The sequence below is a fragment of the Dipodomys spectabilis genome, unplaced genomic scaffold, assembly GCF_019054845.1.
Source record: "Dipodomys spectabilis isolate Male_0828 unplaced genomic scaffold, ASM1905484v1 ptg000216l, whole genome shotgun sequence".
Taxonomy (NCBI): domain Eukaryota; kingdom Metazoa; phylum Chordata; class Mammalia; order Rodentia; family Heteromyidae; genus Dipodomys; species Dipodomys spectabilis.
In genome coordinates, this window is record NW_024870893.1 from 861,747 (window position 1) to 923,494 (window position 61,748).

General features: G+C 47.1%; 1 protein-coding gene across 1 annotated transcript; it reads left to right on the forward strand.

Moving 5' to 3' along the window:
• Positions 1–33,090: 33,090 nt before the first annotated feature.
• On the forward strand, positions 33,091–58,026 carry LOC122122911 (alpha-2-macroglobulin-like). Its single transcript, XM_042697347.1, has 16 exons — positions 33,091–33,270; positions 37,751–37,934; positions 39,450–39,606; positions 39,699–39,751; positions 40,876–40,896; positions 42,045–42,213; positions 43,722–43,806; positions 45,881–46,001; positions 47,421–47,535; positions 48,776–48,885; positions 50,479–50,640; positions 54,854–55,084; positions 55,206–55,272; positions 56,152–56,295; positions 56,424–56,575; positions 57,948–58,026. The coding sequence occupies exons 1-15, from the start codon at positions 33,185–33,187 to the stop codon at positions 56,543–56,545; spliced, it is 1,827 nt and encodes a 608-aa protein (XP_042553281.1). The 5' UTR covers positions 33,091–33,184; the 3' UTR covers positions 56,546–56,575; positions 57,948–58,026.
• Positions 58,027–61,748: the final 3,722 nt, after the last annotated feature.

The window sequence follows — 61,748 nt, forward strand, 5'->3', positions numbered from 1 at the left end:
TCTACAGTCTTCCTGTCCCCTCTACCTGTGTCCTGTCACCAATTATATTTGGGCTTTGTGGGGGACAGGTCGCATGGTCTCTGTCAATACTGATAGAACAAAGCCCTGAGCCATATTGGATAAATGAACCCAGAAATGCTACCCCAAGCCAGAAGCGCAACTGAACGCCATGAAAACTCTCCTCCCCAGGAGAAGTGAATTTCACGGTCACCCTGCAAGTACTGCATACCAGAAGCTGTGTGGGAACGAGGTGATGGAAAAGCCGGCACCTTACTTGAAGGACACTGTTGAGGTACGCCCATGTCAGCGCTGAGACACCGGGACTAGGTTCCATCCCTACAGGCTTGTGCGCTGTGTGAGATGACGCCATGGCGTTCCCAGGGCTGCAGGCTTCACAAACCCAACTGCGCTACCGCTTTTTTTCTCTTTTTCAGTATTTCCTTTCATTCACTCATTTTTTTCCTTCTTTCCTTCCTTAACTTCCTTCATTCCTTTCCTCTTTCCTTCCTTCTTTTTCCTTCCCTCCTTCCTTCTTTCCTTCCTTTCTTCCTTCTTTCCTTCCTTCCTTCCCTCCTTCCTTCTTTCCTTCCTTTCTTCCTTCTTTCCTTCCTTTCCTCCTTCCTTCTTTCTTCTTTCCTTCCTCCTTTCCCTTCCTTCCCACCTTTCATTCTTCCTTTCCTTCCTTCCTCCCTTCCTTCCCACCTTCCATTCTTTCTATCCTTCCTTCCTCCCTTCCCTCCTTCCTTCCCACCTTCCATTCTTTCTATCCTTCCTTCCTCCCTTCCCTTTCTTCCTTTCCTTCCTTCCTTCCTTCCCTTTCTTTCTTACTCCATTCCCTTTATCCTTCCTTCTCTCTTTTTTCCTTCCCTCCTTCCTTTCTTCCTCCTTCTTTGCCTCCTTCCTTCCATCCCTCCTTTCCTTCATGACTTCTTCCTTCCCTCCTTACTTCCCTTTTCTCCTTTCTTTCCTTCCTTCCTTCCTTCCTTCCTTCCTTCCTTCCTTCCTTCCTTCCTCCTTCCTTCCTTTCTTCCTCCTTCTTTCTTTGCCTCCTTCCTTCCATCCCTCCTCTCCTTTCCTTCATGGCTTCTTCCTTCCCTCCTTACTCCCCTTTTTCTCCTTCCTTCCTTCCTTCCTTCCTTCCTTCCTTCCTTCCTTCCTTCCTTCCTTCCTTCCTTCTCTTCTTCCTTCATGCCCATCCTGGGCCTTGAACTCAGCGCTCTGTGCTCTTAGTTTTTTTTTCATTCAAGGCAGGTGCTCTACCAATTGAGACACCTCTCCATTTCCAGCTTTTTGCTGGTTCATTGGAGATCAGTCTCATGGATTTTTCTGCCCAGGCTGGCTCTGAACTGCGAAGCTCAGATCTCAGGCTCCTGCGTCACTGGGATGACAGGCGTGCGTGCCAGTGTCTGGGCTGCTGTCATGCTTTCTTCTCCATATTTCCCGGCACAGTCAACATTATTTTTTCTTTCCATACAAAGCCTGAAGGAACAGAAAGAGAGGAGACTCTCAACTCTCTGTCCTGTGCATCAGGTAAGTACAACATAATCGATCGAATTCTTAGGTCAATCCATTTACCAAAAAACACAGTTGCATGCCAGGCACTGTGGCTCACACCTGCAATCCTGGCTACTCAGGAGACTGAGGTGTGGCCTAAGTGGAGAGCCACCAGCCTTGAGCAGAAAAGCTAAGGGACAGCACCCAGAATCTGAGGACAAGCCCCAGTATACACACACACACACACACACACACACACACACACACACACACACACACACACACACACACACACGGAAAAACCCCAACTTGCTGCAGAACATGCTTGGGGAGGAGGGATGGTCCCATGTGGAGAGCTGCGGGAGCCGCGCCCAAAGACGGCGCGGCCACAAAACCAACATTGTAGCTGGCGCCGCTGCGACCAAAGATGGCGCTGGCTCCCGCCTTCCGTCTTCCCGGTGACGAGTGCTCTCTGTAAAAAACAACTCCTTATATGGCTATGACTTGGCTCCTAGTTTGCTTCCATGTTTGCAGCCCTATCGGTCTATGCCACGTGGCGCTTCGGGATTGGCCATCCAGGAGGCTTATAACCGGAGCGCGGGGGCAGGGAGGCGGTCGCAACAGTCCCAGGACTTGAACTCAGGGCCTGGAGCTGTCCCTGAGCTCTTTTGCTCAAGGCTGGTGCTGCACCACTTGAGCCACACCTCCTCTTCGGCCTTTTGCTGGTTAATTGCAGGTAAGGGTCTAACAGCTTTCCTGCCAGGGTTGGCTTGGATCCCCTGATCACAGTCAGCTGAGCAGCTGGGATTACAGGCTCAAGCACCGGTGCCTGGCCAGAACACAGTCTTAACACACATTTACAGAATGCAACTGATTATGTAAAATCACTAACAATAGCAGGAATTAATACAATCATGAAGAAAAGAAAATGAGCACATTATAAGGTATCTGATTATAAAGAAATAAATATATATTTTCAGCCAGTATTATTCAGATATATATCCTATAATATATGATATATTACTATATTGATTATATATGAATATAGCATCTAAATTTATGATTATATAGTGGTTTGGGTTTTTTTGGTCAGTCGTGGGGCTTGAACTCTGGGCCTGGGCGCTGTCCCTCAGCTCTTCAGCTCAAGGCTGGCACTCTGCCGCTTGAGCCACAGCGCCACAGCGCCACTTCCAGTTTTCTGGTGGTTTATTGGAGATAAGAGTCTCACAGACTTTTCCTGCCCAGGCTGGCTTTGAACCATGATCCTCAGATCTCAGTCTCCTGAGTAGCTAGGATGACAGGCGTGAACCACCAGCATCCAGCAAAGTATAATTTTTATATGTACTTATTATATACTATATAATTATACATATTAATATATTGTATGCTTATATACTATATGTTATTAACACATTAATATAGTAGCAATATATTATGAATATGTAGAGTATAATTACACATACATATTATATGCCATGTAATTATATATTTCATATTATGTATTATATGTTTATGTTATATACGGTTACATGTTATATATTATGTTACTAACATACTAATGATGTATAACATGATTGCATATATTGTATAGATGTAATTGTATATGTAGTTATTTTAAGTGTATTGTTAATTTCTTCTTCATATATATGTGAATACATGTTACTTTTCATATATAAGTATACATAAACATAAGTATATACATGTTTATAAGCATATATATAAGTAAATATAAGTACATATAATTATATATAAGTATATATATATATGAAGATTAAGAACTGGCTGAGAAGTGAATTATGGCTGTAGGAAGGCCTGGGATTGTAGCGAACCAATTATAAAATATCCAAGAGATGAGCAAAAAGAAGCGTCCAGGCTCTGAGATCGAGCCCCAGGACTGGAAAAAATAAAATGTCCGTGAGAACCAGGACTGGAGAATCAGGCTGGAGCAGAGGAAGGAGACTCGGGCTACAATGGAGCGTTCACCTCTCTGTCCTCCTGCTCCACGCGCATGTGCGTTCCTTCCCCGGCCAGCAGGACGCCGGCGGAGCTGTCGCTGAAAGTTCCTTCCAGCGTGGTGCCCGGATCAGCCAGAGCCACGAACTCCGTTCCGGTGATTCACGCGTGCCACGGGGTACAGCTGCCCTCGCCCGAGTTCTAATTCAGGGAGTCCCCACAGGCACGATGACTAGACCCCAACATTCAGCCTCAGATGAGGGGGGAAAAATAGTGCCCTGTGCTAGCACAGTGGCTCCCGCCTGCCTTCCCAGCCACTCAGGAGGCTGAGAGCTGAGGATCATGGTTCGAAGCCAGCCTGGACAGGAAAGTCCATGAGACTCTGATCTCCAATAAGCCATCAAAAAAAAAAAAACAATGGAGATGTGGCTCAAGTGGTAGAGCACCAGCCTTGAGCACTGGAGTTCATGCCTAGTACCAGCACGTGCACACAAACACACACACACAGGATGGTACTGTGTGTTTGTTGGAAAGAGGGTTTAATGAATGTGCTCTACGCCACACTTTGATACACTCTAAAACTAAGACGGGTCCGCATATAAATATTATCATCTGCATCCATTGCTTTCTGTTTTCTCAAACCATCTATTTTTCTATTTTATTTACCTTTTCCTTTCTACTTTCTGCTTTTTTTTTTTGGCCATGGGGCTTGAACTCTGGGCCTGGGCGCTGTCCCTCAGCTCTTCAGCTCGAGGCTGGCGCTCTACCACTTGAGCCACAGCACCACTTCTGGTTTTAGGTGGTTCATTGGAGATAAGAGTCTCATGAGTTTTTCTGCCCAAGTTGGCTTTGAACCGTGATCCTCAGATCTCAGCCTCCTGAGTAGCTAGGATGACAGGCGGGAGCCACCAGCACCTGGCTACTTTTTGCATTTTCATCTTTTTTTTTTTTTTTTTGGTTTGGGTTTATTTTTAACTGTATTTTTTTTGTCTTTTCTTTTTTGTACTGGGGATCAAACCTAGAACATTGTACTTGCTAGGCAAGGGCTTTGTTTGCCATTGAGCTACATCCCAGCCCTGCATTTTTATCTTTTGCACTTTCGTATCCTTTCTTCCAGAAGAAATATAACCTGTTAGTTGTCTAGCAATACATGTTTCTTTCTTTCCTTTTTCATGTGTGTGTGTGTGTGGGGGGGGGGGGGGGGGCGCTGGTACTGCGGCTTGAATTCAGGGCCTGGGTGCTGTCCCTGAGCTTTTGTGCTCAAGGCTAGCACTCTACCACTTGAGCCACAGCTCCATTTCCAGCTTTTCTGGTGGTTCATTGGAGATAAGAATCTCACAGATTTCCTGCCCAGGCTGGCTTTGAACCTCCTTCCTCACATCTCAGCCCCCTGAATCACTGGGAATGCAGACTGGTTGAAATCATATATTTCTTACCCCAACATAAAGCAGAACCTGTGTTCCTCTCGATTTTTTTTAAATCATTTTCATTCTCCAGGTGATATACTAGGTTCCACAATGCAAAACCTCCAGAACTTTCTCCAGCTGCCCAATGGCAGCTCTGTGGAGAGCAGAATATAATTCTCTTCGTCCCCAACATCCACGTTCTGAACTATCTGAATGTGACACAGCAACTCACAGAGGAGATCAAATCCAAAGCCACCAGCTCCCTCGTCAGTGGTGAGGAACTACCCTGAAACAAGAAAGCTTGGCAGGGGCTGGGAAGGTGGCTCAGTGGTAGAGCGCTTACCTTGCATGCCTGAGGCCCTGGGTTCGATTCCTCAGCACCACATAAGCAAAACGAAAAAAGCCGGAAGTGGCGCTGTGGCTTAAGTGGTAGAGTGCTAGCCTTGAGCTGAAGAGCTGAGGGACAGCGCCCAGGCCCAGAGTTCAGGCCCCACGACCAGACCAAAAAAAAAAGAAAAGAAAGCTTGGCAGTACGCTGGTGTTCACACCTGCAATCCCAGCTACTCGAGGCTGAGATCTGAGAATCCCAATTTGAAGCCAACCCTGGGTAGGAAAGTCCATGAGACTTTTTTTTTTTTTTTTGGCATGTCATGCTTTTTTTTTTTTTTTTTAATTTTATTTTATTGTAAAGCTGCTATACAGAGGGTTACAGTTACATGAGTGAGGTACTGAGTACACTTCCTCTTGAACATTGTTACCCCCTCCATTGTTTTCCCCCTACCATCCCCTCCCTCCCTCCCTTCCCCGAGGTTCTTTTTTTTTTGATTGTGATTAAATGATTACATAATTTCAAAGTCACAAGTTCATTCTAACTTCCCTGGAGCAAATTGTCTACCACAGTCTGTAATATATAACAGTGTTCACATGTTATATACCATATTTGTGATCAGCAGCATGGGGATATTTAGTAGTGGTTCAACCAGATGAGCGGGAGTTCTTTGTTTCTTAAGTCCTGTTAGTTTTGTCGTATCACCTAACCTTTTGGATTTAGCATCCACTTATCAGGGAGACCATGTACCGTTTGTCTCTTCGTTCTTGGCTTACCTCGCTCAACATGATTCCTTCTAGCTCCATCCATTTCCCTGCAAATGCCATTATTTTGTCATTTCTAATGGCTGCATAATATTCCATTGTGTATAGATACCACAATTTTTGGATCCATTCATCTGTGGTGGGGCATCTAGGTTGTTTCCATATCCTAGCTATTGCGAACAGTGCTGCAATAAACATGGAGGTACACGTGTCCTTGTATATTGGTTCCTGTTGTTCAGGGTAGATGCCTAGAAGTGGTATGACTGGGTCGTAAGGGAGGTCAATCTTTAGCTTTCTAAGGACCTCCAGACTGCTTTCCAAAGTGGTTGTATAAGTGTACATTCCCACCAGCAGTGTAATAGGGTTCCTCTTTCTCCACATCCCCTCCAGCATTTGTCGTTGGCTGATTTGTGGATGTGGGACATTCTGACTGGGGTAAGGTGGTATCTCAGTGTTGTCTTTATTTGCATTTCCTTCACCACCAGGGATGATGAACATTTCCTCATGTGTTTCTTTGCCATTTTTATTTCTTCATTTGAGAAGTCCCTCTTTAGTTCCCTTGCCCATTTAGTAATTGGTTTGTTAGGTTTGGGAGGGATTAGTTTCTTGAGTTCCCTGTATATACAGGATGTTAACCCCTTGTCTGATATATTGCTGGTAAATATTTTTTCCCAATTAGTTGGTTGTCTTTCTAGCTTAGTTGCGATAGATTTAGCTGTGCAGAAGCTTTTTATTTTAAGGTAGTCCCATTTGTCGAGTCTCTCTCCAACTTGTTGTGACCCTGGGACTCTGTTCAGGAAGTTCCTTCCTGTGCCTATTAGTTCAAGTGTCTCTCCTACTCTGTCCTGCAGTAGTTTCAAAGATTCAGGTTTAATGTTAAGGTCTTTAATCCATTTTGAGTTGATGTTGGTGCATGGTGATAGGCTGGGGTCCACTTTTAGTTTTCTGCATGTGGCTGCCCAGTTTTCCCAGCACCAGCGGTTGAAGAGGCTGTGTTTCTTCCATTGTATGTCTTTGGCTCCTTTGTCGAATATCAGCTGGCTGTAGGCCTGTGGATTTATATCTGGATCTTCTATTCTGTTCCATTGGTCTTCGGGTCTGTTTTTGTGCCAGTACCATGCTGTCTTTGTGATTATAGCTCTGTAGTAGAGTTTGAAGTTCGGCATGGATAGCCCTCCCATATTGTCTTTATCCCCTAGAATTGTTTTGGCTATTCTAGGTCTTTTGTTGTTCCATATAAATTTTTGGACTGTTTTCTGTATTTCAGTGATGTACGTCATTGGGATTTTAATAGGAATTGCATTGAATTTGTATATTAGTTTTGGAAGTATCACCATCTTTACTATATTAAGTCGGCCTATCCAGGAGCATGGGAGGTCTTTCCATTTCCTAGTGTCTTCTGCAATTTCTTTCTTTAACTTTTTATAGTTCTCATTAAATAGTTCTTTTACATCTTTGGTTAGGTTAATTCCTAAATATTTTATTTTTTGGGAGGTTATTGTGAATGGGGTTGCTCCCTTTATTTCCCTCTCTTCCTTTACGTTATCAGTGTATAGGAAGGCAACTGATTTTTGTGGGTTTATTTTGTATCCTGCTATTTTGCCGAAGTGACTTATGATTTCTAAAAGTTTGGGGATGGAGTTTTTGGGATCGTGGAGGTATAGTATCATGTCATCTGCAAAAAGGGATAGTTTAACTTCTTCTTTCCCTATGCGGATCCCTTTAATGTCTTTTTCTTGCCTTATTGCCCTGGCTAAGGGTTCTAGGACTATGTTGAAGAGGAGTGGAGACAGTGGACATCCTTGCCTTGTTCCTGTTTTTAGGAGGATTGGTTGTAGCTTTTCCCCATTAAGTATAATATTGGCTATTGGTCTGTCATAAATGGCTTTTATTGTTTTTAGAAATGTTCCTTCTATTCCTATTTTCTCCAGAGCTTTTAGCATGAATGAATGTTGAATTTTATCAAAGGCCTTTTCTGCATCTGTGGCGATAATCATGTGATTCTTGACCTTGGCTCTGTTGATATGCTGGATTACATTTATTGACTTACGTATGTTAAACCATCCCTGTGTCTCTGGGATGAAGCCTACCTGATCATAGTGTATTATTTTTTTTATGTGTTTCTGGATTCTGTTAGCTAGAATCTTGTTAAGGATCTTTGCATCTGTGTTCATCAAGGAAATTGGCCTGTAATTCTCCTTTTTGGTTGGGTCTTTGCCTGGTTTGGGGATGAGTGTGATATTGGCTTCGTAGAATGAGTTTGGGATAGCTCCCTCCTTCTCTGTTTCTCTGAAGAGCTTGAGGAGTATGGGTATTAGTTCTTCTTTAAAGGTCTTATAGAATTCTGCTGTGAATCCATCTGGTCCTGGGCTTTTTTTTGTTGGAAGACTTTTGATAGCTTCCTGTATCTCATTATAGGATATTGGCTTATTTAATTGGTTAACTTCTTCTTTGCTCAGTGTGGGTAACTTGTATTTCTCTAAAAATGCATCCATTTCCGCCAGATTTTCTTCCTTTAGAGAGTATAGCTTTTGAAAGTAGTCTGTTAGAATTGTTTGGATATCTTGGGTACATGTTGTGATGTTTCCCGTGGCATCCCTAATCCTATTAATATGGGTTTCCTCTCTTCCTTTTTTAATTAATCTTGCCAACGGGCCATCAATTTTGTTTATTTTTTCAAAGAACCAGCTTTTTGTTTGGTTTATTTTGGTTATGGTTTTCTGATTTTCTAATTGGTTAATCTCTGCTCTCAATTTGGTTATCTGGCTTCGTCTAGTAGCTTTAGGTCCCATTTTTTCTTGTTTTTCTAGCTGTTTTAGTTGCAACATGAGATTATTTACTTGGTCTGTCTCCATTCTCTTGATGTGGGCACTGAGGGCAATAAATTTGCCCCTCAGGACTGCTTTTGCTGTGTCCCACAAGTTTCTTTGTGAGGTGTTTTCATTTTCATTGAGTTGTAGGAAATGCTTTATTTCTTCTCTGATCTCTTCTGTTACCCAGGCCTTGTTAAGGAGTGTGCTGTTCAATTTCCATGTATTAGAGAAATTTCTGTGGTATGCTTTGTTATTGAGAGCTAGCTTGATTCCACTGTGGTCAGATAGGATACAGGGGATTATGTCGATTCCTTTGTATTTGCTTAAGTTCCTTGCATGAACTATGATATGGTCTATTTTGGAGAAAGTTCCATGAGCTGCTGAGAAGAATGTGTACTGTGTTGTTTTAGGGTGAAATACTCGGTAGATGTCAGTTAATTCCGCTTGAAGTATGGCCTCACTTAATTCGGTAGCTTCTTTGCCAATCCTCTGGTTGGTAGACCTGTCCTTTGGTGAGAGTGGCGTGTTAAAGTCTCCTAGTATTATCGTATTGGGATCTATTTTATTCTGTAAGTTTGAGAGCATTTGTTTAACATATCTGGGTGCACCGATATTTGGGGCATATAAGTTGATGATGGTTATATCCTCCTCTTGGATTGTTCCTTTTATTAATATGTAGTGTCCGTCCTTGTCTTTCTGTACTGATTTTAATGAAAAGTTTATTTTGTCAGATATCAGGATAGCTACACCTGCTTTCTTATTGGGGGAATTTGATTGGTAGATCCTTTTCCACCCCTTCACTCTGAGTTTGTTTGTATGTTTGGCTGAGAGGTGGGTCTCCTGAAGGCAACAGATGGATGGGTCTTGTTTTCTGATCCAGTCCTCAGTTCGTTTTCTTTTAATTGGCGAATTCAGCCCATTTATATTAAGAGAAAGTATAGAGAGATGCATTGTTGTCCCTGCCATTCCGTTTTCCTAAGTTTTTCTTCTTTCCTTTCCTCCTGTGCTTGCTCAGTTAGACTTTGAGTAATGCCTGTTTGGGGCAGGTCCCAGTTCCTGGTTGCTTTCTTCAGGTTGTGTCCCCCCTCTTAGAATTCTTTGTAATGCCGGCTTAATGTTTATGTATTCATTTAGTTTTTCTTTGCTATTAAAAGTTTTCAGTTCTCCATCGAATGTGAATGCTAGCTTTGCCGGGTATATCAGTCTGGGTTGGCAGTTATTGGCTCTCAGGGCTCGTATGGTGCTTTCCCAGGCTTTTCTTGCATTCATTGTTTGTGTGGAGAGATCTGCAGTGATTCTAATTTTTTTCCCGTTGTAGTATAGCTCCTTCTTCATTTTTGCTGCATGCAGGATTGTTTCCTTATTATTCAGATCCATCATTTTTACTATAATGTGTCTAGAAGTGTTTCTCCTGGGATCTTGCTTGTTGGGTGTTCGATAAGCTTTTGTGATGTAGTTAAGATGGTCGTTTTTGAGGTGGGGAAAATTTTCATTGACTATCTTGTTAAATAGGTGTTGCATTCCCTTGCTCTGGAATTCCTCACCTTCGTCCACTCCGATTATGCGAAGGTTAAATTTTTTAGCATTATCTGCTTGCTCTTGAATTTCCCTTTGGTTTAATTTGAGTGATTTTTCCATATCTGTCACTTTTTGGTCCAGTTGGTGTATTCTGTCTTCTGTATCTGACACTCTACCTTCCATTTCATTCACTCTGTTGACCGTGGCTTCTATTGTGGTTTGCATGGAGGAAATGGATCCCTTTATGGATTCAATGTTGGTTCTCAGAGTACTGATCTCACCTCTCAATGAGGTGAGATCAGTATGCATTACCTCTAATTTGGCGTTTATCTCACTTCTTACTGAGGTTTGTGCAGCTTCTATTTTTGCATCCAACTTTTGTTTGATATCCTGTATATCTTTTGATAGTTCATCCTTGTGCTCTTTCAATTTCTGATCCATTTCTCACTTTATTTCTTGAGTCATTGCCTCCAGCAACCCTTGGATGTAGCTTTTGTCTTCCATTCCTGCTTTGCTCCCACTGGGGCTCTCCCCTGCGGGGCTGCTGGCTTTTGAGGTGAGCTTGCTGTCCTGGGTAGTGGTAAACCTTGTGATTTTTCTCTGTGATTTTCGCATGGGGGTTCAGGAAACTGCTCTTCAATCTTGTTTTGGTGTGTCTGTCTTTGTTTGGTTGCTGATTCTGTATTGGTAGAGAGAGTCTGTGCCTGATCTGGATTTTGTTGGGAGCCTATTTCCAGCTGCTATTCTGACTTACTTAGGATTCTCAGCTCTCTGCTGTAGATTGCTGGCAATTCCCGCCTTTGGAAGGGTTGAGCAGCCTAGACTGCTTGTGTTTGCTCCTGCGGGTGCTCTTGGGAAGATCAGATGCTCTGGATGCACTCTCCCAAATACTGGAGTCTGCTATGGGCTCCTGATGTGTTTTTGTTTGTTTGTTTTGGGCTGGTTGTGGGCTTGAACTCTAGGTTTGGGTGCTGTCCCTCAGCTCTTCAGCTCAAGGCTGGCACCCTACCATTTGAGCCACAGCCCCACTTCTGACCCTTTTTGCTTTGTTCAGGCGCCGGTCCCTGGGCCTGGTTCCGGCCCCAGCCTGGAGCGCGCTCGTTAGGCCTGTGCTAATGTGTATACCACCTAGGTTATGCAGCCTGGAGGACACAGTTCAAATTTCTTCTACTGTTGGTAGTCTTGACCCAGGGGCGCTGTTCCTGGCTTGAGCATTTAAGCTCCCTTCCAGGGGCGCTCTTGCTCTGGCCTGGCCAGCAGAGTGTGCTCCACCGGCTGGTGGAGCTCTCGAACAGTTCCCAGTTTTAGTGGGTCCTGTGGTCCGGGTGTTGGGGTAGGGAGTCTAGGTCAGGGTCTGGGGATTCCCTCCAGCTCTGGTCTCCCTTGATGGATTCCCTGTCCCCTGATGGGTACTCACCCTGTAGGTCGTCAGTTGTTGTTGCAGTCCGAGTTCAGTTGGGGTGGTTGCGGGCTGGGTTGGGCGGCCCCCGCCGGGTCGTTGCGATCGCGATTGGGCGGGTGGTCTACGGACAGGTCCCTTTGTGGCGCTGCTAGTGCCGGGCGGCTTTGGCGGGATGGAGCCTCTCCGCTCCGGTGGAGAGTGATGGGTGGGGTCGGATCCTCGTGGAGACTCCCGGCTGGTAGGTTTCTCTGTTCCTGGCGATCCGCTGTTCTGCAATCCGGTACCTGGTGATCTGCAAGCAGCCCCCTGTGTCTCTGTGGCTCCGGCAGCCCCCGCCGGGCCGGCTGGCCGGCGGCTTGGCGCACTGCCGCGCGGCCAGTAAAGGTTGGGGGAGGGGTCTTCGCTCTTCTCTGTTCTGAAATTCTTCTTTTCCTCTCTTTCTTTTTTTGTTATTTTCCACCTCTGGTTTTTCTCTGAGTGTTCGTCTTTTTGTTGTTGTCGGTCTCTAGGGGAGATTAAGCGTTGGAACTCGAACTCTCTTTTTGGTTGGAGAGAGCTGTGGCGTTTCCCTACTGCCCCGTCGCCATCTTGGTCCGGAAGTCCCATGAGACTTTTTATCTCCAAGGAACCACCAAACAAAAGCTGGAAGTGGTGCTATGGCTCAAGTGGTAGAACACCAGCCTTGAGCAAAAAACTAAGGGACAATGTTCAGGCCCCAAGACCAGCACAAAAAAAGAAAGGGGAAGGGAGGGAGGGAAGGAGGGAGAAAGAAAAGAAAAATTGTAGTTGAATCCCTAGATATCTTTTGGTGAACTCGGATCAGCTTCTCTGGTGTTAACATTTGATATTCATTGCTGCTATAATATCTAACAAAAGTGTCCCACGATACAATCAGAGAAAATAGGTGCTGATGGACATGCCTGTAATCCTAGCGACTCAGGAGGCTGAGATCTCGGGATCACGGTTCTAAGCCAGCCCAGGCAGAAAAGTCTGTGAGACTCTCATCTCCAGTGAACCAGCCAAAAAGCCAGAAGAGGAGGGGTGGTTCAAGTGGTAGAACATTCACCTTGAGCAAAAAAAAAAAGCTAAGCAAGCGCCAGGTCCTGAGTTCAAGCCCCAGTACTGGCATGTGCACGCATGTGCATGCACACTTGTGCACACACACACACAATACACTAATAAGAGTTTTAGATGATATCATCAGTGCTTGAAGACAACTTAGTAAATGATAGTTACCTTGTTGCTTGGTAATATTAAGGGAAAAGCATCATCGTTTTCCAGTGTCTGTGTTATTTCATAAAGCCCTGAACCTTTCTTCTCCAGGGTATCAAACACAGTTGAATTATAAGCACAGAGACGCTCGGACAGCACGTTTGGAGACCAGGATGGCAGGACTCCTGGGAACACATGGTGAGATTCCAGGGTTGCTCTACACGCCCGGCTCATCCAGGATTCTTTCAGGGGCCTAGAAACAGCTTTTCTCTAACCCCTGAAATCCTTTCATGGAAGTTTGTGGTTCCTGCCTGTCGGCCCAGCTACTCAGGAGGCTGAGCTCTGAGGATCGTGGTTCAAAGCCAGCCAGGGCAGGAAAGGCCATGAGACTCTGATCTCCCATGAACCACCAGAAAACCGGACATGGTGCTGTGCCTCAAAGTGGTAGAGCGCCAGCCTTGAGCTGAAGAGCTCAGAGACAGCGCCCCAGGCCCAGAGTTCAAATCCAGTAGTGGCATCCAAAAGAATCTACATAGATGTCACATTCCCTGGGGAAATCTTTAAAACTTCATCTCCTGGGATAACACAGCACAGCAGTCAGTGGTCCCGTGAGCAAAGCCTCTGATAGTCACACCAGGCAGGATGAGGAGGGGGGACCGACGGGGAGAGAGACTGGGGGAGGCGGGAAAATCAGAAGCCATTCAGAAAATGCAGTCTGGATCGGGGAGAGCTTTAGAGGCACCAACAAGTGATGGAAGAGGAGGAGGAGCAGGAGGAGGAGGAGCAGGAGGAGGAGGAGGAAGAGAAGGAGGTAGAAGAGAAGGAAGATTGAGTCAAGCATCAACGGCTCATACCTGTAATTCCAGCTGCTCAGGAGGCAGAGATCTGCCAATCATAGTTCTAAATTAGCCTAGACCAAAAAGCCCAGGAGACTTTATCTCCAGGCAACCTACAAAATGCCAGATTGGAGGCATGGATCAAGTGGTAAAGTGCCCACCATGGTTTTTAAAAAAGCTGAGTGTAAGAGTATGAGAGTTTTAGTTTAAGTCCAAGAGCTAGCACAGAGAGAAAGGAAGGGAAGGGAAGGAAGAAAGGAAGGCAAGCAGAAAGGAAGACAAAAGAAGAAAATGAGAGAGGGAGGGAGAGGGAGAAAGGGACAGAGAGAAAGGGAAGGAAAGGAAGGAAAAGGAAGGAAGGGAGGGAGGGATGATGGGAGAGGGAGGAGGAAGGAAGGAAAGAAGGAAGAGAGGGAGAGAAGGAATGAAGGGGGAGGGAGAGGGAAGGAAGGAAGGAAGCAAGAAATCGGGTGTTTGCTAGCTGGGAGGATTCCCACCTCATTTCCCCGCCCTTCCCTTCCCCTCCGGCCCATACCCGTGGCCTCCTCACCTGGGGGGGGGGCGCCTCTCCCCCCAGGCCTCTCCCCGAGGGCCTCTCCCCCCAGGCCTCTCCCCCCAGGCCTCTCCCCGAGGGCCTCTCCCCAAGGGCCTCTTCCCCCAGGCCTCTCCCCCCAGGCCTCTCCCCGAGGGCCTCTCCCCCCAGGCCTCTCCCCGGGGGCCTCCGCCTCAGTGTTTCCTTTGCTTTCTTGGCCGGGCCAGGCTCTCGGCGTCCGTGCTCTGGTGCACGGGTGCTCTCCACTGACTCCTGCAGAAACAGAAGCAAAACGGATGCTTCCAAGCCTCAGGGTCTTTGCTTAACAATGCCATCAAGGTGACCTTCACTATTCTGTTCTCAGTCCCGGCCTCCACTGACCCCCTCAGACCCAGCTCTCACACAGTTCTGGGCCTTTCTGACCATCCCTCCACACCAATGAAGAAACACATGAGCAATGCAAAATAGTACTAAACCTGGCAGCCGGGCGCTGGTGCTCACGCCTGCCATCCCAGCTACGCAGGAGGCTGCCATCTGAGGATCACAGTTTGATGCCAGCCCAGGCAGGAAAGTCTGTGAGACTCTATCATCTCCAAGGAGCCACCAAAAACCGGAAGTGGCGCTGTGGTAGCGCGCCAGCCTTGAGTGAAAGAGCTCAGGAACAGCGCCCAGGCCCTGAGTTCAAGCCCCATAACTGACCAAAAGAAAAAACTGAACAAAAACAAAACTTGTAGGGCGTTAGAAATGAACAATAACAGGAGAAGGATGACTTGGGAAGACTACGATTTTTAGGAAGATCAACACAAAGGCACACACAAAGCAACTCACAAAGCTGACACAGGGGAAGGAGGGCAAATGTCTGTGGTCAGGTGTGAGACTCCGCCCCTCATCCCTGCAGGGGCGTCGGCCATGAAGTCTGGCTCTCTGCCTACTGGAGATGGGGCTGCCCAGCATGGTTCGGTGCGTACCTGCCAGCCCTGGCCCCAGACCCCCCACAACCCCGGAGCAGTGGCTCTCAGAGCCAACTTACTTATTAACTATAATGTATTTAATCATCTATGTAATTAGTATTCATTTATTTAATTAAATCATGTATTACTCACCATTTAATTGCAGATCCTTATCATTTGTTTAATTATTTAATTTGTTAGGCATCACTATTTAATTCATTCAATTATTAATCCCAGAATGATGATTCTCTGAGGAAAATATTTATTGAGTATCATTTACTTAATTGCTCCTTTATTGTTCTCCATTTCTGCAATCATTTAATTTATTTACTAATCCCAGGACAATGATTTTCTGATAAAGATTATTATCATTTACTTAATTATTTAGTTTACTTATTGTTCATCATTTAGTCAATCATTTCATTAACTTAATTATTTATGAATCCCAGAACAATGGTTCTCTGAGGAAAATTATCAGTTGCTTAATTATTTAATTGAATTATTGCATATCACTTATTTAATTAATTTAATTGTCTACTATTCCTTTAACTTAATTACATGTTTTTGTTTGTCATTTAATTAATTATTAATTCACTGTCATTTCCATGAGATTTAATTTGGTTATAGAGTATTCCATGGAGCTGTAATGAACTGGGTCCTAAGCCTGGCATTGGTGGCTCACGCCTGTCATCCTAGCTGCTCAGGAGGCTGAGATCTGAGGATCACAGTTCAAAACCAGCCAATGCAGGAAAGTCAGTGAGACTCTTATCTCCAGCGAACCACCAAAACTCCAGTGGTGCTGTGGCTCAAGTGGTAGAGCGCCAGCTCCAGCCTTGAAAGAAAAGCTAGGGGACAGAGCTCAGACCGAGTTCAAGCCCCAGACTGGCATAAAATAAGAACAAGATCATGTAAGAGCCATCAAGAGTCGTAACTCTGTAGCCTGAACATGGGAGAGCTTCATCTGGAATTCTCCTTTAGGATGGTTGCTTTTAAAAAAAATTTTTTTTGTCGGTCATGGGGCTTGAACTCAGGACCTGGGTGCTGTCCCTCAGCTCTTCAGCTCAAGGCCAGTGCTCTACCACTTGAGCCACAGCACCACTTTTTTGGTGGTTTCCTGGTGGTTCCTTGGAGATCAGAGTCTCACAGACTTTGCTGCGCAAGCTGGCCTCAAACCGCGATCCTCAGATCTCAGCCTCCTGAGTAGCTGGGATGACAGGTGTGAGCCACCAGTGCTGGACTGGTTCTGCTATTTTAAGACTGGGTTTCATTGTTTTGTTTTGTTTTTATAATAGCACATGGTGGTGCGGAATGCTTTCTTCTTCTGCCTAGAAATGGCGTGGAGATCCATCTCACAGACTGAAGGTGGGCCTGTCTACACAAAGGCACTACTGGCCTATGCCTTCGCTCTGGCAGGAGACCAGGCCAAAAGAAACCAGATCCTTGAATCGTGAAACAGAGAGGCTGTGAGAAACGGTAAGAGGCTGCTGTGTAAAAACTGTACTGCTAGCATCATTGATGACATAAGGAAGGAAAAGTTTCTCTATTGAGCTAATACCTCTCTTGCTGTGTGTGTGTGTGTGTGTGTGTGTGTGTGTGTGTGTGTGTACACCGTACTGGGGCTCAAACAAGGCCTCGCACTCTAGACTTTTTCACTCAAGACCGGCGCTCTACCACTTGAACCACGCCTCCACCTGTGGTTTTTGGCTGGCTCATCAGCGAGAAGAGTCTCACAGGCATTCCTACTTGGACTGGCTTTGAACCATGATCCCCAGATCTCAGCCAGGATTACACACGTGATCCGCAGCACCTGCCTCCTGTGCTATCTTAATGATAGTCAGACTCAGATTGGCCAGAAGTTGTGTTTACCTTCTGTTTCATTTCTGCCATCTGATTGGCTGAGCTGGAATTGACATCATCAGGGATGGGTCCGACGTGTGCAACCGTTTCTCTAAGCTAGAAAGGTTTTCTCTTTCTCCTTTTCAAAGAGGACTCCATCTACCGGGAACGTCCTGAGAAAGTTCCAGAAGCTGGAACACTTGGCTCCCATGCCCGAGCACCCTCGGCTGAGGTGGAGATGACTTGCTATGTACTCCTGACCTATCTGACGGGGGCTTCTCCTGGGGACCACTCTATGGTATCACGCATCGTGAAATGGGTCATCAAGCAACAAAACCCCCACGGAGGATTCTCCTCCACTCAGGTCTGTGGCCAGACTCGAGGAAAAACCGAACACCCCATACATAAACACAATAAGATTCCACAGATTCCTGTCATCTTAGCTACTCAGGAGGCTGAGATCTGAGGATCGCCGTTCAAGGCCAGCGCGAGCAGGAAAGTCCAGGAAACTTTGAGCTCCAATAAGCCACCAGAAAACCGGAAGTGGAGCTGTGGCTCAAGTGGCAGAGCGCCAGCCTTGAGCTGAAGAGCTGAGGGACAGCGCCCAGGCCTTGAGTTCAAGTCCCACGACCAACGAAAAGATTCCACAAAATGAACAGCTGAATGGTTACTATTCATCCAGTGCGATTTCCTCCTCTACCACCACACAGATTCTAGCTTGATGAACAAGTATAGGGGATTCTTTGTTCATTTTTATTGATTGGTTTTTGCTTTTGCACTGGTAGGACTGGGGCTTTGAACTCACGATCTTGTGCTTTGGCATGGATTTTTCACTCCAGGCTGGTGTTCTACCACCTGATCTAGAGCTCTACATTTAGCTTTTTGGTGGTTCATGGGAGATCAGAGTCTCACAGACTTTCCTGCCTGGGCTGGCTTTGAGCCGCGATCCTCAGATCTCAGCCTCCTGAGTAGCTGGGATTACAGGCGGGAGCTACCAGTGCTCAGCTCATATTTTCTATCATTTTTACAACAGATACTGCTATGTTCTATCAACAGATACTGCTAGTTCGTCCATGTGTGTATCATGTACTGGAATTTTCTTTCCATAAGTATATTAGAATCTACTTTAAGGACCTAGAATGACTCACCCTTAATAAAACGGAATTGAAATTCAAATAATGTACTGTTTGTAGGACACTGGGACCTCGCAGTTATCATCCCAGTTACTCAGGAGGCTGAGATCTGAGAATCACCATTCAAAGCCGGCCCAGGCAGGAAAGTTCTGGAGACCTTTTCTCTCCAATGAACCATCAAAAAGCCGGAAGTGGCTCTATGGCTCAAGAGGTAGAGTGCTATCTTTGAGCAAAAAAAAAAAAAGCTCAGGAATAGTGCCCAGGACTCACAGACACACACACACACACACACACACACACACACACACACACACACACGTATTGTCCATTATAACTAGATGATTCTGAAAGATCATTGTGGAAATAGCTTTTTCTAGTCAGTATGGTTTTCCAAAATGCTTCTTCTGTCTGTTGATCTCCAGGATACGGTGATCCCTCTCCAAGCGCTGTTGAAATACGGAGCTGCAACCTTCACCAAGAATGCAAAAGCCACTTTGGTCACTATCAGATCTTCCAGAACCTTCTCTCAAGACTTCCAGGTGGATGACAGCAACCCATTGCTCCTGCAGGAGGTCAGATTGCCAGAAGTGCCAGGGGATTACAACATCACCGTGTCAGGGTCAGGATGCGTGTACCTGCAGGTGAGGATGCTGGGAATGAGAAGCAGGGCCCAACAATGGCATCGGAATTTCAAAGCAGGGCTGGGAAGGTGGCTCAGTGGTAGAGCGCTTGCCTCGCATGCATGAAGCCCCGGGTTCGATTCCTCAGTACCCCATACACAGGAAAAGCCAGAAGTGGTGCTGTGGCTCAAATGGTAGAGCGCTAGCCTTGAGCAAAAGCAGCTCAGAGACAGCACCCAGGCCCTGAGTTCAAGCCCCAAAACCGTCAAAAAAGAAAAGATGCATTGTCCTAACAGACTGATTTGTTGAAGCCAGGCCCCAGTGGCTCCCGCCTGTCATCCCAGCTACTCAGGAGGCTGAGATCTGAGGATCACGGTTCAAGGCCAGCCCAAGCAGAAAAGTCTCCATGAGACTCTGATCTCCAATGAACCACCAGAAAACTGGAAGTGGCGCTGTGGCTCAAGTGGTAGAGCACCAGCCTTGAGCTGAAGAGCTGAGGGGCAGCGCCCAGGCCCAGAGTTCAAGCCACATTACAGCTTCGGACTCTTGTTTAGTCTTTCTCTCAAGGCTGGTGCTCTACCACTTAAGCCACACCTCTACTCCCAGCTCCACACTGGTTAATTGGAGGTGAGAGTCTCTTGGATTTGGCTGCCTTAGGCTGGCTTTGAGCCTTGATTCTCAGGTCTCAGCCTCACGCAGAGCTGGGATTACAGGCATGAGCTACAGCACCTAGCTGTAGTAGATATTTAACAGTAGATATGATGAAGATACATTGCTAAATAGAGAAAGAAATCACACACATGAAAAGAAAATTAAGCTGAGCACTTAGTTCATGCCTGTTATCCCAGCTCTCAGGAAGCTGAGATCTGAGGATCACAGTTCAAAGCCAACCTGGCAGGAAAAGTCCATGAGACTCTTATCTCCAGTGAGCCACCAGAAAACCAGAAGTGGCGCTGTGGCTCAAGTGGTAGAGCGCCAGCCTAGAGCTGAAGAGCTGAGGGACAGCGCCCAGGCCCTGAGTTCAAGCCTCATGATGGACAAAAAAGAAAAAAGGAAGAAAATCAAAGGGTAGACATGTGCATATAATAAAATCAAATGCACACACATATGAACCAATACATATTTGTAACATGTAGGTATGAGAAAGGAGGGAGGAAGAGGAAGAGAAGGAGTTCAACAAATAGCATTCTCATCATTACTACTGTGTGTGTGTGTGTGTGTCTGTCTGTCTGTCTGTCTATCTGTGTTCAGGTCCTGGGACTTGAACTCAGAGCTTGGGCACCATCCCTGAGCTCTTTTTGCTCAAGACAGGTGCTTTACCACCTGAGCCACGGCTCCACGTCCGGCTTTAGGGTGGTTCATTGGAAATGAGCATCTCACGGACTTTCCTGCCCAGGCTGGCTTTGAACCTCAATCCTCAGGTCTCAGCCTCCTGAGTAGCTGGGATGGCAGATGTGAGCCACCGGTACCTGGCTCATTCTTCCTAATTTTATTCAAAGAAAGAAACAGCAGTAGTTGGTATAAAATTCAGCCACGGGTAGAAATGTCTTCCATCCCTTCTGGCTTGTGTCCTCTTTCTTAACAGCTCCAAAACCGAGCTGACATTCAGCGAACAGAAGTGAGCACCAATCACGTTCTGATTTACCTGGAGAAGGTAAGACTCTGTAGGACAGCCAATCCATGCAAGTCAGCCGGGGAGCAGACACACGGGAAGAGGGTAGTCTACACTGGTAGATAACACCTAAGCTACCACCTGGGATTATCCACAACCTCTTTTCTTTTTCTTTTTTTAAATGTCAGTCCTAGGACTTGAACTCAGGGCCTGGGCACTGTCCCTGATCTTTCTGTTCAAGGCTGGTGCTCTATCCCTTGAGCCACAGCGCCCTTTCCAGCCTTTTGGTGGTTCCTTGGAGATAAGAAGCTCACAGACTTTCCTGCCTGGGCTGGCTTTGAACTGTGATCCTGAGGATCTCAGCCTCCCAAGTAGCTAGGATTACAGGCGTGAGCTACCAGTGCCTGGCCATAGAGTTCTTTTTTTTTTTCCTTCCTTCCTTCCTTTATTGCTGTTTTTTGTTTTGGTTTGGTTCTTTTGTCGGTCATGGGGCTTGAACTCTGGGCCTGGGCGCTGTCCCTCAGCTCTTCAGTTCAAGGCAAGCGCCTGCGACTTGAGCCACAGTGCCCCTTCTGACTTTTTCTGTTTATGTGGTGCTGAGGACTCGAACCCAGGGCTTCATGCATGCAAGGCAAGCGCTCTACCACTGAGCCACCTTCCCAGCCCCTATCACTGGGTATTTTAAGTCAAAACATGCCCCAGTGTCTCCATGGGATATTTTTTTTTTTTTTGGTCCGGTCGTGGGGCCTGAACTCTGGGCCTGGGCGCTGTCCCTCAGCTCTTCAGCTCAAGGCTAGCGCTCTACCACTTGAGCCACAGCGCCACTTCCTGCTTTTTTCTTTTTGCTTATGTGGTGCCGAGGAATCGAACCCAGGGCCTTGAGCATGCTAGGCAAGCGCTCTAGCCACCTTCCCAGCCCTCCATGGGATTTTTGTTGTAGTTTAGGGGAGGGGGAAGGTGTTTGGTGGTTTTAGTTTTTTGTTTTGTGTTATGTTTATTTTTGTCATTGTTTGATTTGGCATCAGTACCGGGGCTTGAACTCCGGGCCTGGGTTCTGTCCTTGAGCTTTTTCACTCAAGGATGGTGCTCTACCACGTGAGACACACTTCTCCTTACAACATTTTGCTGGTTCACTGGAAGTAAGAGTCTTGCAGATTTGTCTGCCTGGTCTGGCCTCTAACTACGATCCTCAGTTCTCAGCCTCCTGAGCAGCTGGGATGACAGGCAGAGTCGATGGCACCTGGCCTCTTCTTAGTTTGGTGTAAATGGATAACTTAAAAGCATTTTAGGAAGAGGAGACCTTCACTGTTAGGATCAGCCATCATTCTGACTAAGTTCTCCTGTCTCCCCAGCTACCAGAGAAGTCGTGAGTTTCTCCTTTTCGGTAGAACAAGATGTCGAAGTGTAGAACTTACAGCCAGCCACAGTAAAGGCTTATGGTTACTATGAGCCCGGTGAGTGGGACTCAGATGTGCTGAGCTTGGATAGAAAACACTGACTGATCGAGCCCGTGACTCACGCCCATCATCCCAGCTACTCAGGAGGCTGAGATCTGAGGATCACGGTTCAAAGCCAGCCCAGGCAGGAAAGACCGTGAGACTCTGATCTCCCATGAACCACCAGAAAACCAGAAGTGGCGCTGTGGCTCAAAGTGATAGAGCACCAGTCTTGAGCAAAGAGAGCTCAGGGACGGCGCCCAGGCCCTGAGTTCAGGTTCCATGACTGACCACAATCGATCAATCAATCAATCACAAAGCAATTGGTGATTAGTTCTATCCTATTTCTCAATAAAAATGTTTGCTCTGGGCTGAATTAGTCTAGAAAGACAAGACTAGCAAGATCCGAGAGACCACATGTCAGTACTGGCATGTGACATAAGACTTAACAGTCTGGCCAAGTACTAGTGCGCACGCCTGTAATCCCAGCTTCTCAGGGTAATCCCAGCTTCTCAGGAGGCTTAGATCGAAGGATCACATTTCCAAGTCAGCCTGGGCAAGAAAGTCTGTGAGACTTTTTATGCCCCATTAACTACCAAAAAAGCCAGACGTGGCGATGTGATTCAAGTGGTAGAGCACCAGCCTTGAGCAAAAAAGCTAACAGCGCCCAGGCCCTGAGTCCAAGCCCCAGTATGGTGCACGCACGCACGCAGGCATGTTTTTAGATTAAAGAAGGTCCAGCAAAGAAAGCACAACTCCAGTGAAAAATCTCCCAGGGAGACCAGTACAGCGCCAGGCACACCACTGTATAGACTGCACTTAGTTCCAGCCCAAGCCCAACGGTCACTCAGTCTCCACCAAATTCAGATGTCTTTGGGTAGACTAAGTCATCGTCTTTTCCTCTGAGCCTCAGTTTTATGCCTCCTTTTCCCCCTTGGCTTTTCCAATGTCTTTGCAGCTTGCTTAACCCTGCCCAAAGTGTCTTTGTCTTTCAGATGGATACGCCATTGAAGAATACAGCATCCCCTGCAGAGCCGGTAAGGTAGAATAGTTACTGAAATAGGCATCAAAAGAATATTTATAAATGCCAGGTGCTGTGGCTCCTGCCTGTCATCCCAGCTCCTCAGGAGGCTGAGATCTGAGGATCACAGTTCAAAGCCAGCCCAGGCAGGAAAGTCCATGAGACTCTGATCTCCAATGAAGCAGCAAAAAGCCAGAAGTGGAGCTGTGGCTCAAAGGGGTAGAGCACCAGCCTTGAGCACAAAGCGCTCAGAGACAATGCTCAGGCCCTGAGTTCAAGTCCCGGGACCCATACACAAGAAAGTTCCGAACGTTGACCATATTGGAATGTGAAACGTTACCCTTCTAATAGGTCACAGGATTTCCTTCATATTTGTATCTGTGCTTCTGGTGTTTAGAACCTGAACAAAGAAATGCTTGAACGTGGAAACTTGTGGATTTCATCCAATGAGCTTCTCCACCCATGAAGAACAAAGACTTACTAGGAAGGAGGAGAGTGAGAGGTAGAAGGGAAGGGTTGGAGACACTTGAGACTTGTATGTTGGATAGATGTGTGCTATTTACAACCCTTTTGTTTCTGTCTTTCTGTTTTTTGTGTTTTGGTTTTGGTTTTGGTCCCATCACACCTCCATTCAAACATTATTAGAGGTAATAATAGATATTTCTGCAGAGGAAACACCCGAAGCAAACACAGGACAAAATGGACTTGGAAAGAAACTGAATTTCACTGGAGATGGGAGAGGGACGGGGACTAGAAAATATGTGGGTTCAAGGTACAGCAGTGAAGCCAGACACCGCTGCTCACATCTGCCATCCCAGCTCCTCAGGAGGCTGAGATCTGAGGATCACAGTTCAAGGCCAACTCGGGCAGGAAAGTCATGAGACGCTGATCTCCAATGAACCACCAGAAAACCGGAAGTGGCGCTGTAGCTCAAGTAGTAGAGCGTCCATCTTGAGTGAAAGAAGCTCAGAGACAGCGCCCAGGCCCAGAGTTCAAGACCCAGGACTGGAAACTAGATATCTAGATAGATACCTAGATAGAGAGATAGATGATAGATAGAGCAGCAGTTAAGATCTGTTTCTCAAAATTCATCCTGAATCTCAGTAGATTTAACCTAGAGAAAGGTCTAAAGCTGGGCGCTGGTGGCTCATGCCTGTAATCCTAGGTACTCAGGAGGCTGAGATCAGAGGATCAAAGTTGGAGGCCAGTCCAGGCAGGAAAGTCCGTGAGACTCTGATCTCCCATGAACCACCAGAAAACTGGAAGTGGTGCTGTGGCTCAAGTGGTAGAACGCCAGCCTGGAGTGGAAGAGCTGAGGGACAGCGCCCAGGCCCTGAGTTCAAGACCCACAACCAACCAGAAAAAGAAAGAAAGAAAGAAATGCACAAAGTGTCCAGGCATCTCCATTGGTGCCATGAATGTGGGAGCCATTTCCAGCCTCAGGATTCTGGGCCTTTTGCAGGCCTTTCTCGGGGCGGGGGTGAGGTATATGTGCACTCTGTGTGTGTGTGTATGTGTGACAGACTTTTTCACTCAAGGCTGGTGCTCTACCACTTTGAACCACAGCCCCACTTCCAGTTTTCTGGTGGTTCACTGGAGATCAGAGTCTCACAGAGTTTCCTGTCTGGGCTGGCTTTGAACCACGATCCTCAGATCTCAGCCTCCTGAGTAGCTGGGATGACAGGCGGGAGCCGCCAGTGCCCAGCTGAGCATTACATTTTAAGAAGTTCAAACCAGATGCCAAGGCTCACAGCTGTGAGCCCAGCTAGTCAGGAGGCTGAGAGCTGAGGATCACGGTTCAAAATCAGCCCGGGCAGGAAAGTCCATGAGACTTTATATCTAATGAACCAGCAAAAATCTGGAAGTGGGGGTGTGGCTCAAGTGGTAGAGCGCCAGCCTTGAGTGAAAGAGCTCGGGGACAGCGCCCAGGCCCTGAGTTCAAGCCCCAGGACCCTCAGGAGAGAGAAAAAGAAGAAATCAATTGAAAGACAACTCACACTGAAGTCACCTCTCTGCACACAAAGCCTGACCCACGCCGTGTGTGGCAACTGCGATGGTTTCACAACTGTGAAGGCCATGGACACAAGACGCTGCCAGCGCGGATGAAGCTCCAGAAGCCACACAGACGCTGGCCTATCCCACTGCACCCTGCAGAGAAGAACCACCAAGCGAGTCCCTAAAGCTGATCAAAACAAGAGCTGCTCGGCAAAACCCTCTGTAAAATCAAGACAGGCAGCTGACATGCAAGAAGGAAGGAGAGAGAGAGAGAGAGAGAGGCTGGAAAGGTGGCTCAGTGGTAGAGCGCTTGTCTTGCATGCCTGAGGCCCTGGGTTCAATTCCTCAGCACCACATAAGCAAAAGAAAAAGAAAAAAGCTGGAAGTGGCTCAAGTGGTAGAGCACTAGCCTTGAGCTGAAGAGCTGAGGGACAGCGCCCAGGCCCAGAGTTCAGGCCCCATGACTGGACCCAAAAAAAAAGAAGAAAGAGAGAGAGGGTGGGAGGGAGGGAGGGGGGAAGAGAGGAAGGGGGAGGGAGGCAGGGAGGGAAGGAAGGAAGGAAGAGATGGAGGGAGGGAGGGAGGAAGGAAGGAAAGAAAGGGAGGAAGGAAGGAGAAAGGACAGAAAGGAAGAAACAAAGAAAGAAGAGAGGGTGGGAGGCAGGGAAGGAAGGAAGAAAGGAAGAGAAGGAAGGAAGAAGGAAACAGGAAGGAAGGAGAAAAGAAAGAAAGAAAAAAGGGTGGGAGGGAGGGAGGAAGAGGGAGGTAGGCAGGGAAGGAAGGAAGGAAAAAGGAAACAGGAAGGAAGGAAGGAGAAAGAAAGGAAGAGCCGGGCGCTGGTGGCTCACGCCTGTCATCCTAGCTACTCAGGAGGCTGAGATCTGAGGATCGCGGTTCAAAGCCAGCCCGGGCAGGAGAGACCGTGAGACTCCTATCTCCAATAAACCACCAGAAAACCGGAAGTGGCGCTGTAGCTCAAGTGGTAGAGCGCTCGCCTTGAGCTGAAGAGCTGAGGGACAGCGCCCAGGCCCAGAGTTCAAGCTCCACGGCCGACAAAAAAAAAAAAAAGGAAGGAAGGAAGGAAGAAAGAGAGAAAGAAAGAAAGAGAGAAAGAAGAGAAAGAGAGGTTGGGAGGGAGGGAGGAAGGGGGAGGGAGGCAGGGAAGGAAAGAAGGAAGAAAGAAAGAGAGATGGTAGGAGGGAGAGAAGGAAGGAAGGAAGAGATGGAGGGAGGGAGGGAAGGAAAGGAGGAAGGAAGGGAGGGAGGGAGGATGGGTGGAAGGAAGGAAGGGAGGGAGAGAAGGAGGGAAGGAAAGGAGGAAGGGAGGGAGGGAGGATGGGAGGAAGGAAGGGAGGGAGGGAAGGGAGGAAGGAAAGACAGTTGAGGGAATCCCAGCACTGGTAGCTCACTCCTGTAACCCCAGCCATTCAGGAGGGTGAGATCTGAGGATCACAGTTTGAAATCAACCCAGGTAGAAAAGTCCAGGAGACTCTGATCTTCAATTAATCATCAAAAAGAAAGCCAGGGCTGGGAAGGTGGCTCAGTGGTAGAGCGCTTGCCTTGCATGCCTGAGGCCCTGGGTTCGATTCCTCAGCACCCCATAAGCAAAAACAAAAAAGCCGGAAGCGGCGCTGTGGCTCAAGTGGTAGAGCGCTAGCCTTGAGCTGAAGAGCTGAGAGACAGCGCCCAGGCCCAGAGTTCAGGCCCACGACCGGACCCAAAAAAACAACAAAAAAAAAATAAAAAAAGGAAGCCAGAAGTGGAGCTGTGTGTGTGGCTCAAGTGGTAGAGCGCCAGCCTTGAGTAGAAAAGCTCAAAGATGACCCCCAGGCCCTGAGTTCAAGTCCTAGTACCAGCACCAAAACACAAAGATCTCAATTCTTTCTTAGGGTGCACGAGGCTCCAATGCATCCCTGCTTTGGCCTTCAGTTCTGATCAAACAGCTCTTCCCTCGTCTTTCACTGGAGATTATGAAACCACCTCATATCATTTCGCCACCGTGTGTCTGGGGTCACAGAATATGTTTCCCATCCTTGCCCCAGCTAGGGAGCTCATCTGGCAATAAATAACAGAAAAACAACCAGCAGTTCCTTAAGCAAACAGAGAAGTCCAGAGTTTGCTCTCCCCAACTTTACGCAACAGCTACCTGTTAGCTGATGCACGCCTCCACACACTTCCATGTTTTGAAATCGCAGGGCAAACAGACCCTCACCCTTTATTTGCCAACCGTGGGGCTTGAACTCTGGGCCTGGGCGCTGTCCCTCAGCTCTTCAGCTCAAGCCTGGCACTCTTACCAGCTGAGCCTCAGTGCCACTTCTAGCTTTTGGGGGCTGCTTAATTGGAAATAAGAGTCTCACACACTTTCCTGCCTGGGCTGGCCTCAAACCACGATCCTCAGATCTCAGCCTCCTGAGCTGCTAAGATCACAGGCGTGAGCCACAGGTGCCTGGATCTGAGAAACATTTTGATGAAAACTATCAAAGCAATATGAACCATAAATGTGAAGTAAAATATGCTCTGAGAACTTAATCCAGCCAGGCACCAATGGCTCCCGCCTGTCATCCCAGCTACTCAGGAGGCTGAGATTTGAGGATCAAGGTTCAAAGCCAGCCCAGGCAGGAAAGTCCATGAGACTCTTTTCTCCAATAATCTACTCAGAAAAAGCCAGAAGTGGTGCTGTGGCTCAAGTGGTAGAGCAGTAGTCTCACTAGTCTTGAGCAAAAGAAGTTCAGGGACAGTGCCCAGACCTGGAATTCAAAATGACATGAAAAGAAAAGAGAGAGAGAGAGAGGGAGGGAGGAAGGGAAGGAAGGAAGGAAGGAAGGAAGGAAGGAAGGAAGGAAGGAAGGAAGGAAGGAAGGAAGGAATTTGCCTAGGCTGCTTTAAACTGTGACCCTGGAGATCACAGTCTCCTGAGTAGCCAGGATTATAGGCATGTGCTACTGGCCCAGGACTTGAGCTAGCTAATGTTTGAAGGTGGTTAATATGAACCAGATAGGGGTTGGGAAGTTGGCTCAGTGGTAGAGCGCTTGCCTTGCATGCATGAGGCCCTGGGTTCGATTCCTCAGCACCACATAAGCAAAAAAAAAGCCAGAAGTGGTGCTATGGCTCAAGTGGTAGAGTGCTAGCCTTGAGCTGAAGAGCTCAGAGACAGCGCCCAGGCCCAGAGTTCAGGCCCCATGACCAGACCCCCCAAAAAAAACATATGAACCAGATAAATATGTTTCCCCCACAAACAGGAAACACAGGGAAAGTGAACTAAACACACAATTAGTACAGTGGCATAAGTACTAATTGTTCAATTAGTACAAGCGCAGAAGTTACGATCTGTCCATGACAGGAACTATTGCAATACAAAGGGAAACAGGTTTTCTGGTTCTGGTCTTGGGGCCTGAACTCTGGGCCTGGGCGCTGTCCCTCAGCTCTTCAGCTCAAGGCTAGCGCTCTACCACTTGAGCCACAGCACCACTCCTGGCTTTTTTTTTGCTTATGTGGTCTGAGGAATCGAACCCAGGGCCTTATGCATGCAAGGCAAGCGCTCTACCACTGAGCCACCTTCCCAGCCCTGGGAAACAGGTTTTCTTATTTATTTTTCTAAGGTCTTCCTATCTTGTAATCTTCCCTTTGTTCAATTCCCAAATATTTCTCATTGGTTATTAATGTTGTGGGGGTTTCTCCTCCCTGTATTTTGCTTGTCTTTTCCCCCTTTTTTCCCTTTCTACCTCTTTTTCTTTTACCTTTCCTTAAAAAAAAAATCGTGGGCCTACCACTTTGCTTGGCTTCCTAGCTGGTGCTCTACCACCTGAGCCAGGCTCCCAGCCTAGTTTTTTGCTGGTTAACCGGAAATAAGCGTCGCTCAGACTTTTTTAGCCTCCGCTATTTTTAGATATCGAGTCTTATCATTTCCTCCTTTTGCAAGAAATGTTGGGAAACTTGTTCCTGGGTCTTTTACTTCCTTTTCAACAAGGAAATCAAGTTTTATGTAGGCGTTGAAAGACCCCAATCTCAATGTACTTGTATCTAAATCCAGCCAAGAAACTATGAGACTATAAATGATATTACAGGTATTGATAAGAGCAGCCTGGAATTGAATAGCACCAATCCATAGATCGATCATCTTCACAATTTATGAGGAATCAAACAAACATCATTCGCAGCATTACCTTCCTAATTTAAGTCATCAATCTAATCCCAGCTGGCCAGAAGGCTGAGATCTGAGGATCCTGGTTCAAACCCAGCCTGGGCAAGAAAGTCCCTAAGACTCTTATTGCCAATGAACCATCAGAAAACCAGAAGTGGCGCTGTGGCTCAAGTGGTAGAAAACTAGTCTTGAGCAAAAGAGCTCAGAAACTGCACCCAGGCCCTGAGTTCAAATCCCACAACCAACAACCAACAAAAAGCTCAAGGAGAAGCACCAGGCCCCAGTACTGAACTCTTCCCTATTCTTTCACTATTCTTTTCTTGAATTTAACATTCAAATTTAAATCAATATATTATGAAATCATACAATCATTGTCATTGTTTTCTTTATTTTGTAGGCTATTAACAAGTTCAGACTTCAAAGCTGGCAAAAATAAGCTGGAAAGTAGAGCTGTGGTTCAAATGGTAGAGCACCAGCTTTGAGCAAAAAAAGCCAAGGGACAGCACCAGGCTCTGAGTTCAAGACCCAAGACAGAGGCTTCTTTGAAATTCTGTTACACTTTGAATCAATCTATCATGAAATTATACAATCATGTGGAATGTTTTCTTTATTTTGTATGCCAGTAGCAAATCTCTGACCTAGTAAAAAACCTTCCATTGATGATTCTTTTGTTAAAATGTTGTCTTGGCCAGGTGCTGTGGCTCCCGCCTGTCATCCCAGCTACTCAGGAGGCTGAGATCGGAGGATCAGAGTTCAAAACCAGCCCGTGCAGGAAAGTCTGTAAGACTCTTATCTCCAATGAAACAGTAAAAATCCAGAAGTGGAGCTGTGGTTCAAGTGATAGAGGACCAATCTTGAGTGAAAAAGTCCAGGAATAGCACCCAGGCCCTGAGTTCCAGCCCGAATACTTGCACACACACATACACCAAGAAAGAAAGAAAGATACTATGTGGGAAATGAACCCTAGAACTTGTAGCTGGGGATGGGAGGGAAAAACTGGGGGGGAAAGAGAGGGAAGGTAGGGACATAATCCAAAAAGAAATGTACACTTGGACTGAGAGAAGGTGGCTTAGTGGTAGAGCGCTCACCTAGCATGCATGAAGCCCTGGGTTCGATTCCTCAGTACCACAGACACAGAAAAAAGCCAGAAGTGGCGCTGTGGTTCAAGGGGTAGAGCACCAGCCTTGGGCCAAAGAAGCCCAGGGACAGCGCCCAGGCCTTGAGTTCAAGTCCCAGGCCTGGCAAGAAAAAAGAAATGTGAGTACATTTAACTAGCTTACGAAAAGTGTCTCCCAACTTGTGTCTTTGTTCCTCTGCTTTTTTGGAACTATAGTATGTCTCTTCTACAAGCAAATATGTTCAACTTCCTAGGAATATTAATATTTAACTAGTTCTCAAAATTCCCCCCCCCCAATCATAGTCCAGCCGCGTCCCTCCTGCTGCCCAGCTGTTTTCCTGGGCTATTCACGCCATCAAAATAGCACAACCCCTCCACAGCCAGCTGGAACGTATCTATTCTCATTTCCTGGAACTGTAGCTCCCAAGTACAAGCCTGCAGCCTTTGGACAATCTTCAGCCTTTCCCTCTGCTCCCACTCAGCGCTTCCCAGCTTCCAGGTTTGCTTCTTCCCCCTCAGGCCCATTTTCTACATTCCATCACTTCATGAAAAAAAAACAAAAACAAAAACCCCACAAATCTGAAGCTCGACCCTGCACCAAAACAGCTTCATCTTGCCAAATGCCTCTCTGCTTGGAAGCCAGATTTCATCATCATACTCATAAGCGATTCACTTGTGTTTTGTTCTGTGGTCGGTGGTGGGACTTGAACTCTGGGCCTGGGCACTGTCCCTGTGCTCTTCAGCTCAAGGCTGGTGCTCTATCACTTGAGCCACAGCGCCACTTCCTGTCTTCTGGTGGTTCCTTGGAGATCAGAGCCTCCTGGACTTTCCTGCCCAGGCTGGCTTCGAACCCTGATCCTCAGCTCTCAGCCTCCTGAGTAGCTGGGATGACAGGCGTGAGCTACCCAGCACCCAACCCAATTCGGTCAGTTCCCTCATATCAAATAGTTCACACCAAGGTTCCTCCAGGAAGAGTCTTCCCTGAGCTTTACTTTGCACACTTCATTCCCTAATTTGCCATCTTCCCACCAAGCCTTCATCTTCGGGCTGTCACTTGTATTTTAGAGAATTTATTTGCCTGAATTCTCCCATAGTTCCTCACAGGGACAAGTCTGGATTGTGTCCCCTTCATCTGCCCTTGGGACATCCTGAGCTTCTCTAGTACAAATGTTTGTCTAGCCAGGTGCTGGTGCGCACGCCTGTCATCCCAGCTACTCAGCAGGCTGAGATCTGAGGATCACAGCTCAAAGCCAGCCTGGACAGGAAAGTCCAGGAGACTCTGATCGCCAATGAACCAGCAGGAAATGAGAGATGGAGCTGTGGCTCAAGTGCTAGAGCACCAACCTGGAGCACCAAAGTTCAGGGACAGCGCCCAGGCCCCGAGTTCAAGCCCCAGGACTGGCACCAAAGAAGAAGAAGAAGGGGGAAAAATTCATCTAGATCTTCAGCTTAGATTGTTTTTTCTGGTTTGTTTTGTTTCCTTTGTGCAAGTACTAGGGCTCGAACTCAAGGCCTCGTGTTCTTGCTTGTTCTGTTTTGTTTGGTTTTGTTTTTCTCAAGGTTGATGCTCTACTATTTGAGCCACGCCTTCAAATCTGGCTTTTTGCTAGTTCACCGGAGATGAGAGTTTCACAGCCTTTCCTGCCCGGACTGGCTTCAAACTGCAATCCTTAGATCTCAGCCACCAGAGTAGCTGGGATTACAGGCGTGAGCCACCAGTGCCTAGCATTTGCTCTGTTTTTCATCCACATAAAAAGTAAGAACTTCCCGTGTGTATCTGTCTTTGCTTGTTTGGACATTCTTTCTAAGAGCTTGTATGGTGTCCAGCTCTATTCAGATCCACACATAGTTACACAATAACCAAATGATTGCTGGGAATTTACTGATGGGCAGTTGAATTATTAAGCTGTTTTAGGAGTTAAAGACAGGACAGGAAAATCATGATTAAAAAGCAGGAAGGAAACGTGTTTCTATACGACAGAGAACAATTATAGAAAGGGTAACAGTGTTCAAGATGTACAGTAGCTCACGCCTGTAATCCCAGCTACTCAGGAGGCTGAGATCTGAGGATCTTGGTTCCAAGCCAGGTTGGGTAAGAAAGTCCGTGAGACTCTTACCTCCCATTAAGCAGCAAAAAGCCGGAAGTAGAGCTGTGTCTCAAGTGGTAGAGCCCCAGCCTTGAATGAAAAAGTTAAGGGACAACACCCAGGTACTGAGTTCAAGTCCCAGGCCTGGTACAAACAACAGCAGCAAAAAAAGATGCATTGGACTTACAAACTGAAACCCCTTTGAACAGCTACTTAAAGACAATAACAAACAAATAAATGAACATTAAAAAAAAAAACAAAAAACATTCATTACAAAAGAAAAAGCTAGGCCCTGGTGGTTCACGCCTGGAATCCGCACAGCAGGAGGCTGAGATCTGAGGATCGCGGCTCAAAGCCAGCCCAGGCAGACAAGTCTTGTGAGACTCTTATTTCCAAGGCCCCAGCATAAAAAGCCAGCTGTGGCAGGTGCAGCCAGATGTGAAGGGCCCCAAAAGAAATGTACGCCTTACCTGATTTAGGTAACAACCACATTTCAAAGGGCACAAAAAGGTTTTTTTGGATCTGCTGGAGGCTGGGCTTCAGGGATGAAAATTCTCTTTATTTTGAGTCTTTTGGGGGGTCCATTTGGGGATCCCCCCCCCAAAGAACAAACCTGCCTATTTTTCTTTTTAAGAGGGAAACTTAGGTAGGGCTGGCAAAGCTGATTAGCTCCTTTAGTGGACAAAAGACAAATTCACAACAAAAAAACAAACAAACCGCAAGGAAATCAGCATTACCAAGACGCAAAGTTGGATTCCCCCAAGAATCTGGGTCTCTGGCCAGAAACTAACCTTTGCTTGTCACCCATGACCCCTTGCAGAGACCTTGGCTGGAAGAAATCCTGTGGGTGGAACTTTCTGTTTGTCTACAGGACCGGCATAAAACCCAGCTGCTCCTTCCTGGAGAGCTTTGGGGAGCAGATTATTCTCAGGGAGAGAGACCACAAGGCACGCTGTGCCTTCTGGATCTTTCCACAGCATGGGGAGCTACAAACTTCTTCCCTCCAGTCTGATTTGCTTCCTCCTGTTTCTTGTCCCCACCAAGACCTCCACGCCTGCGCAACCGTGAGTCTCCCCCTTGCAAGATTTCTCCTGGAAGCTGGGATTCTCCACGTTCTTTTTCTTTCCTGTACTGCTTTGCTTTTTGCCTAGGATGTATTTGGAGGTTGGTGTTTTTGTTCTTTTTGTTTTCCCTCTCTTGAAAGACTGGCCACCTCTCCCCCCCCTCTCCCCTCAACCTCTGCACTTGCTTTGCAAGCAATTATCATCTGCGTTTCTCCCTGGATCTCTGACTGTCCAAGCTGTAAACAGATTTCTAAAGACAAGCTAGAGGAATCCATGTTCAGATTCTCAGGCTTCTAACGCTCTGTTAAGATCCCGTGCTTTGGGCTGGGCTGGTGGCTCTGTGGTAGAGCGCTCACCTCGCATGCATGAAGCCCTGGGTTCGATTCCTCAGTCCCACAGGCACAGAAAAAAGCTGGACGTGGCGCTGTGGCTCAAGGGGTAGAGCGCTAGCCTTGAGCCAAAGGAGCTCAGGGACAGCGCCCAGGCCCTGAGTTCAAGCCTCAGGACCAGTAAAAGATCATATGTTTAGCCTTTCCTATCTACCTTTCTCAGTTGTCTATGGTTCGTTCTCTCTCCCTCTCTCATTGTATATTCACCATAGAACTGATATAAAAAAAAAAAATGAGAGCTCAATTTTAAATGCTGATGTCAAAACTAACAAAGCTAAAGCAGTCTAAGAATAGAAGAGAAAAGTCTTTTGCAGATCAAATGGTGATTAATACAATTGTAGCAAAAAAAAAAAAAAATCAGGGCTCGATCAGCAAATAGATCATTAGAAGCAAGGCTTGATAACACAATACTGGGTGATTTAGGGCCGGGAACACAAACAGAGATCAGGGCTGGGATGTAGCTCAGTGGCAACGCGCTTGCCTAGCAAGTGCAACGTCCTGGGTTCGATCCCCAGTACCAAAAAAAAAAGAAAAGACAAACAGAAATCAAAGAAGTGGTGGAAACGACACCACTTTTATTTGACATTTATTTGGCACAAGCATTTGTTTATTTTTGTGCCAGTCCTGGGGCTTGAACTCAGGACCTAGGCACTGTGGCTGGGTTTTTGCATTCCAGGTTAGAGCTCCACCACTTGAGCCACGGCTCCATTTGCAGCTTTTTGCTGGTTCGTTGGAGATGAGAGTCTCACAGACTTTCCTGCTCCAGGCTGGCTTTGAACTGCGATCCTCAGATCTCAGCCTCCTGAGTAGCTGGGATTCTAGACACAACTTACCAGCACCTGACACATGTACTGACTCATACATTTTATTAGGATTATAAATGTGAGGTACAGAGGGGTGACAGCGACATTTCCTTTTGGTCCTTGTCCCTTCTTCCCTTCGCTCTCTCCCAGATTTTCCTTCCCGTCCCCATTCACAAGTTTGTAGAGTTCATTTCCATGTTGTACCCAGCACCCTCTGCCCCCCCCCCCCGCCATTTCTGCCTCTCCCCTTGACCCCCGCCCAAAGACCGATCAATGAATAAGCAAGACAAAATGAAAAGAAAAACATCCACAAAGAAAAATCCTCTTGTTTCCATTTCCAGTAATCTATTTTTCTAGGCATACTTCAGCTTAATCCTTAAAGCTACATTACACAAAGCAGTAGCAGAACCAATGTCAGACATTGCTTCATTCATTCTAGTTAATAGATTCGCAAGTTCACTAAGGGGTGGGGGGGGGGGGGAAAGGACAGAAAATCAGATCACCGTTCTTGCCAAAGACATGTTTCAAAAGTATTTTGGCTGCCTTGCACAACTGTCTCACACCTGAAATCCTGGATCCTTGGGAGGCTGAGAGTTGGAGGATCAACCTTGGAGTCCAGTCTGGGCAGAAAAATTTGCAAGGTAGACCCTACCTTAACAATCGAAAGACAAGCCAGGTGTGGTGGCTCACGCCTGTAATCCAGGCTACTCAGGAGGCTGGGATCTGAGGATCTGGGTTCAAAGCCAACAGGGGCAGGAAAGCCTGTGAGAATCTTTTTCTGGGGGAGGGAGGGGGAGTTTGGTCTTGAGGGATGAACTCTGGGCCTGGGCGCTGTCCCTCAGCTCTTCAGCTCAAGGCTAGTGCTCTACCATTTGAGCCATAGCACCACTTCCGGCTTTTTTTCTTTTTGCTTATGTGGTGCTGAGGAATGGAACCCAGGGCCTCAAGCATGCAAGGCAAGTGCTCTACCACTGAGCCACCTTTCCAGCCCCGGCTTGTGAGAATTTTATCTCCAATGAACCAGCAAAATGCTGGAAGTGGAGCTGTGGCTCAGTGGTAGAGCACTAGCCCTGAACAAAGAAGTTCAGGGACAGCACCAGTCCCTGAGTTCAAGCCCCGGGACCAGTACCCCCTGCCAAAAAAAAAATGCATTATACTCAAAAACTGACATGCAGAATTGAAACCTCTTTGTACAACCACTTCAGGATAATAACTAAATACATGTTTTTAAAGAAAATGTTTAATATTTATGAGTTCATGCTCACATTATACGTAAAAGGGGGCTTAATGTTAAATTTATATACCCACATGTAATATTATGTGGATGTATTTGTGTACATATATTAATAAAAAGTTAAGACTTCCATAAAATATTTTAAAACACACAAAAAAATCTTAGTATAAACTTCCCTGGGGTAACTAGCCTGAAAATTCAAGTTCAAAGAAAAGGGGAAAAATGACCATTACAAAAAAGTTTTTTCTGGTTTTTGTTTTTGGTGTTCTTTGTTTTATTTTGTTTTTCTTTTCTGCCAGTCCTGGGATTTGAACTCAGGACCTGGGCACTTTCCCTGTGCTTCTTTTGCTCAAGGCTGGCGCTCTACCACTTGAGCCACATTCCCAGCCCCTGAGATATTTTTAACATTTTTTTGTCCCTGTCCTCGGTTTGAACTCAGGACCTGGGTGCTGTCCCTGAGCTCTTTTGCTCAAGCCTAGCACTCTACCACTTTGAGCCACAGCCCCACTTCCAGTTTCCTGTTAATTGGAGATCAGAGTCTCACGGACTTTCTTGCCTGGGCTGGCTTTGAACCATGATCCTCAGATCTCAGCCTCCTGAGTATCTGGAATTACAGGCATGAGCCACAAAGCAGGTAACTTTTCAATGGACACTACTGAATCTTACCTCTATCATAGTTAAGATCAATGAAAATATAGAAAACATATCCTTTTTTGTTATTTAGAATCATAATAAGAAAACAGAAGTTTGCTAGAAAAATATAGAAGAGGTGTACAGTGGCTTTATGCTAGCAAGTTGAATAAGCAAAAGTCTTTACAAACGCCTGGTATGTGCAGATATTGGGAACTTCTCTGTGCTATTTACACAGAATCTGCTCCCTGAGATCCAAATTCAATCCCCAGCGCTCCGTGGGGAAATGGGGTTTTTCTCTACCTGTGAGCCGACATGTAAATATTTAAAATGGAAACATCCACTGCTACAGGGAACTGGCAAATACATCACACTGCGACTTGAATTGCTCATTTCTTCCCTTCTGGCCTCCAATTCCATATTAATAACGTGAAAGCCGAGACCAGGATGGAAGGGGGTGGTGACTCTATTATTATGCATGTTGAATTAAAACCCTTTCGGGCAACCACTTACATAGAACAAAAATACATTTAAAAAAAAATGAAAATGTATTTAAGGGGTTGGGAAGGTGGCTCCGTGGTAGAGTGCTTGCCTTGCATGCATGAGGCCCTGGGTTCGATTCCTTAGCACCATATAAGGAGAAAAAGTCGGAAGTGGCGTTGTGGCTCAAGTGGTAGAGCGCCAACCTTGAGCTGAAGAGCTGAGGGACAGCGCCCAGGCCCAGAGTTCAAGCCCCATGACTGATAAAAGCTGGGCACAGGTAGCTCATGCCTGAAATTCCAACTACTCAGGAAGCTGAGATCTAAGGATCACAGTTCGAAATCAGCCCCAAGTAGGAAAACCTGTGAGCTTCTTGAGATCACCAATGAACTAGCAAAAAGCAGGAAGTGGAGCTGTGGCTTAAGTGGTAAAGCATCAACCTGGAGTAGAAAAAGCTAAGGGACAGCCCCCTGGCCCTGAGTGCAAGTCCTAGTACTGGCACACACACACACAGACACACACACACACACACACACACACACACACACACACGTAATAAAAGTCCTATCATTTGGGCTGGGCAGGTGGCTCAGGGATTCCATGCTCACCTAGCATGCATGACGTCCTGGGTTCGAGTCCTCAGTACCACAGACACAGAAAAAGCCAGAAGTGGTGCTGTGGCTCAAGGGGTAGAGCACCAGCCTTGAGCCAAAGAAGCTCAGAGACAGAGCCCAGGCCCTGAGTTCAAGTCCCAGGACTGGCAACAACCACCAAGTCCTATAAGGTGAATGCTTTTCCTGCTGGGCACCATGGTGTGCACGCGCATCCTAAGGCCCAAACAGACTAGCAGAGGGCGGGGCCTCCTTCGTGTAGAGAGGACCACGGTTGCCATGGAAACCTGCTCACCGCCTTCCTCCCTGTCTCCGGGGATGCTCGCCCGCCAGGCAGTACATGGTGCTGGTGCCCTCGCTGCTGCACGTGGGCACGGAGGAGAGGGGCTGCGTGCTGGTGAGAAACCTCAACGAGACGGTGACCGTGAGAGCCGCCCTGGAGTCCATCAGGGAGAACAGGAGCCTCTTCCGAGACCTGGAGGTGGAGAAGGATTTGTTCAACTGTGTCCAGTTCACCGTGAGTGCAGACAATGCGCAGCGTCCTGGGGGCCTCGGATCGTCAGGCAAAGGCTTTGAGGACCTGGTTGAGAACTTCCCAAAGGCATCTATGTAGAGCAACTAAATATGGATTGGGGGGGGGGGGGGGTGGTGTCAGTGGTGGGACTTGAACTCAGGGCCTGGGCGCTGTCCCTGAGCTTTAGTGTTCAAGGCTGGCGCTCTACCCCTTGAGCCACAGCGCCACTTCTGGTTTTCTGGTGGTTCATTGGAGAGAAGAGTCTCGTGAACTCTTCTGCCCAGGCTGGCCTCCAACCATGATCCTCAGATCTCTCAGCCTCCTGAGGAGCTGGGGTGACAGGCGGGAGCCACTGGTGTGCCCTGCAGAGTGTGTGTGTGTGTGTGAGAATTCAGGGTGCTTTCCTTTAGCTTTTGTGCTCAACATTGAGCCATAGCTTCACTTCCATTTCTTTCTTTCTTTCTTTCTTTCTTTCTTTCTTTCTTTCTTTCTTTCTTTCTTTCTTTCTTTCTTTCTTTCTTTCTTTCTTTCTCCTTCCTTCCTTCATTCCTCCTTCGTTCCTCCTTCCTTTCTTCTTTCCTTCCTCCTTCCTTCCTTTCCTTCCTTCCAGGGACCTTGAAGGGAGGGGAGGGGGGAGGGGAGAGAGGAGAGGAGGGGAGGAGAGAGGAGGGGAAGAGAAAGGAGGGGAGGGAAGGAAAGGGAAGGGGAAGGGAAAGGAGGGAAGGGAAGGGAGGAAAAGGGAGGGGGAAGGGGAAGAAAGGGAAGGGAAGAAAAGAAGGGGAAGGGGGAGGGGAAGGGGGAAGGGAAGGGAGGAGAGAGGGGATGGGAGGGGGAGGGGAAGAGAGGGGAGGAGAAGAGGGGGGAGGGGAGGGAAAGAGAGGGGAGGGGAAGAGGAGGGGGAGGGGAAGGGAGGGGAGGTGTGAGGGGAGGGAGAAAGAGGGAAGGGTGGACAGGGATCTACAGGAATTGTCCTCATAATCTGACCTGTGGAATTAAAACCTTTTTGTGCAACTACTTATTCCGAAGGAACCGGGGACATGGCAGTAAGCACCACGCAACGCATGTGCACCTTCCAATTAAAATGGGGAAAACATAATAAAATGACATTTCTAAAGCCCATTGGATCAGGGCTGGACAGGAGCCCCGTGCGTGGACTCATTAGAAGGCCTCAGCCTTTTTAGCATTAAAATGATACAGTTAATCCCACGGGGGGGGGGGGGGGGGGGGCTCCCGCCTGTCATCCCAGCAGCTCAGGAGGCTGAGATCGGAGGATCGCAGGTCAAAGCCAGCCTGGGCAGGAAAGTCCATGAGACTCTTCTCTCCAATGAACCACCAGAAAACCAGAAGTGGCGCTGTGGCTCAAGGGGTAAAGCGCCAGCCTTGAACAAAAAGCAGCTCAGGGACAGCGCTAGTCCCTGAGTTCAAGCCCCACGACTGACACAACTTTACCAAAAAAGTCTCCTGAGCAAATGCCCCAAAGGCGAAGGAGAAGACCCAACGGTCTCTTCTCCATTGCAGATTCCACCGATTCCCACCAGCGAGGTCATGTTTCTCACCATCCAAGTGAAGGGAGAAACTCACGAATTCAAGAAGCGCAGCACGGTGATGATCAAAAACAAGCAAAGCCTGGTCTTCGTCCAGACCGACAAGCCCATCTACAAACCCGGGCAGACAGGTGAGCACCGCATCCCAGCCCAAGCATCCCAGCCCAAGCAGCTGCCCCACCGCCACCCTGCCCACCAACCAGGCAACGTATTTCTGTTTCAGTGCAATTTCGTGTGGTCTCATTGGATGAAACTTTTCGCCCCCTGGATGAAGTGGTAAGTCCCCTGTGGTCTATATAAACGCATTTGCCTTGGTCTAAAATGGCTGGAAATATATTTGGGGTACTTAAGGGAGGACCAGGGACTGATGGGAATTATCTGCCATGGCTAACAGCACATTCCTGACGTTGAACTAGCACAAGAACTTCATGTAAAACATGACCCCAGGTAGGGTGGGGGATGTCTGTAATCCCAGCTACTTGGGAGGTGGAAATGGGAGGAGAACCAGGGAAAAGTGAGTGTGGAACTTGATCTGAGAAACGGACTAAAAAAAACAACAGGCCAGGGACATGGTTCAAGTGGTAGGGTGATTTTCTAGCAAGTTTGAGGCTTTTGTTCAATAAGAAAGAAGAGAGAGAGAGAGAAAGAGAGAGAGAGAAGGAAAGAAGGAAAGGAAGAAGAAAGAAAGAAAGAAGGGAGGGAGGGAGGGAGGGAGGGAGGGAGGGAAGGAAGGAAGGAAGGAATGAAGGAGAGAGAGAGATAAGGGAGGGAGGGAAGAAGAAAGAAAGAAATTCCCTCAGGTCAGAAGAGGAGGGAATTTGTAATTCTGTCTTGGTCTGAAATCCAGTTAGTTGTCCTGCAAGTTAACCTCCTCCTTGATTTCCAAATCAGCAGATACATTAAATATTAGGCACGGAAAATTATCCACAGATGTAAGGTTAAATGATTTCACAGAGCTTTAAAATTGTTTCTATGCACACTGGCCAAATCCCTGCTGTGAAGGAAGATCGGCTTTTGTTCCTCAAGTCAGACCTTCACTATCTGAGAGAAGACACATGGTTTTATTATACAGCAAACATCAAACTATTTAATACATTTATGCCTATACATTTGACGTACGATGTACATATGGTGTAATGTATATGGGACCATATATATGTGACCAGGATGGTTTCTATATACAATATATGTGTGATGTATGTATTATATGTTATATATATGGATATATATTATATATATTATGGATATGTAGAATGCCTTTTGTAATATATATGATGCTGTATGTGATGTATATCTATCATATCTAATAAGTGTATAGATGTACATTGATCTAGATCTATGTACAAACATGCCAGGTTTGAGAACACTCATGAAATCCATTCTTGTTTTTTGTCTTTCAGATTCGACTGCTATACATTCAGGTAAGCAATAGGTATTCCGTCATTAGAAAGAGAGTAATCATAAGCCGGGAGCCGGTGGCTCACGCCTGTCATCCCGGCTACTCAGGAGGCTGAGATCTGAGGATCATGGTTCAAAGCCAGCCCAGGCAAGAAAGTCCATGAGACTCTGATCTCCAATGAACCACTCAGAAAACCAGAAGTGGGGCTGTGGCTCAAGTGGTAGAGCGCTCACCTTGAACTGAAGAGCTGAGGGACAGCGCCCAGGCCCAGAGTTCAAGCCCCATGACCGACAAAAAAGAGAGAATCATTACAGGAAAAAATGCCCTCATTTGAAAAGCTCTTATAAGAATTAATAGAAAATTCTTCTAAGAGCCCATGGGGCTGGGTGGTGATAACTCACATTTCATTTCCCTCTTCACCCATTCTTGTTCTGTGGGTAGCATAGGTGCTCTGGAGGGTTACTGTCTGTGGCTTCTAAGGCTCTAGATCTCTTCAGTTATTGTATCTCTTAGTGTCAATGTATTCCTTTATCTATTGTAATTAATTTAGCCCTAGATTCTAGGTCCCTTTAGCTATTGTAATTAATTTATAGCTGGGTCTCTGTTGTAATTGATTGGTCTTTAAACTATGGTAATTAATCTAGCCCTAGACTCTAGGTCCCTTTATCTATTCTAATTAATTTAGCTGTGAACTCTATCCTTTATCTCTTATCATTAATTTACAGCTGGGTCCCTTTATCTATTGTAATTAATTTAGCCCTCGACTCTAAGCCCCTTTAGCTATTGTAATTAATTCAGCCCTAAGACTTTAGATCCCTTTATCTATTGGAACTAATTTACATCTAGATCCCTTTATCTATTGTAATTACTTGATCCCTTTATCTGTTGGGATTAATTTAGCCCTAGACTCTAGGTTCTCTCTAGCATAATTAATTTACCTGCAAGTCCCTTTATCAACTGTAATTAATTTAATCTATGGACTTTAGATCCCTTTCTCTATTGTAATTAATTTACCCAGGGACTCCACCCTTTATTGTTATTTACAGCTGGGTTCCTTTGGCTATTGTAACTAATTGGTCCCTTTCTCTAATGTGATTAATTAGTGCCGTTATCTGTCATAATTAATTTACATCCGGGTGCCTTTATCTACTACAATTCATTTATCCACAGGATCCCAAAGGGAACCGCTTGGGGCAGTGGCAGAACCTCCAGCTGGACACGGGACTCCAGCAGCTGACCTTCCCCCTGGCCTCCGAGCCCCCACTGGGCTCCTACAGCATCACCGTGCAAATGGAGTCGGGGGTCACCGTCAGGCACCAATTCACCGTGGAGGAATTTGGTAAGGACCCTGGAAGAGCGTGGAGTAAGCAACCAGGGCTTGGGCTAGCAAATGCTTCAACTGTGACAGGTCTGTGTCATTAAAAAGCTCAGCTCCGTGCTCACACCTGTAATCCCAGCTACTCAGGAGGCTGAAGGCTGAGGTTCACAGTTCAAAGCCAGCCTGGACAGGTAAGACCAGGAGACTCTTTTATCTCCAAGGAACCAGCAGAAAACAGGAAGTGGTGCTGTGGCTCAAGGGGTAGAGCACCAGCCTTGAGTGAAAGAGCTCAGGGACAGCGCCCAGGCCCTGAGTTCAAGTCCCATGACCTCCAATTCAAAAAGAAGAGAAATCTAGTAGGGCTTGGAATGTGAGTTTATCTGGAACCTTCCCAACAATTAAGAATGGATTTGTAATAGAAGTCATTATATCTAAACCCAATGAGGATATCAGTGGTTTGTGAATAATCTTTCATATGGCTTAGAGGTTGTGTATGTGTGTGTGTGTGTCTTGGAGCTTGAACTCAGGGCTTAGGCACTGTCCCTGAGCATTTTTGTTCAAGGCTAGCCCTCTACCACTTGAGCCACAGCTCCACTTCGTGCCCTTTTGGTCATTCACTGAAGAATCTTACAAACACTCACATATGGAATGTTGTTATAGTAGTACTAGAAATTTAACATACCTTTATTGAGATAAGGATAACACCAAAAATGTACAAATGCATCAAAAGTAAAGATTGACCATATATACGAAAACCAGTTAAACATAGAAATGAAAAATTATTATTTTAAATATGGATACACAGTGGAAAACAAATGTCAAAATGTTGTGTTTAAAGAGAAATAATGGCAAGTAATACATGCTTATCTATGAATAATAACCCATATCTCAAATGCCTTTATGAACTCCAACTTATTGTGGAATGTTCTAGGCTTGTCTTACACGTAGAACCTAGCATATTATATGAACATGTAGAATTAAACATTTGTTTTATGTAACAGTGTATTATTACAATAAAATAAAATGTCAATAATCAATAAAGCTCACAACCACTGGAAATACACTTTGATAAGGACCAAAAAAAAAGAATCTTTCAGACTTTCCTGCATGGGTTGGGTTTTTTTTGTTTTTGTTTTTTTGCCAGTCCTGGGCCTTGAACTCAGGGCCTGGGCGCTGTCCCTGAGCCTCTCTGTACTCAAGGCTAGCACTCTACCACTTGAGCCACAGCACCATTTCCAGCTTTTTCTGTTGATGTGGTACTGAGGAATTGAACCTTGAGTGGGTTGTGAACCAAGATCCTCAGATCTCAGCCTCCTGAGTAGCTGGGATTCCAGGTATGAGCTACCCTAGTGTTAATGGAGTCTTTCCAAATGAACTCATCCATTGCCTCCATTTTAGAGTAAGGGAGATACAAATGCCCTTCCAAGCCCCAAAGCCCATTAGACAACTATAAACAGAGAACCTAAAAAGATGAATACCTTCTCCCTCCCCTAAGCTGCAACTCTAACTTTCTCTGTCCCTATCAACAGTGCTCCCCAAGTTTGAAGTGCAAGTAACAATGCCAAAGGTTATCACCATCATGGAACAAGAACTGAACGTCTCCGTGTGTGGCTTGTGAGCTGAGTTTTTTTTTCTCTCTCTTTTTCTTTTTAATATGTTGAAGGGAGTTATTGAAAGGAGACTGGCTTTTGTAGATCTTGTGGCTAATTTCTCTAGGACCAATGGCAACGCAAAACATGTCTGCTGTTTTGGAGACTTTCCTGACTAGGAAATACTTATTCTGCTGCTTTTCTATTTCCCCTTCTCATTTGCTTTCCGTGTCATAATGCACATTGCTGTAATTATGTTTAAAGAGAGTCTATACACACACACACACACACACACACACACACACACACACACACACAGAGGACTAGTAGCTTTCCCTTAAGCAGATGATAACAAAAGACCCTGGTCAAAGCACATTGTACTCTCAAACTAATTATATAGTGTTGAAAGCCCTTCTACTTAAAGGAAAAAATTAATTTTTTGAATTCTTGAACTCTGGGCCTGGGTGCTGTCCCCTGAGCTCTTTTGCTCAAGGCGGGCGCTCTACCACTTGAACCACAGAGCCACTTCTGGTTTTCTGGTGGTTCCTTAGAGATAAAGAGTCACCCAGACTTTCCTGCCTGGGCTGGCTTTGAACTGTGATCCTCAGATCTCAGCCTCCTGAGTAGCTGGGATGACAGGCGTGAGCCACCAGCACAGGGCTGAAAAATTTATTATTTTAAAGATGATAATAAACTGCTTGCTAACTAGGGAGATCATTGATCCCTGGTTATAGGAGAAAGCCAATCATCGATCGATCACTTATTAAACCTTGGAAGAGTATTGTATGGGGAAGCAAAAAAAGAATTTAGATTCGGGGTTTGTAGCGAGACCACACAAGCAAAATCTCACAGAATCCATGAGTCTAGCTCAGGATGACACACCGCTCTCTGGCTGCTGTTTACTGGGGAAGCGAACTGAATCTCTCAGGGTGATCTCCTCCTTGTAAAAAGAGCAAAAGATCAGATCTGCACGAAGGCCACACATGCAATGCACCTGCTACTTACTCAGCTGCGCCCCTCCCCCAGTGCTGCTCCAGAACATTCCCCTCCAAGTTCTCACTCTCCCCCCACCCCTTCTCCACGCCTCAGGAGCCAACAAATACAAGACAAGCGTTCATATCAATAGTTGGGATTCCTAGATTGCTTCTGAGAGTCGTTTTGCTTTTCTATTTGCTTGGTTCTTTTGTTTCTGATGGTATTGCTTTTCTTTTTTAAGATATATGTATATTCTATTATTATTGTAAAAGGAATGGGTATTGATTTTCTCTTAAGAAGGTATCTAGTGTTTGTAACACTCCCCACACACACACGCACACACCAAAAAAAAAAGGCTTCATCAAAATGATATTAAATTGAAAAATCAAGCCAAGCACTATGGTCCATACCTACAGCCCCAGGAGGCAAAAAAAAAAAAAAATAGAAGGCTTGTGGTTCAGAGCTAGCCCTGGCAAGACGTGAACGGGACGCCTTTGAGACACGTGAAGAGGCATGAGTATCAGGATTAAGGCCCCCAGCTCTGGGACCTTAGGTAAAAAGCATGAGACTCTCCCTGGAAAAATTTAAAAAGCAAAAACATAAAAAGGGCCAGGAATATGGCTCAAGTGGAAGAGTCCCTGCCTAGCAAGTGTAAGGTCCTGACTTTAAATGGAAGTACTGCAAAGGAAGGAAGGAAGGAGGGAAGGAAGGAAGGAAGGAGGGGAGGGAGGGAGGAAAGGAAGGAAGGAAGGAAGGCAGGGAGGGAGGGAGGGAGGGAGGAAGGAAGGGGGGAAGGAAGGGGGGAAGGAGGAAGGGAGGAAGGGAGGGAGGGAGAGAGGGAGGGAAGGAAGGAAAGAGGGAGGGAAAGAGGGAGGAAAGGAAGGAAAATGATGGAGGGAGGAAGGAAGGGAGGGAGGGAGAGAGAAGGAAAGAAGAGAAAGGGAGGGAGGGAAAGAGGGAGATAAAGAGGGAGGAAAGGAAGGAAAAGGAGAGAGGGAAGGAAGAAAGAAAGGTGGGAAGGAGGGAAGGAAGGAAGGGAGGGAAGGAAGGAAGGAAGGAAGGGAGCAAGGGAGGAAGGGAGGAAGGAAGGGAAGTCCCGTGGTGACTCCTCCCCCTCCCTGCAGGTACACCTTCGGCAAGCCAGTCCCTGGCCTCGGGACGCTGCAGGTCTGCAGGGAATACTTGGAACCCTCTTCGTGCCATGGCAGGGAGTCGGAAGCCTTCTGCGAGACATTCAGTCATCAGGTGAGTGGGACAGAACAGAGGGGACCCCCACTCCCAGACTCGGGAAAGATAACCCGTGTGCAACGCCTGAGTCATCACAGCAGAATAGCATTAAAGTGAAGGAAGGGACAGTGAACCAACAGGGCTCTACCTCGTGGAACCAAGGGCAAATATTCCACAGAGAACCCGGTGCTGCCTGTTATAACCTGTATAATATATACACATATACATAGATATGTACTATTATAATCTATATCTACACATATATCTATTATATATATGTACCATCAATGACTGAGCACAATAGTAATTCTTTATTTCTTTGTCCTGGCTCAAAAGAACTGTGGTAGACGCTGACAGAGATCGAACCATCCAGTGCTTCCTGTGGTTTCTCCTTTTATGAAAAAAAGACATACATGTTTGGGGTTGTTTTGTTTTTTGTTTTTTGCCAGTCCTGGGCTTGAACTCAGAGACTGGGCGCTGTCCCTGAGCTTCTTTGGCTCAAGGCTGGCGCTCTACCACTTGAGCCACAGTGTCACTTCCAGCTTTTTCTGTGTATGTGGTACTGAGGAGTTGAACCAGGGCTTTGTGCATGCTAGGCAAGCGCTCTACCACTAAGCCACCTTCCCAGCCCCCAACATATACAGATACACATATACATACACATACACATATACATATCAACTTCATAGGAAAATGTCTTTCCACTTTCTTTGAGTAGGAGCCTGTCACATTGCTCTAACTGCCTGTCTGCTACACATTGGCTGGTTCACAACCACACCTGTCCACTTGGAGGAGACCCAAAATTAGAGGAGCAGTAGCTGCCTGTCTAGATAAAGGTTAACCCTCAAACTTCTAAGGCATTTATTTTTGGTATCATTCTATCTAGGAAACTTCAGCTAGCAAGGCAACTCCTGCCCATGATACACAAGTTACTACTATTATTATCATATGATAATACATCCTCATTGTATACACAAGTCATGGTGGATAGTTAGCACCTCCACCAAATGCAGTGCCTCGTCCCAGAAAATGCTTACATTGCTGGACACCAGTGGTTCACCCCTCTAATCCTACCTGAGATCTAAGGATCAAGGTTCAAAGCTAGCCTAGGCAGCCAAGTCTGTGAGACTCTTGTGTCCAATTAAGCAGCCAAAATAGCCAGAAGTGGAGCTGTGGCTCAAGTGGTAGAGTGCCAGTCTTAAGCAAAATGGCTCAAGAATAGAATCTGGGCCCTAAGGAGGTGGGGGAAGAGGAGGGGGGATAGAGGGGGAGAGAAAGGGAGGGAAGAGAAAGAGGGAGGAGAGGGGAGGGAGGGGAGGGAGAGGGGAAGGGCTAGCATTATCTGTCCAAAGAAGTCCTCCCAGACTGACTGACCTGCCCAGTGTGACCATCTAGCACGCATTATGGTTTGGTATTGCTTTTTTCTCTCTTCTAAAGCTAAACAGCAATGGCTGCTTCACCCAGCTGGTGAAAACCAAAGCCTTCCAGCTAAGGAGACAAGAGTACGAAATGAAACTGGAAGCCGAGGCCAAGATCCAAGAAGAAGGCACAGGTCTGAGGGCCACGTGGGGACGGGAGATTAAGATGGTGGGCGCTGGCGGATTTCCCCAGCCCAGGTAACACTTGCAAATGTGGAGGAATCAGGAACATCGCCACTGCAGACACTGCGGGCTCTCGCGTATAATCCCAGCCGCTCCCAGGCTGAGAATGCTAGTTCAAAGCCAGCCTAGACAGGAAGAATCCATGAGACATTACCTCCCATGAACCAGCCAAAAGCTGGAAGTGAAGCTGTGGCTGAAGGGTAGAATGGCAGCCTTGAGCAAGAATGGCCAAGCAAGAATGCAAGGACCTAAGTTCAAGCCCCAGTACTAGCATAAAAACATACATAAAATATAATATATCACTATCATACATTATTATAAACAGACAGTATATGTATATATGATTCAAGTTATACTATATTTTATATAGTACAAAATAATTATATATAATTCAACACTATATAATACTTACATAATGTTTAAAATGTTATATATAAGATATGACTATAATAGTTAAATATAACATAACAATATATAACTACATATAAAACCATAATATATAACTATATGCCTATATATAATCATTATATAACTATAATAATACATAATTCCATATAATCATATATATTCTAATATTTACATATTATATTTTATATATAATAAAATATATATCACATAATTAAATATATTAAGTACATATTCAAGTATATAATAAATATATTGTATAATTAATGTATTATAACTATATATAATATAGCATATTATATATATAATGTATATAATTATATTACACATAAATGTGTAATATATGTAATATGTACTATTTCATAGTAATATATGTGTAATATACAATGTATATAATTATATTACAAGCAATATAGTTATATATGTGTATATTATATAAATTATACATATTTATATAGAAATATATATTTGTATATAATATGTTATATATAAAATATACAAATGTATAATATATATTAGATAACTACATTAATTGTAAAATACAATATAAAATATACATTATATGAAAAGTCTCATATGTAATACTTTGTAATTATAAAAATATAATGTATAATTCTATATAAATGTTTATATAATATATAGTATACAGTATGTACAAAAAGGATGTAATAACAAATTGCATTAACTGCGTCTCCAGTAACAATAAGTACACATAAGTAAGATATAGTATCCATGCAGTTCAAGTGACTCTGTTTTTTTAATGGCCTATTTCTTTGTTGTTTTCAGGCGTGGAATTAAAGGGCAAAGCATCGAGCTCGATCACAAGAACCATCACCAAACTCTCCTTTGTCAGAGCAGACTCACACTTCAGACCCGGGATCCCCTTCTTTGCGCAGGTGTGGTTAGCAAGTCACGTGACGCACGGGGTCTGGGCAGGTCCAATCACTGGATGGGTCCCGTCCAGTGTCGGTTCATAGATCCAAAAGTTGAAAGCCACCTAATAATAGATCAGGACATTTTACATTTGTATAGGAAATGGTTCCACGCTTTAAACTATTAAATACGCTGTTACCCTAGGATTTCTTCCATAAACCTTATGTGTATAGTACTTTTCTATAATAACTATATATGTGTGTGTTTAGGGTTTTTTAAACTGCCATTATTGGGACTTAAACTCAAGGCCTTACCCTCTTAGTTAGCTTTTTTGCTCAAAGCTGGCACTCTACCACTTGAGCCACACCTCCATTTGTGGCTTTTTGCTGGTTAATTGGAGATGAGAGTTTCATAGAATTGTCTGCCCTGGCTAGCTTCGAACCTTGGTCCTCAGATCTCAGCCTTCTGAGTAGCTCAGATTACAGATGTGAGCCAGCAGCCCCCGCTCAATAAGTATACAGTAAAAGAAAAACAGTAAACACAGAGACAAAATACTATTTAGAAGTTCCCAGATCTCAAAATCATGAATGTTCTCACCGATCTACTAAAACCAATCTTTTACCGTGATTGGTATATTCTCAGAAAACGCCTGTAATCCCAGCTACTCAGGAGGCTGAGATCTGAGAATCATGCGAGAACCAGCCCAATCAGGAAAGTCCTTAAGACTCTTATCTCCAATTAACTAAAAAAAGTCAGAAGTGGAGCTTGTGGCTCAAGTGGTAAAGCACCAGCCTTGAGCACAAAAGTTCAGGGACAGCACCCAGGCCCTGGGTACAAGCCACTAGGACCTGCATCCAAAAAAAAAAAAAAAAAAGAGGAAGAAAGCAAGGAGAAAAGAAATGACTTATGTCACCAGTGATAGATACATCAATTGCCAATATCTGATCATTACATCTGATCATTACTCTACAAATATACACAATCTACAATGTCAATTTAAAATAAAGCTAGTTTGCTGGGCACCCATGGCTCATACCTTTCATCCTAGCTTCCCAGGAGGCTCAGATATGAGGATCCCAGTTCGAAGCCAGCCTGGGCAGAAACATCTAATAGGCTCTTTTATTTCTGATTGACTAGCAAAAAAGCCAGAAGTCGAGGTGTGGCTCAAGTTGTAGAGCACCCAGCTCTGAGCAGAAAAAGCTAAGCAAGAAAGGGGGTTCAAGCCCAACTACCAACTCCCCCCCTAAAAAAGAAAATCAGTGTTTGAGGATCAAATACTTTGGGGTCATGGGTTAATATCCTCCATGACTGTGTTACTCTGTGGGGCCATAGTTTTCCAAGGGTGATCTTTCACACACAGTGTCCTCAAAATGTCCAGGTGTGGCTCCGATCATCTTGAATAAAATGCTGGCCTTTCTTCCTGGGATTTATGATACAAGGATCTCTGTGCTTTCTATCTAGGGTCTCAGCACCGAGCTGAGCGCTGAATGATGCTCACTGCTGCCTCTCCAGAGCCTGGCGCTTTGGAGGCGTCTGATGGAGGGGTGAAGGAATGAAGGAGTTTGGGGCCGACCAGCTAGTGTTTCTGGGACTGATCCGTGGCCTTGAACTTGCAGGTGCGCTTAACGGACGGCAAAGGGGTCCCCATGCCCAACAAGATCGTCTTCATCACTGCGAATGAAGCCAAGCACCAGTCCAACGCCACCACGGACGAGCAGGGCCTGGTTCAGTTCTCCATCAACACCACGGGCATGACGGGAAAGTCCCTCACTGTATCGGTAAGCTCTCCATCAACACCACAGGCATGATGGGAAAATCCCTCACTATAACAAGCTCTCCATCAATACCACGAGCATGATGGGAAAGTCCCTCACTGTAACAGTAAGCTCTCCATCAATACCACGAGCATGATGGGAAATTCCCTCACTGTAACGGTAAGCTCTCCGTCAACACACGGGCATGATGGGAAATTCCCTCACTGTAATGGTAAGCTCTCCATCAACACACGGGCATGATGGGAAATTCCCTCACTGTAATGGTAAGCTCTCCATCAACACACGGGCATGATGGGAAATTCCCTCACTGTAATGGTAAGCGCTCCATCGATACCACGAGCATGATGGGAAATTCCCTTACTGTTCTCCACTGACATCAGGAGAATTATGGGAAATTCTCTTACTGTTACCCCAAGTTTGGAAAGAAATAGGCTTGAAGATTTCTTACCTAAGTTGCACTCTGAAAGATATGAAATTTACAACTTGTGTTGAGCTCCATATAGAGAAGAAAATAGAAATTAGGACCAATTTGTGGGCTAATACGTTTATTAAAAGGAAGTAATTCATTGTTGTGATTAAAATCCTGTTTCAGCCGGCTGCTAGTGGCTCATTCCTGTTATCCTAGCCACTCAGGAGGCTGAAATGGGAGGATCATGGCTCAAAGCCAGCCCCGGAAGAAAAGTCTGGGAGAGTCTTATCTCCACTTAAGCAGCAAAAAGCCAGAAGTGGAGCTCTGGCTCAAATGGTAGGGCACCAGCCTTGAGCAAAAAGCCAAATGAGAGTATCACAATTGAAAGCTAGCCTGAACAGTAAAGTTTGTCAGACTCTTATCTCCAATTAACCAGCAAAAAAACATGGGGAAAGTGGAGGTGTGGCTCAAGTGCTAGAGCACCAGCCTGGAGTGAAAAACCTCAGACAGTGCCCAGGCCCAGAGTTCAAGCCCCAATACAGGACGAGAGGCGGGGGGGGGGGGGAGGAGGAAAGAGAGGGGGGTGGGAGAAAGAGAGAAAGGGAGAGAGAGAGAGAGAGAGAGAGAGAGAGGGGTGCGGAGAGCACTCTTTTCTAAAGCATGCTTCTCAATTTCTAGACATTACTCTTTCAGGGTGATTTCAGTGTCTTTATCTACATAGGTAAAGCAGCCAAAGAACTTTAGAGCAAACTACTGAGCCAATGAAGGCCTGCTTTTATGTTCTTCAGATACATAAATTCCCAGCCTAGGACAGTGTCCAGGGAAGAGGCAAATCATACCTGCGATTGATAGAGACAGGCCTAATCGGGGTGTCTTCTCCTTTGCTAGCTACTGGTAGAGGGGTAACAGGGAGATCACAGGCCTGCTTTGAAATCTTACAATCTGTAAAGAAATATAACATATCATATAATCTATAAATGTAAATAATAATTATATATAGTATATCATCTGGTCTATGATATATATGCTATGTTATATAAGATATTCCATATTATATATTAAATATAATATACCATATTATGTACATAATATATAATGGTATATTGTATTATATAATGGCAGGTGACATATCATTATGTCATACAGTATACATTATATATTACATACCATATATTGTATATACTTATTATATTAGCATAGTGTATATACTACACTATATGCGGTATACATTTATTATATTATTCTATCATTTATATAGTATATGATATCAGATCATATATACTATCATTTTATTACATATTCATAAATTACATTATCTATTTTACATTATCTATTATATACTATTGTACAGCATATATAATACATACGCTATATACTGTAAATGCATAGTAAACAGTAACATATATAATATATAAATATCTATTCTATAAAATGTGTAATGTATTATATTGTATATGATCTATGGTATATGAGTTATATAGTATGTGATATATAATGATGGATGATGTGTATCTCTAGATGATGGATGATATGTGTGTATAGATGGTGGATGATGTGTGTGTATAGATGATGGATGATGTGTGTGTATAGATGATGGATGATGTGTGAGTATAGATGATGGATGATGTGTGTGTATAGATGATGGATGATGTGTATCTATAGATGATGGATGATGTGTGTATAGATGATGGATGATGTGTGTGTATAGATGATGGATGATGTGTGTGTATAGATGATGGATGATGTGTGTGTATAGATGATGGATGATGTGTGTCTCTAGATGATGGATGATGTGTGTGTATAGATGATGGATGATGTGTGTGTATAGATGATGGATGATGTGTATCTATAGATGATGGATGATGTGTGTGTATAGATGATGGATGATGTGTGTATAGATGAGGGATGATGTGTGTGTATAGATGATGGATGATGTGTGTGTACAGATGATGGATGATGTGTGTGTACAGATGATGGATGATGTGTGTGTACAGATGATGGATGATGTGTGTGTACAGATGATGGATGATGTGTGTGTATAGATGATGGATGATGTGTGTGTATAGATGATGGGTGATGTGTGTGTACAGATGATGGATGATGTGTGTGTACAGATGATGGATGACGTGTGTGTATAGATGATGGATGACGTGTGTGTACAGATGATGGATGATGTGTGTGTACAGATGATGGATGATGTGTGTGTACAGATGATGGATGATGTGTTTCTCTAGATGATGGATGATGTGTGTGTATAGATGATGGATGATGTGTGTATAGATGATGGATGATGTGTGTGTATAGATGGTGGATGATGTGTGTGTATAGATGGTGGATGATGTGTGTGTATAGATGATGGATGATGTGTGTGTACAGATGATGGATGATGTGTGTGTATAGATGATGGATGATGTGTGTATAGATGATGGATGATGTGTGTGTACAGATGATGGATGATGTGTGTGTATAGATGATGGATGATGTGTGTATAGATGATGGATGATGTGTGTGTACAGATGATGGATGATGTGTGTGTACAGATGATGGATGATGTGTGTGTACAGATGATGGATGATGTGTGTCTCTAGATGATGGATGATGTGTGTGTATAGATGATGGATGATGTGTGTATAGATGATGGATGATGTGTGTGTACAGATGATGGATGATGTGTGTGTACAGATGATGGATGATGTATGTGTACAGATGATGGATGATGTGTGTGTACAGATGATGGATGATGTGTGTGTACAGATGATGGATGATGTGTGTGTACAGATGATGGATGATGTTGTGTACAGATGATGGATGATGTGTGTGTACAGATGATGGATGATGTGTGTGTACAGATGATGGATGATGTGTGTGTACAGATGATGGATGATGTGTGTGTATAGATGATGGATGATGTGTGTGTACAGATGATGGGTGATGTGTGTGTACAGATGATGGATGATGTGTGTGTACAGATGATGGATGACGTGTGTGTATAGATGATGGATGACGTGTGTGTATAGATGATGGATGACGTGTGTGTATAGATGATGGATGATGTGTGTGTACAGATGATGGATGATGTGTTTCTCTAGATGATGGATGATGTGTGTGTATAGATGATGGATGATGTGTGTATAGATGATGGATGATGTGTGTGTATAGATGATGGATGATGTGTGTGTATAGATGGTGGATGATGTGTGTGTATAGATGATGGATGATGTGTGTGTACAGATGATGGATGATGTGTGTGTATAGATGATGGATGATGTGTGTATAGATGATGGATGATGTGTGTGTACAGATGATGGATGATGTGTGTGTATAGATGATGGATGATGTGTGTGTATAGATGATGGATTATGTGTGTGTATAGATGATGGATGATGTGTGTGTATAGATGATGGATGATGTGTGTGTATAGATGATGGATGATGTGTGTCTCTAGATGATGGATGATGTGTGTGTATAGATGATGGATGATGTGTGTATAGATGATGGATGATGTGTGAGTATAGATGATGGATGATGTGTGTGTATAGATGATGGATGATGTGTGTGTATAGATGATGGGTGACGTGTGTGTATAGATGAGGGATGATGTGTGTGTATAGATGATGGATGATGTGTGTGTACAGATGGTGGATGATGTGTGAGTACAGATGATGGATGATGTGTGTGTATAGATGATGGATGATGTGTGTGTATAGATGATGGGTGACGTGTGTCTCTAGATGACGCACGGCAGACATCATCTACCCTATGTGTGTGTGTGTCATCTATAGATACATGTGAGTCTCCTCCCCCTAGGTGAAGCACCAAGACCATCGCCCCTGCTACGACGGCTACCGCTGGCTGAGCGCGGAGCACGCCGCCGCGCAGCACACGGCCCGCCCCGTGTTCTCCCGGAGCGAGAGCTACGTGCGCCTGGCGCCGGCGCCGGGCCGGCTGCCCTGCCACCAGGAGCACTACGCGCAGGCGCACTACCTGCTCAGCCGCGCGCTCCTCCCCCAGCTCAGCGAGCTGGTCTTCTACTACCTGGTGAGCGGGGCGGCGGCGGCGGCGGCGGCGCGCGCGTGGCCCAGCGGGACGGCGCGCTGCCCGGCACGCGCGGGGACCCGGGTTCGAGTCCGCGGCGCCACCTCCGGTCCCTTTGCCCCAGGTCATGGCGAAGGGCAGCATCCTGTGGAGCGGGCGGCAGACGCTGGCGGTGGCGCGGGAGGAGGACCGTGAGTGCCGGGGGCGCGGGGGCGCGGAGGAGGACCGTGAGTGCCCGGGAGCGCGGGGGGGCGCGGGAGGAGGACCGTGAGTGCCGGGGGCGCGGGGGGCGCGGGGGGGCGCGGGAGGAGGACCGTGAGTGCCGGGGGCGCGGGGAGGGGCGGGGAGGGGCGGGGAGGGGCGGGGAGGGGCGGGAGGAGAACCGTGAGTGCCGGGGGTGGGGGGGGGGGGGGGGGGGGGGGGGGGGGGCTGGAGGCAGGACCGTGAGTGCACCGCCCCTCCCGCCTCAGCCCGCCCTCCCGCCCTCCCCCCGCCCCTCCCGCCCTCCCGCCTCAGCCCCAGCCCGCCCTCCCGCCCCAGCCCGCCCTCCCGCCCCTCCCGCCTCAGCCCCAGCCCGCCCTCCCGCCTCAGCCCGCCCTCCCCGCCCCTCCCGCCTCAGCCCCAGCCCGCCCTCCCGCCTCAGCCCGCCCTCCCGCCCCTCCCGCCTCAGCCCCAGCCCGCCCTCACCGCCCCAGCCCCAGCCCGCCCTCCCGCCTCAGCCCGCCCTCCCGCCCCTCCCGCCTCAGCCCGCCCTCCCGCCCCCTCCCGCCTCAGCCCGCCCTCCCGCCCCAGCCCGCCCTCCCCGCCCCTCCCGCCTCAGCCCGCCCTCCCGCCCTCCCGCCTCAGCCCGCCCTCCCGCCCCTCCCGCCTCAGCCCCAGCCCGCCCTCCCGCCCCAGCCCCAGCCCGCCCTCCCCGCCTCAGCCCGCCCTCCCGCCCCTCCCGCCTCAGCCCGCCCTCCCGCCCCTCCCGCCTCAGCCCGCCCTCCCGCCCCAGCCCGCCCTCCCGCCCCTCCCGCCTCAGCCCGCCCTCCCGCCCTCCCGCCTCAGCCCGCCCTCCCGCCCTCCCGCAGTGCAGGGCCAGATCTCGGTTTCGCTGCCCCGCGGGCCCCGAGCTGGCGCCCGCCGCGCGCCTCGTGGTCTTCAGCGTCCTGCCCGACGGCGAGACGGTGGGCGACGCGGCCAAGTACGAGATCGAGCCCTGCCTGCCCAACTTGGTGCGGCCCGGGACGGGGGGGGGGACGGGGGGGACGGGGGGGACGGGGGGGGGACGGGGGGACCCGGGGTGACTGGGGGACCCGGGGTGACTGGGGGACCCGGGGTGACCGCCCCCCCCCCCCCGCAGGTGGAGCTGAGCTTCGAGCCCGCGCAGAGCCCCCCCGGCCGCGCGCACGCGCCTGCGCGTGTCCTCCGCGCGCCAGGCCCTGTGCGCCCTGCGCGCCGTGGACCAGAGCGTGCTGCTCCTGAAACCCCAGGCCGAGCTGTCCGCCCCGCACCGTGAGTGCCCCCCAGACAGACAGACAGACAGACACAGATGCAAACAGATAGACACAGACAGAGAGACAGACACAGATACAGACAGACAGACACAGATAGACACAGACAGAGAGACACAGACAGATAGACACAGACCAACAAACACAGATACAGACAGATAGACACATACAGACACAGACAGACACAGAGACAGATAGACACATAGACAGACACAGACAAAAAGACACAGATACAAACAGACAGACAGACACAGATACAGACAGACACAGACAGACACATACAGACAGACACAGACAGACACAGATACAGACAGACAGACAGATAGACACATAGACAGACACAGACAAAAAGACACAGATACAAACAGACAGACAGACAGATACAGACAGACAGACACAGACAGACAGACACAGATACAAGCAGATAGACACACAGATACAGACAGACACATATACAGACAGACAGACAAACACAGATACAGACAGACAGACACAGACAGACAAACACAGATACAGACAGACACAGATACAGATACAGACAGCCAGACACAGACAAGACACAGATATAGACAGACAGACACAGACAGACAGACACAGATACAGATAGACAGACACAGATACAGACACAGACAGACAGACAGACACAGACAGATAGACACAGACCGACAAACACAGATACAGACAGATAGACACATAGGCGTAGATGGCAGGGAGAGAGAGGCAGGCAGGCAGACAGACAGACAGACAGTCAGACAAACATGCACACATAGATGGCAGGGAGAGACAGACAGATACACACACACACAGGTGTAGATGGCAGGGAGAGAGAGGCAGGCAGACAGAGACAGACAGACAGACATAGATGGCAGGGAGAGAGAGACAGACAGACAAAGATACACACATAGATGGCAGGGAGAGAGAGGCAGGCAGGCAGACAGACAGACAGACAGACAGATAGATAGATAGGCAGAGGCAGAGATGGACAGACACAGACAGACAGATGCATACATCCAAACATACATGCGTAGATGGCAGGGAGAGATAGGCACAGACAGACAGACAGACAGACAGACAGACACATAGATAAATGGCAGGCAGAGATACACAAACACATAGATATACAGACACAGATAAATACAGACAGACAAACATACACGCATAGATGGCAGGGATGGAGACAGGCAAACAGACAGACAGACAGACAGAGAAAGAGGTGGATGGATGGATGGATGGATGGATGGATGGATGGATGGATGGATGGATGGATGGATGGATGGATGGCAGGCAGAGGCAGAGATGGACAGACAGATACACACACACACACACACACACACACACACACACACACACGATTGTGCGCGCGTCCCCGGCAGGTGTACGATCTGCTGCCCGTGAAGGATCTCACCGGCTTCCCCAGCGGGCTGGCCCCGCACGGGGAGGACATGGGCGAGTGTGTGGACCGCCAGAACGTGTACATCCACGGGATCCTCTACTCCCCGGTCTCCAACTCAGACGAAAAGGACATGTACATGTTCCTGAAGGTAGGCCCCCCCACACACACACCTCCCTCCCAGAACACACCGAGGCTCACGTCCCGAATCCCAGCTCCTCCAAGGCTGGAGTCCGAGGATCGAAGTTGGAGGCCAGGAAAAATTTATATATACTTATGTGTAATTGTTATATTATCTATTATGCAAGTTATACATATATGTCGTATAAGAGTATGTAACATATAACATGTATATGGGTAAATGTTGGCAGGTATTTACATATCTCTAGGTATGTATATGTTTAGAGATCTATACTTATATTCGTGCGTAACTTTTACAGTTGTATTATACAGTATGCAGCTTCTTATATAAATATATGTTGCGTGACATAATATATAATATGTATATTTATAGATAAATGTATGTGTATATAGGCAGATATTTATCTCTCTATATAGATTTGTATATGTTTATAAATATATACTTATGTGTATTTATAGGTAGATTATGTGTATTTATAGATAGATATATACATAAGTAGAAATAGATACATATATCTAGAGAGATACACAGGTAGACAGATATTAACTTGGATATAAATATGTTTATATAATTATATGTATACATAGAGATGTAGACACATAGATAGATGTATTTCTATATCTATATATATTTCACAGGTGGAAAGGTTATTAGTGGCTTCTTATGAAGATTGGAGTTGATGAATTTCACGCGGGCAGTAACTAGTAGAGCTACCCAAGAAATCAGGGCTGGGAAATGTTCAGCCTCCTGGGTGATCTATACTGATCCCGCTTACAGAAAATAATACAGAAAGAGTGTCATCCCAGCCACTCAGGAGGCTGAGATCTGAGGATCATGGTTCAAAGCCAGCCCGGGCAGGAAAGTCTGCGAGACTCTGATCTCCACTGAACCACCAAAAAGCCATCCATGGGGGCTGTGGCTTACGTGGTAGAGAGAAGGAAAACAAAGCACCCAGGCCTTGAGTTCAAGGTGCACGCACACACACACACACACACACACACACACACACACACACACACACACACACACACGTTTCATATTAAGCAAAGCAGACTGTTTCTTCAGCTTGTGCACACACGTTTTAGCATGCAAAGTTCATTCATGAGCTGTTCAATTTCCTTTGTAGGACATGGGCTTAAAGGTGTTCACCAACTCCAAGATACATAAACCCAAAGTGTGCGCCCAGCCTCCACAGTACGAAGTGCAATATTCAAGATATGCAGGTAAAAAAATTAATTATTGCCTAAAACACTCCGATCAAATAATTTTAAAGATAAAGTATGACGTAAAAACATTCGGCGGGTGCTGTGGCTCCCACCTGCCATCCCAGCCACTCAGGAGGCTGAGATCTGAGGATCGCAGTTCAGAGCCAGCCAGGCAGGAAAGTCCGGGAGACTCTGATCTCCAATAAACCGCTCGAAAACTGGAAGTGGTGCTGTGGCTCAAGGGGTAGAGCGCCAGCCTTGAGCAAAATGAGACCCCCCCCCCCAAGTCCTGAGTTCGAGTCCTATTTCTGGCCCCAAAACTATTCTTGAAAATCATTTATGAGGAATCTGATTCGACCAAATACAAAACAGAAACAGAAACCCTGCACCTTGAAAGCGCTCGCGTGGCTAGGTGCCGTGGCCCACGCCTGCCATCCCAGCTGCTCACGAGGAGGCTGAGATCTGAGGATCAGGGTTCAAAGCCCGGGCAGCAAACCCAAGAAATCCTCACCTCCCATTAGCCAGCCAACACGAAGAGCAAATAAAAGCCAGAGGTGTGGCTCACGTGGCAGAGTGCCAGCTTTGAGCGAAAAAACAGGAGTGGGGGCCAGAGTTCCCGTCACACACGCACACACACACACACGCACACACACACACACACACACACACACACACACAGTGCGTGTGTCATACCATGCCTGCCACACTCTCCGCTGGCTTTCCTTGGCTCCATTGACAAACACAGCGCTGGACACCACAGACCCCGCCCCGCACCCAGCCACGCCACCAACCCACGCCATTCCACCCGCCACACACGCCATTCCACCTGCCACACGCCATTCCACCCGCCACACGCCATTCCACCCGCCACGCCATTCCACCCGCCACACGCGCCCAGTCCAACTCCAAGCCAACGGCGCCTTCCCCCTCCCCCTCCCTCCCTCTTTCTCTCCCCCTCCCTTCCTCCCTCCCTCCTTCCTCTCCCTCCCTCCTTCCCTTTCTTCCCTTCCTCCATCCCTCCCTCCATTTCCCTCCCTCCCTCCCTCCGTCCCTCCCTCTTCCCTTCCTCCCTCCTTCTCTCCCTCCTTCCCTCCCTTCCTCCCTCCATTTCTCCCTTCTTCCCTCCCTCCCTCCTCTCCCTCTCCCTCCTTCCTTCCCTCCTTCTCTCCTTCCCTCCTCTCCCTCCCTCCCTTCCTCCCTTCCTTCCCTTTCATCCCTCCCTCTTTCCTTCCTTCCTCCTTCCCTCCCTTCCTCCATCTTTTCCTTCTTCCTCTCTTCCTTCCCTCTGTCCTTCCTTCCTCCATCCCTTCTTTCTTCCTCCCTTCCTCCTCTCATCCCTCCCTTCCCTCCCCCTCCCTCCTTTCCTCCCTCCTTTCCACCCTCCCTCCCTCCCTTCCTTCCATTTTTCTCTCCTTTCTTCCCCTTTTTGCTTCCTTCCTTCCTTTCTTTCCTTCCCTTCTTCCTGCCTTCCTTTCTCCCTTCCTTTCTTTCCTCCTTCCTCTATTCCTTCGCGCTGGAGCTGGGCTTCGACCTGCTGCGCGTCCCTCTCGCTTTGCTTTTGGCTCCGGGCTGGCGCCCTGCCACGTGAGCCGCAGCTCCACTTCCAGCTTTTTGCTGCTTCCCCGGAGATCTGAGTCTCACGGACGTGCCTGCCCAGGCTGGCCTCGAACCCCGGTCCTCAGCTCTCAGCCTCCCGAGCGGCTGGGATGCCAGGCGTGCGCACGCGGGCGGCCCACGGGCATCCTGCCCCCCCAGCCCCCCCCCCCCCCCCCCGTGCACACGCTGAGCGAGCTGTCTCCACAGAGCCCGTGGGCCTCATGTACCCCGGCGCGCACGAGCGCTCCATGCAGGTGGGCAGTATGCAGGTGGACAGGGCCAGCAGGCCCGCCGCGCCCCCCACGCCCGTGCGCAAGTACTTCCCCGACACGTGGATCTGGGAGCTGCAGCGGCTGGAGTGAGTGCTCCCCACGGCTGGCCACCCGCACCCTCCCCCTCCCCCTCCTCCCCTGCCCTCCCTCCCCCCTCCCCCTCCTCCCCTCCTCCCCTCCCCTCCTCCCCCTCCCCTCCTCCTCCCCCTACACTCCTCCCCTCCTCCTCCCCCCTCCTCCCCTCCCCCTCCTCCCCTCCCCCTCCTCCCCTCCCCCTCCTCCCCTCCCCCTCCTCCCCCTACCCTCCCCCTCCTCCCCTGCCCTCCTCCTCCCCTTGCCCTCCCCCTCCCCTCCCCCTCCTCCCCCTGCCCTCCTCCTCCTACCCTCCTCCCTCCTCCTCCTCCCTCCTCCTCCCCCTCTCCCTCCCTCCTCCTCTCTTCCCCCTCCTCCTCCCCTCTTCCCCTTTCTTCCCCTCCTTCCACTCCTCCTCCCCCCTGCTTTTCTTCTTCCTCCTCCCCCTCCCCCTCCTCCTCCTCCTCCTCATGTCCTCTTCCTTCTGTTTTTGTCTC

Excerpts from the sequence above, each read along its gene's own strand:
- LOC122122911 (XM_042697347.1), top strand. The coding sequence starts at position 33,185 with ATGGGGAGCTACAAACTTCTTCCCTCCAGTCTGATTTGCTTCCTCCTG. Across the intron at positions 33,271-37,750 it reads ACCTCCACGCCTGCGCAACC|GCAGTACATGGTGCTGGTGC; the intron begins GTGAGTCTCCCC and ends CTCGCCCGCCAG. Across the intron at positions 50,641-54,853 it reads GAAAGTCCCTCACTGTATCG|GTGAAGCACCAAGACCATCG; the intron begins GTAAGCTCTCCA and ends TCCTCCCCCTAG.